Genomic DNA, 70,993 nt, shown 5'->3' on the forward strand with positions numbered 1-70,993 from the left:
GTGTTTTCTGTGGGACATTTCCATCATGTGATCAAATCGTTGCTGGTATTTTGCAAAGGGAAATAGCAGAACAACTCTGATATTCAGCTTTGGAAAGTGCCTCTGTAGCAGTTATTCACTAGGGATTTTGTAATGCACAATGTGTGCCATGTTAAAAGCGATGTCAAAATAGCTCTGAACTGTTACTGGCTGCTGTATAAATATTAAGCTTTGTTTTTCTGTTTTTTTAAAAAAAACAAACTCTTAACTCATTAAAAAGAACTCTCTGTGGAAGCTATTACCATCGCTCCAGTTAATAAACTAAACTAGTCTGTCGGCATTTTCACAGGATACCATGACTCTAGGGAGACAGAGAATTAAACATTGTTTCACTTCGTTTTCACATAGCAGAGAACAAATCAGCCAACACGTAGTTCCCTGAATAGTCCTCTGCCTTTTAAAAAGTTCGAAGATCTATTCTGTTCAATCTAGAGCTTCTCCACTGTGTATGTTTGTCAGTGTATATTTGATGAAGTTTTTTTCTTTTTAAAACTATCATAAAAAACTCCTCCAAAACCCTTAAATGAAAGAAACTGACCCATGAGCAAACTGTTACGGTGACCATGTGGCAGGAACAAAATCAATTTCAAATGGCACCCTAAACACAGACACAGTACTGCAGATCAGTGTATAATGTCCCCGCTCAGTTCCCAGACTTCCAAGACCCGGCTGTGAACCATTGATCCTTGAAATGTGTGACAAAGCTCGGATGCGATAGCCGGCAGATCAGAGAGCCTAGGATGAAGTGGGATCAAACATTTCATTAACACCGATCAGGTTTCCCATAGCCTCAGCTTCTGGATTCAGCATTTCTGATGTCAGTAATTTACAGTAATAAAGAACGAGAACACAGCAGGTCTATTTGGGACAGTGGAGGTAAGGCTGGGTCTAAGCTGCATGCCTGTACCTGGGGCTCGGGTACAAAGAAGAGGTAAGTGTCCACCTTCATTTTAACTTCACTGCGGTATTGCTGGTTTCCGGCTTCAATGCAGGGGATTCATACTGGCTGGTGTGTCTGTCCCCGCTGCTCTCTTCTGGATGGAATCAGCACCCATCATAGACCCTGTATTGCTAAGAGTTGATGAGGATTCTCCTTGAGCGCAGGCAGCAGTGGCCGGGAGCGACTACCGCCGGGCGTTCCCAAGCCTGCAGCATGGTGATAACAGCAGTGAAATCCAAGCCAGATTTCTGACAGTGTTATAACCACAAGCTGATGATGCAAAAACTGCGTCTGGTTCTGGTTGAAGTGCAGCTTCCCTCAGGTGCGATGAAAATCCCCACAGAGGTCTGAGCGAGGAACCCGGGGTGATGAGCACTGGATGCTGGCGCTGCCTGACAGCAGGGACACAGACCTAGTGTGCAGTCTCTCTAATTGCTGGCTCTGAGGTCTGTGTGTGGCTCTGCCAGCCCTGGGTCCAGCTATCCCTGGTGCTGAGAAGCAAGGAAAGGGGATTAATCTCCCGTCATGACCCTATACTGTGTGCACAACATCCCAGGAAAATAGACCAGCACCCTGGACCACATGAAGGCCCGTGGACAGCAGAAGGTGTTTTGAGCTGGAACCATTTATCTTTTCAAAGCCTCATGCTGCCCTCTCTTCATTCCCATGGAGACAGTTTGGGGGGAGGGGTCTCAGAGATCCATTGTTTCTGTTGGCAAAACCCTACCCCCAATCTCCCCACAGCAAATTTAAATAGAAACGTTTTTCCCCCACAGGGAGCCGGTGGAACTCACTGCCACAAGGGTCATAGAGGCCAGGAGCTTAGCAGTTTTTGCAAAAGGACTGGGCCTTTTTTCTGTGTAACAAGAAGATCCAGAGTTGGAAGAGTAAGGAGCTAAGAAAACAACCAAGAGCTTTGGAAGGAGCTATCCACCCATCTGCTTCAGGGCCAGTGGAGGTCAGGAGGAAACTTCCCCACGGACAGCTTATTCCATTGCTACAGAGTTTCAGCCTCTGAGGACGCTGGTGCTGGCCACTGTCGGAGACAGGCTCCTGGGCTAGATGGGTCCTTGCTTGGATCCAGTGTGGCCATTGCTATGTTCCTAGGTCCTGGGCAGGGGAGGGAGGTGCCAGCTTCTTTTGGGGCCACCTGGCACCGTCTCTGTCTTTTTCTGGCAGGTTAGCTGGGCATTAGGCTTGAGTCTGCGTGGCGAGGACGGGGTCAGTTCGAAGGCAGAGTTACCCCCCCACACCCTACAGAATCTGTGTTCTGTGGTGGGAGGATGCAGTCCTCCTGGCTGGTGACCAGCTGTCCCCTAGGAGGCCCTGGTGCTCCCAGTCATGTTGCCATCACCACGGTACTGAAAAGGAGGGATTGGAAAACGCTTTGGCACGGGGGAAGGAAGAGTTGCATCCCAGCTGCTCCCTTGGGCCCAGGGGCTCCCGGACCTAGTGAGGGCAGGAGTGGCACTTTTGGGGGAACTAAAGCTGCCATCCTCCGGTGCATTCGTAAAAAGAGTGGAGTACTGGAGTTGCCCCGTGAGACATGGAAGGAAAGGAAAGGGGGGGGGAATGAATGAAAGAAGGAAGGAGAGGCGAAGAAAGAAAGAAAGAAAGAGACCAGGGGAAACAACCAGCTAAAAAGAAAGGCTGAAGTGATTCTCCTTGGAGCTCAGTGTGGGGTAGGCAGGATCAGACGTTGCTGATGCGGATGCTCCGGGGGCTGCCCCCCCGCTCTGATTTCTCTCGCAAGGTCTCCTCCAGCTTCAGCTTCTCAGGGTCCCCGAACCGCACCGTCTCGTGGACACAGCACAGGGGCGACACCTTGACCACCTGGTCAAACAGGCTGAAGTCGGCCACGTACTTGCCGCTGGCCGAGAGGGAGATGACCGGGCTGAACTCATAGCCCCACAGGATCTCCTCAGGCAGGTACGAGGTGCGCACCTGGCAGGTGGCACTGGTCGACTCCACCGTGCCACTGAGGATCACCACCAGCTCGAAGTCTCCTTCGCCAGTGCGCAGGGCTGTGTCCCGCAAGGGACTGGAGTCGTCCACCACATGGTAGAAGGTGAGGGGTAGGATGAGGAAGGGGCTGTCGGAAGACGTGTCCACCTGGAAGTCCACATTGACCTGGTTGAGCCGGACGCAGTCCCCTTCCTTGGTGAGGTAGGTGTTGAGCAGCTTGCCGGTCACCTGGCAGCCAATCAGCAGGCTCTTGCGCATGTTGGCCACCCGGATCATCAGGCAGGTCTTGCCGTTGTGTTGGGCTACCACCGCGTTCTGGCTGAACTTGATGGTCTCCGCTCTCTTCTTGGGACGGGCGATCTTGGCCAGGAAAGTGCCGGTGATGAAGATCTCCATGATGGTGGTGAGAACCAGCTGGCTGATGAGCAGCACAATGGCCAAGGGGCATTCCTCGCTAATGTAGCGGAAGCCATAGCCAATGGTGGTCTGGGACTCCAGGGAGAAGAGGAACGCTCCAGTCAGCGTGTGTACCTGCATGACACACGGGGTGTGGTTGGCCGGGGGGTCGAACTCCAGTAGGTCCCCATGCAACAAGGCCACCAGGTACCAGATCACCCCGAAGATGAACCAGGTGCCGGCAAAGGTGGCGGAGAAGAGCAACAGCTTGTAGCGCCACTGCATGTCAATGAAGGTGGTCCACAGGTCCTTGAGATAGAGGAACCGCTTGTCAGCGATGTGTTCCATCCGCACGTTGCTCCGGCCGTCCTTGGTCATCACGCGCCGCTTGCGCAGGCCGGAGCCGATGAGGGGGCGGCTGTCGGTCTGGGTGGTCTGGCTGTAATACACCTTAGTGGCAGAAGTCATCTGGAAGAGAGGGCAAAAGGGATGGGACATGGTTAGGAGCCACCTCAGGGTGGGCTGAGATCAGACTCAAACGAGGGCCGTTGGGACTGAGCGTGGACAGCAGCTGGATGAGACAGACAGACAGACAGCCTGTATGCGGATTGCTGGGTTGGATAATGTGTGACTAAGTAATTTATTATTAAAGCTAATGAATGTTTGCCACTTTAGCCAACTGTACGGAAGGGAGACAAGGGGCGGTTTCTATTCGCTGTTACCTCTAGGAATGTTAAATGTTTCATTCAGTGATCACCGTGGGATCTTTGTGATTGAGATCCTGCCCTCTATCTCCACCAGGGGCACTGTAGTGTGTTTATGAGCCCTTCTGATTCCTGGGCTCACTATCAGTCTTTCTCCCCCGCACACTCCAAATACTGGAGAAGCCTGCAAGAGAAAATTGCAAATTAACCACAAGGGGGCAGGATTCTATTAGTTTTAATAATAAATTACTTAGTGATACATTCTCTTTTAGATTCTACACCGCTTCTGGGCAGGGACAGTCTGTACAGCTCCTAGTGCAACGAGAATCCAATCCTTCTTCTTTTTCTTCTTCTTCTTCAACAACCCTACCAGTTCTTCGTAGGTTTGCTAGAACTGAAGTGACTTACCCTGATAAACTCAACGCGCAGACCTCTTTCGTTCCCACTGTGTAGTGTCATGAAACCAAATGTGCCAACTTTTCAAATGGGGAATGACACAGGGATTAAATACCCAGGCACGGATGTGATCTCCTCAAATTCATTGTCAGCTGTTAAATGCTGTAATTGGAAGCAGATGGGCCATGACTGTAATTCTACAAGGCCGGTGGGCGAAACAGAAAGTCAGCGTCTCTTTCAGTAGTGTCGGATCTAATCTGCCGGTCAGACCGACAAACCGAACAATCCAGATACCTACCTGACAGAGAGAGGGAATCCTGCCCCATTGAAGTCAATGGTAAAACTCCTGCTGACTTCACTAGGGCCAGCATGTCACCCAAAGGGTCCGTCTACACTGCAAAGAAAAACCTGCCACAGAGTCTCAGAGCCTGGGTCAATTGACTCAGACTTGTCGGGCTAAAAACAGCAGCGCAGATGTTGGGGCTGGGGCTGGAGCCTGGGCTCTGAAACCTGGCTGGGGGCAGGGTCCCAGAACCAAGGCTCCAGCCCCGTCTACTTATAGCCCCTCAAACCCAAGTCATTTGACCCTGCTCCGAGACGTGATGCTGTGTGGCTTTTATTGCAGTGTAGACGAACCCGCAGACACTGTCTGTCTCTTACCATATGAATCTATCTAGCTATCGAACGATTGTCATTTATACCTCTCTCTTTTTCTCTCTCTTCATACACTCATCTCTTTCGATCTCTATCTATCCCCATACACCCCCTCTATCTATCTATCTATCATTGAAGCCTTCCCCTGTTTTGCCAACAGGACCCCCTCAAGGTGTGTGTGTTGAGGTTAAGGGTGTGGAGCTGCAAAGTATCCTCGGGTGGAATTAATTTTTCCACAGTCTGGTGCAGGAGGGGGCTGGGCATATGTGCAGTGGACTTTCCCCATCCTCCTCCCTCCCCCCACCCACCACACACAGCCTACTCCTGCCTGACACATGGCTTTCTGGTCCAGGAAAGGATGTAGGGGTTGCGGCTGGGGAGGGATGGAAGTGGCTGATCATCCCTTTCAAGATGGGAAGGAAGCCAGATATGAATCTCCTTCTCTACCAGTACCTGCCTGTGCAACCTGAGCTAATGGGCATCTCCATTAGCCATTAGCAGTAAAGGGCCTATGATGCACATCCAGGCAGTTCTGTACAGTACATGTGAATCCCTGAGAGCACTGGGCTGCAGGTGGAGATGACGACGGAAGAGGCAACACCAGAAGAGGGCACACGGGGTGGCAGAGCTAATCAGCAGGAGGCGCGGCTGTGGTGAGTGGACCCCATGACAGACCCCAGGACCAGCCTTCCTCTACCATTTAGTTCCTAGTCTTCCCCCCTACACGTTTTATTTGTCGCTCCTATCAGTTCTGCTCCAGTGTACTAGCAACAAGGGAGGCAGGAGGTCACCAGATGCTTTGATGGTGAGTTACCTTGGCCTCTTTCTGAGCAGGGGCTTAGAGTGCCACCTGTTTAGCTTGTCAAAAAGAAGACCGAAAGGTGACTTGATTACTGTGTATCTAGGGGAGGGGATAGCTCCGTGGTTTGAGCATTGGCCTTCTAAACCCAGGGCTGTGAGTTCAATCCTTGAGGGGGCTATTTAGGGAACTGGGGTAAAAATCTGTCTGGGAATTGGGCCTACCTTGACCTCCTAAGGTCCCTTCCAACCCTGATATTCTATGATTCACAGGGAGAAAAATCTCAGGTACTAAAAGGCTCTTTCATCTCGCAGAGCACGATACAAGCCAATAAGCTGACACCAGACAAATTCAAATTAGAAATAAGGTACATGGTTTTTAGCAGTGATGGGTAACGAAGCTCTGGAACAAGAGCAGTGATGGGTTCTCCATCTCTTGGTCTTCAGGTCAAGCCTGGCTGCCTTTCTGGAAGATGTGCCTGAGCCAAACACAAGTTCCTGGGCTTAGCTCAGGGGTAACAGGTGAAACGTAAGGACTGTGGGACATAGGCAATCACAGGGGACAATCTAATGGTACCTTAAACGCTGTGAATTCACAAAGGGCTAGGGAAAAAATCAGGTCATTCTTGTGTCCCGGTCCCTTCAATAATAATAATAGATACTCCAAACCTCCTTTCCCCATTTTCCCCAGAAAGTGTCACTCTAACCCCACCACTGCCCAGAGCCCAGGGGACATGATATTGTACATGGTATTGTTCTTATTGGTTAACTAGGCAGTGTAGAAAGATCAATAACCACCACGGATAAGTAGATTTTCGGCCTGATAGTGATTGACCCACACGTCAGTGGCCCAGCCGTAGCTGCGAAAGCTCTCACCGGACACGGATTTCCTACCCCACTATCAGCTGGGCACTTTAGCTGATATGTTGGCGTTGTTATTATTATAGCTGGAGCCCAGGGCTCTGTGGTGCTGGGTGTTGTACAGGCACAGAGAATGCCCCAAAGCATTTCAGACAAGGCGTGGGAGAGGAGGTGACTTGTCCTAGATCTCCTGATTCCCAGTCTAGCCCGCTATTCAGCAAATCTCACGAGTAGCTGCCCTAAGACTTTACCCTGAGCCCCCTTTAACTTAGACTGGCTTAAGGAAGGCTTTGCCCTGGTCCTGTATCTCAAGTCTCCACGAGGTTGTTCGCCAGCCGATGAGCTCTCCCTTTGCAGCGAATTCCCAGGGATAACATAGAGCAGTACCTGCAGTACACAGTGCTGAACAGGAGGGGGAGCTCAGGGAGTTAGGATGAGAAGGAGGGTGATGGTGCAGCTTTTACAGTAAGGGGAAGAGAAAAGGACCATGTGACCCTTCTGACCCCTGCTCACTTTACTCACAGCACAACACCTGTAGTGGGATAACGCTGGCTGCAGACCAGGCCAGCAGGGGAGAGTGACTCTGATCCTACCTCCGTCTAGTATGTAGCCGGCCCTCATTACCCAGCGTGGCAGTGCTGTGATCCCCATTGTCCCCAGAGCCTCCAGTGGGAGTTTAGCACCTAAATATCCTTGTGGGTCAAGCCCGGAGTGACTTGCCCCAGGTCATCCAGGAGTTCTGCGGCAGAGCAGGGAACTGAGCCCAGGCCACCAGCCAGCTCTCTAACCGCTGGCCCATCCTGCCTCTTAGGGTGGGGCTGTCCCACTTCTCAGCTGTCTCTCCCACCCTGGTTATGCAGCCCACACCGCACAGCCGTCAGCGGGGAACCGACGCAGTAGCACCCCCAGTGCGTTATGCAGTTAGACGAGCCCCTCCCAGCCAGCGGACACCTCTCAGGGTTTGAGTCCCACCAGGGCGACTAGTTTCTAACTCGTATATGTACACACCACAGTCAGCAGATGGACAGGAACCCCGACTCCTCGAGCTGCATAAGCACCGGCCCCGACCCTGATGGAGGAACCAGCTGTGGGTGGCTGCCTGTTAGAGGTGACCCCAGTCCAATTCCCAGGTTGTCAAACAAGGCCGTCTACCCTTAGGGAGGCCCCCTAACGGGTGATATGACTGAACACGCTACGGAGCTGCTCCTAAGCTCTTTGAAGTCAATTTGAGTCTTTCCACTGACTTCAGCATGCCGTGGATCGGGCCCTGAGCCAGAAGGACTTGCACGGCGATTAAACACCCCCCATGAGTATCAGGAGGGGGCATTTGGCAGCCGTTTCAGTTAGGCTTAGTGTGACCAGATAGCAAGTGTGCACCCAGAGTTACCTGGACTCACAGGGCCTCTTCGCCACTTACGCGCTAGCAGTTTAAGTGGTCACCAAGGTACGCTGTGAGCATTCTCAAGCAAAAGGCTGCAGCTTTATAACCATTCCCCCATACTGGTGAGTCCAGCGCAGCACCCAGGCCCTGCCTTTTTCCACGCTCAATTCGGCACGCTCTGAACTCCCCCCACCCCCGTGGAAGTTTGTCAGGGAGGTTTCTTTGCAGGAAAAGCAGCTGGTTGGCGGGGAAGAGCTGACAGATTCCCAGCCGGGGCTCGATGCCATTTTGCTGGCACGGAAATTTGCAGTGAAAAGAAAATGTTTTGCTTTTTTCTCTCGCCCCCCCACCCCCGCTAATCCACATCAATGTTCATTTCCTGCTGGTGGGGAGAGTTGCTTGGCAAAACTCTAACCCGCCTGTGTCCGGTTCCGTGGACTGGGCAGAGGTTCTGCCAGCCACGGAAATCCACGTGACCGCTTGTAATTGACATGATTGCTGTGAGCCATGTGAACAGCACGACCTGGGTGGTCAGTGGAAGCAACCCATAAAACAGGATGGATGTGATGTGATATAGAGGCAATTCCATCCCTATTATCAGTCCGTAGAACTCAGGGGGTTACACCAGGGCTTTAATTTGGCCCATTGAACCTTTCATCCCTAAACTGCCAGTTCAAACCCAAGTTTCTGGATCACGATAAGCCACTCAAACTGATTTAACAGCGTCCACACAAGGGGCTTAAACTAAATCAGCTTTGAAACTACAGCTTGGTTGGCAGAAGATTTTTTTCCCCTATGAAAATTCCAGGTTTTCATTGAAAAGCAAAAAAGAAACAAAACAAAACAAAACCACCCTGCAATTTTTTTCAGATTTCAGCCCTGGAAAACTGATTAAAAAAAAAAAATTCTATGAAAACTGGAATATTTTGGTACAAACACATAGTAACACTCCAAGACGTTTACAGTCTAAGACAAGGCAAAACAGGTGGGCACAACAAGGAAGTGGCTGGAGAGAGGTTGCAGGGGGCAGGGAGGAGAGTGGAGAACCAAAGATAAGGGAGGATGTACTAGCACACATTAGCTGCGTGCAGTTCTTAGCCAATCAGGGGCGGTGATCACAAAATTTCCCATTGGCTTTTCAGCCTGTGAACTACTTTGAACTATTCTGCGTTATGGCTCTTTAATTATTGTTCCAACCAATGTATCGGTACTGAAGATCCAGCAGCCTGCAGTTCCCAGAATCTCTCCTAGGGGCATCCTGAAAGATAGTGGGCCTTACTCTCCATCACTGTCATCATTTACATGAGTGCAGATCGCTGCCATTCTGATTTATCCTCACATTGCACTGGTGTAAACACCGCCCTGAGGTGCACAGGTGCCAGGTGATGGAGAATCAGGCTCCACTCCATGGCTCTGGTCTAGGGCCTGGTTTTACTGAGATTGCTGTTGTTTTGGCAGGGACCACCAGGTGGCGCTCTTGCACAGTCATAGGAGTGGCGTTAGTTGGGGGTGATGCTGAATTCTGGGGGAGCTGTTGCAAGCAGTAGGTCAGTTTGGTGGAATCTCTCTAACTACAGTCAGGCCTAGGGGCAGAGCTACACCCTGGGAACCGGGCGTGGGTGCCTGGGCTGAGACGCCTGAGAAGAGGGTTGCCTGCCTGCTATCTGGGACGCCGCTGTCCTAGGACCGGTGCATATCGTGTAAATAAATGAGTTACATTAAAAAGTCCTCAGTCTCTGTAGCCCTGATCAGGCCTCCTATGGGACACTGACTTGCCAGCAGAGGGGTGACAATATCTGCCCCAACAACAGCAGCCGCCACTCACCCACTCTCCACCAGTGAACCTTGACCATGTGCTGGAGAGACCAGCCCCAGGGTGAAGGGGGAGCTCAGTCCCTCTGACCTGGTCAGCTCTTGCTGTCCCTGCTGAGGGAGCAAACCTGGCTGCCGCTTGGGAAGATGATTTTTGTGGGGGAGACATTTGCCTGCTAGGAACCAGACTGAGACCCGACAAACTCGTTTCACCCCCGGGGACCACCCAACAGCTATAAAGGCCCCCCTGATCTTAAACCACCCCTGCCACGGAGTTGCTGGTGGCCCCCTGGACCTTATCTCTCTCCTGTTCTTCCTGGGTGCCCCAGCCTCCTCCCAGTGCTTCCCCACAGCCTCTCTGCTGGGGGCCACACACTTCTCCTCTGCAACTCCTGCCACCTGCAACCGGCCACAACAGCTTCCCTCTCCTTCACATGCCCACTGCCCAGGCCTGGTCATTCCTTTCCCCGCTGGGAGAAGGGCGTGGCTAGGATCTGCATGCAGCACGGTGCGAAATCCAGCCGTAGTAGCAGCCTGTAAAACCTATTGATCTATCCCCAGACACCGCCCCCATTTATCTACCTGTCCCTCTAACTATCCCCATACACACCTCTCTCTCCATGTCTCCTGTCATGTCTGAACCCCTTTCGGAAGGGGGGTGGGTGTGTCTGATGGGCCACATCAGTCACTTGCTAGTTACCCTCCTCCCCAGGGAGCCTTGGGTGCCGTTCTGTTTGCACATGCTCTGGGACCCTCCGATACCAGGATCCATAAAGCACCGGCCTGCGAGATTCCCTAACTAGGTCAGGCCTCCCCTCACCAGGGCGGGCAGCCGAGGCTCCTTCACCCCAAGAGCGCTCCTCTCCCTCCCTCTCCCTCTAGTCTTTCATTACCGTCACTTTTCCTCACTGCTCCAGAGGAGGAGCCGGGCCATGAGAGTGCGGGCGCACGAATCCCCCGCAGGTGCACAGGCCTGTCACCCAGAATGCCTCGCACACTAAAATCCTGTCTCACCGCCCGGCTGAGGAGTAACTGGGGAAGACAGCTTCAGTCACTGGAACGGAAGAGTACACCGGGCACAAAGGCATCTTCAGAATTTACTGGAGAGGAGTTCACAGCTGATCTTGCAGCTAAAGCACCGGCCCGGGAGGCAGGATGCTTGGGTGCTGTTCCTGGCTCTGCTACTGTAACCACTCTGCGCCTCGCTTTCCCCACTAGCACCATGGGAGACCAGTTTCCCAGGGCTGCTGTGCGGTGTCTATAAAGTGCTCTGGGATCCTCAGCTGAAAAGGGTTGGGGGTAGTGATTGAAGGCATAGGGCACACGTAATTAGAGAGAGGAAATATCTGGCTGTGAAATGCAAAACTACAGGCCCACGCCCCTCGCCTGGTGCCATCACCAGCTACTTACCAGGCTGCCGGACACATGTTCACATGTCTCAGCTATTGACCTCAAAGCACTTTGCCAAAAAGGGCAGCATCAGCACCCCAGTTTTACAGAAGGGGAAACTGAGGCACGGAGAAGCGATGTGACTCACTTAAGTCCACACAAAAAACCCATTCCTATCCCAGAGTAGAACAGAACCCAGGCCTCCTGGCTTCAACTCCCCTGCTTTAACCCAGGAGCTCTGCCCCCCTGTTGCCTCCTGTACCTCACAGCTAGTGTCTAGTGGTTAAAGTAGGGGGCTAGGAGTCAGGACTCCTGGGTTCTATTCCCTGCTTGGGGAGGGCAGTGGGGACTAATGGTTAAAGTGTCTGGGGGGGCTATGAGTCAGAACTCTAGGGGTCTTGTCCCAGGTTGGGGAGGGCAGTGGTTAAAGTAGGGGGCTATGAGCCAGGACTCCTGGGTTTTATTCCAACCCTGAGTTTTTCAAAGCTTGTGAGCCAGTTCCCCCTCCCCTCCAAAATCACGAGATTGGCTTAAAAATCATCATTTTTTTAAACTAATAAATGCTGAGCACTATCTATTTACCTTCTGGTTTCTGAGCCTCCCGTCACATTTTCAAGCTTTTGTTCACAGCCACGAGGGCTAGACACGTACGCTTCCTTTAGTGCAGACTGAGATTCTCCTGCACTTTCTTGGTTCTAGAATTTGGGGCTTCAAAACCCGCCACTATATATCATGAGACTCACCAAGGCCAGCTCCCCTCTAGTAGATACATCCCTAGAGCTGGGAACAGAACCCAGAAGGCCTGATTCCCAGCTCCGCCCCTCCTCACTCTATCTCTAGACAGAGGAACTCTGGGGCCAAACAACAGGGGGCTGGGGGTGCCCAGTGCCTTTCCTCCTCACCTCTGCTGTAGGGCTGGTTCCTGCCCCAGGGCTCCTGCCTGGTCTTGCCCCACTTCCAGCAGCCCGTGTCCCCTCTGCTCTGCCTGCAGGATGCCCTCAGTGCCAGCCTCAAGACCAGCTACGAGTCCAGGGAGCTGTGGTGATTGCCCACCTGGGGAACCAGCAGGGAGGAGGTGGTGGGAAGCCGTGGTGACAAGGTGGATACAAGGGAGGGTCAGTTGTGTGTCTCACATGACAAATTTCTGGGGACACCCCTGCTGCACAGACCTTGAGAGCGCTTCCCTCCAGAGATGCCAACCCCACAATCCCATGAGACCCCAGTGCCACTGGGCCTTTTACTGCCATCTACCTTGTGATGTCCTGTCCCTGTAAATGTTTGAATACTTCCCCCCACCCCAGTGAAAAGCCTCAGTTTCATGTTGGTTTTGGTTTTGCTGCCTGAACAATAAAGCTACCACCAGAGCAAACAGCGGGGTCTCTCTACCAGCTCCCCCTGGGTCTGTGTCTAAGCCCTTCTCGGCTGGGTCCAAATATAACATTTGGCGACTAAAGATTTCTAGCCCATGAGCGCCCAGTGCTGCCTCTGCCTGAACAAGAAGAGGAAAACGATTGCTAATAATACAATGAAAAGAGGGGGAAACTTCACCTAGAGGCACAAGGTGGCCAACTGCTGCTTTTGCTGCCGGGATAGTGAGAACCAGCCAGCTAGCGAGGGGGAACTGGCAATTAACAACAGAACAAGCTGCTACCTGGAGCTCCTGCAAACATAACAGTGAGGGGTAAGTAAGCAGCCCTACAGCTAGCGGAAGGAGCCCAAGCACAGCCGAAGGAAGAATTCTGCAGCCTGCTGTGATGGCACAGAGCCAGAAGAGGCAGGTCTAGGGCAGAATGTGCAGGGCCAAAAAAGACCGTTTCTCTGGAGCAAGGGATGTCCAGGAGCTGTGAAGTCCAACAGCAGAGGAGAGAAAATGGCAACTTTTCTGGAGAGGGTTGGTGAAGTTGACAATTGCAGCTCACGAGTAGCGTACCTTGAACGTTTTGAGTAATTTGTAACTTGCGACCCCATTCCAGACAGACGAGTCTCAACCTTGCCAACAGTGATGGGTCTGATGGCACATGGACTGCTGCATGACCTATTGTCTCCAGCTGTGCCCAGAACTGTCACATAGACTGCAATTACTGCAGCAATGCAGGAATATTTATCTCCTACCCTATCAATGATAGCAGAATGATATTGGTTCCATGAGTGACATCGGGGAAGTGGAGAGTCACTAGCACCGTTCGTTGAAGCTCTAGGGAAGTTGTCAGAGTATTGTCAGTTCAGACAACCATTAAGTGATGTCCTGCATGACCAATTTGTCTCTGGACTATGCAGTGACCAGACCCAGAAGAAGTTATTGACTGTATCAGCACTTACTTTCAAGAAGGCTGTTGAAGTAGCAGTTGCCCTGAAGATTGTAGAGAAGGGTTCTCTGGACTTTAGTGTGAACCAAGAAGTTCACTTCCTGCATTGGCGAGAAAGAGGCTCATGGCAATGTAAAGAATTTCTGTGTGGCCATTGTGCACAAACGATGCATGCTGAGAAGGATTGCTGGACATGCCAAATTATTTGCAGAAAGTGCCAGAAGAAAGGACACATTGCCGTGACCTGTCACACAGTTCGTGGACCAGCAACAGAGAGTAAGCGTCCAGTGAAGACGACACCTCTGAAGACTGAACCTAAGAAAGGAGGAAAGTCAGGACTTCATAATGTGGGAAAAGACAAGAGCTCTAGTGACATTGACCAAGTCTAGCACTACACATGTTATCGGAAGCTGGAGTCAGAGATGGCCTCTGGATCATGCCCTTGATTGAAGGAGTTCCTACAAGAATGGAGCTTGATACTGGAGCTGCTGTTTCACTAATTCTTGCATCTACCTATCACCAGACTTTGTCACAAGTTCCTCTGGAAGAAACCTCCAAAATTTTGAAGACTTAAATTGGAGAAAAGTTGTTCCCACAAGGAATACTCCAGGTGGAAGTTCAACTAGATGGACAACCAGTTGTTTTACCCTTGTATGTGATTGAAGGAAAGTATCCATTATTATTTGGCAGACCTTGGCTTGAGAAGCTCAAGATGGATTGGATGAAGATCAAGGCAATCATGAAAGCAGCTTGAAATCGTCAAGAAATACTGGACAGACACTCCACAATGTTTTTAAAAGAGCTTGGACAGATGAGAAACATGTTAAGTAAGACAACCAGCCAAAATATTGCAAGCCCAGAGTTGTGCCTTATGTTCTGAAGCCTCTGGTAGACGCTGATTTGGATTGTTTAGTGAACATTGGAGTCCTGTCACCAGTTTCACACAGTAAGTGGACTACACCCACCATACCAGTGATAAAGAATAGCTCAGTCCGAATTTGCAGAGATTCAAAGTGACACTGAATCCAGTTTTACATGCAACTATGTCCACAACCTCATATTGAAGATTTGTTTGCTACTATTAGTGGTGAACAGTGTTTCAGTAAATTGAATTTGCTCTGCGCATGCCAAAAATGGAGATTGAGCCAGCATCTTGCAAATATCTCACAATCAATGCACAAAAAGGTACATTTCATTACAACATGATGCCTTTTCGTATCACATCGGTACCTGCCCTATGCCATGGATGAGATTCTGAAGGGACTGAATAGAGTTCAGTGCTATTTGGATAACATCCTTGTTACAGGAAAGGAGTAAGAGGCTCATCTTTAAAATTTGTACGCTGTTTTGCAGTGTTTGGAAGTATGTGAAGACAAATATGAGTTTTTCAAACCTTCAGCTGAGTCCCTTGGACATGTAATTGATGCTACGGGCTTAAGGAAATTGCCGGAGAAAAAGAAGACAGTTTTTGAAGTGCCACCACCAGAGAACATGTCACAGTCACCTTCATTGCTTAACTAATACAATAAATTTCTGCTCAATCTGGTGACGGTATTGGCGCCTTTACATGAACTGTTACAAGCAAAGACAAAATAGAAATGGACTAAAGAATGTAAGTATGTCTTTAAGGAAGCAAAGAAACTGTTGACATCAGCCAAAATTCTTACGCACTCTCATGCTTTGCTACCATTGCAGCTGGATTGTGAACCTTCACCAAATGGAGTGGGTGCAGTTCTTTCCATGCACATTTTCCCTAATGACAATTGAATCGTGGTGGCATCTTATAGGGAAAGTGAGTGATCATTTCGAAATCACTTCAGTCTCAGATTATGGAAGTTCTTCACAAAGGTCATTTGGGCATTGTATGGAGGAAGGCAATAGCCTGGAGTTGTATCTGGTGACCAGTGAATGATGATGATGATATTGAGAGGAAGGTTTGTGTGCCAGCAAATTCAGCAGGATCCCGGCCTGGCTCAGATACACCCATGGTTGTGGCCTCAGGCTCCATGGACATATATTCCCGTGGACTTCGCTGGACCATTAGAAAGTTATATGTTCTTGGTTGTAGTCGATGCCCATTGGAAATGGCCAGAAGTTTTCAGAATGACTTCTACTACAGCGACCAAGACCACTGGGAATCTTCAAACCTATGTTTAGCCAATTTGGTTTATTGTTACAGTTGACAATGGACCTCAGTTCTGCTCTGAAGAATTTCAGAGGTACGCTCTGCTCCATCCATCCTGCTACAGTAGGACTAGTGGAACGCTTTGTACAGACACTCAAGCACGTCTTAAAGCTACCAAGTCCATTTTGCATCCTCAGCAGAAATTGGACAATTTCATGTTTGCTGCAGGAACACACTACATGCTACTACCCTGAAGTCACCTGCAACTCTTTTCTTGAAGCCATCTTTGCAGAGCTGTTGGGAATGGCTTCGTCCTGATGTTGCCTCTCATGCGTAGCCAAATCCCAAGCTCTGCAAATTGCTCGACGACATGAGCCACGTCATCATTCTTTTCAGGTAGGAGACTTAGTCTCAACTCGCATCTATGGCAGTGGAGTGAAATGGATACCCGGAGAACTTGTAAGATGCATGGATCCAGTTTTGTTTGTGGTGAAACTATCCAATAGTATTTAATGGAAATGACATAGGGACCAATTGCAGCCTCAGTAAATACCAGGGTCTGGGAATGTTCCAGCAGGACTTTCTGCTCCTCCAATCGAACCTCCTTCCATTACAACTCCTAATTTTGGTGACTTGTTGGGAGAAACTTTGGTACCAGATCCAGTTGATTCCATACCAGAGCCAGCTGATCGCTTACCACTGACTGTGCCTGTTGTTCAGGACACTGTCGGAGCACCATCACCATGTGGTCCCCAGACAGCGCGACAACCAGGGGTATGCCTGCACTTATACATTGTTTGTTTAATATATTGCTATTCCAGGGCAGAATAATCCCTCGGTCCACCCACAACTTTTTGTTAGTGTTTTACGATAGCCATGGAAAGCATAATAATGTATGTATACTTGGTAAGTTTTTAAAAGTAGGGTGGAGGAATGTGATGTTCTGTTCCTTTAAAAATCGGCGTATTCCCCCAACCCAGTGAAAAGCCCCATTTTCCTGTTGTTTTCAGTTTTGCTGCCTGAATAATACACCTACCACCAGAGCAGACAACTGAGTCTCTATCAGCTCCCTCTGGGTCTGGGTCTATCTCCTGTTCTACTCGGTCCAAATATAACAGACCTACCCCTGTTACTTGACTGGAAGCCACTCCCCCCCATTGTCCCCATAGAAAAGGGGGTGCTTGCTTGAGTGTGACTTCAACCTCATGCTCTGAGGAGGCTCCCATCTGTCCCCTGCTTGCCTTGGTGTGCCTGGAGGGCTTCACCGAAGGATCAAGTCTTTCCACTCCAGAGACTGGGGCAGGATGGGATGCAAATGTGTGAAGGGAGAGAGGGGGGATGGAAGGCGGTAATCCAGCGTGAGGAGGAGAGGGGGCCCTGCTATCTTACGTAAGGCCCCAAAAGCTGGGCTTTCTCTTCCTTCGCTAATCCCCATCCTGGGAGATAAATAGAACCAGACAGAGACAAAACCCGCTGGGGAAGAAAGCGATGTGTGTTTCTGACTGAGTCACGGCCAGGCTCCCCCCTCCCTTTGCTTCCCCCAGCCCCGATCTCCTTCCCTGCAAACAGAAAACAAGCCAGGAGGGAACAAGAAAGGCCCTTTTCATCTTTGCGTCAATGTTTGGAAACTTGTCCTAGAAGCGAAGAGCTCGGCTCATCCCCCATCCCACCCCCCGGAGTCACACGGCCCCTGCACCGCCCTTTCTTGTTTCATTGGCCTTTCCGGTGGCTGGGGGAAGGAGGGGGACAGCGCGGTGTTGGGGGGCAGAAGGGCCAGGAAGTGTCTTTCTGTGCATCCACCCCATTCGCCTGATCGTCCATCTCGCTCCAGACAGGCTTTGTCCTCCTGTCCATCTCTCCGGCTGCTGGAAAGAGGACAGAACGGTCCTTGCCCATAATATGCCTGCGGTTGGCACCGCCGGGCTCCTCTCCTCAGGCCTGGGCGGGAGGAGCAGTGCCAGGGGTGTCTCTGGTGTGAGGCTAAATCTCCCTTCATTATAATTCAGATGCGGTGTAGAGCTGAGATGGATCTGAGGGTGGGGGACACTAGGTAGCATTTTGGGTCCCTTTTGTCAGACTTGGCCCCCTCTTTGGCTGAGTCATCAAAATGGCTGTGCTTCCCCCTCGTTAAACTCTCCTCAAAGGACGGCGTCTCTTTCCTTTGAGGGTCCCCTCAAATTACCGATGCATGCGGCCATGCTCCGGGGAAGCCCTGTGTTAATATTCTGCTACCGGGCTGCAGTGCACAAGGCAGGGTTAGGCAGCATTCCCAGTCACCGGGGCCTTTCATCCTGCCTGACATCTCTCCCACCCCCTCACCAAGAAGAAGGATGCTGACAAGCAGACGGCCTTGATTTTTGGCCTTCCAAGTGGATCAGATTGTGCTCACAGTGACAGATTTTTTTTTTTTTTAAATCTTCCTTCCCAGGGCCTCCTCTCAAGCCCCCTCTTCCAGCGTCGCCAGCCGCTGTGGACTTATTGCGAGACCCGCAATATTTGCTGTTTTTCTTTCCAGCACCAGCTCCTGGAGCCAGGGGATTATGCGTCTCCAGGTTGAACAGAGAAGCTGGAAAATGTGAGCCCTGAAAATCCCACTATTATCACCCCCTGAATTTTAACACACCCTCAGAATTTCTGACGGGGCCTGCTCATGGTGTTTGAATGCTTGCTGAGGGCAGTACATGAGTTACAGTAGTTATGTGACCCCACAGTCATCTGTCCAGCACCTAACGACCTAGCAAAGGTGTGGCGCAGAGAAAAGAATCAACTTATTCAAAGTCACCCACAAAGGAAGGACTTCAACACAGGTCTCCTCCATTGCAGCCCCATGCCCCTAACCACTATACCATCCTTCCCCCACTACACCCAGCTCCCTGTGCTATGCTCTCACCCTCCCCTATGGCCCTGATTCTTAGGTCCAGCAAAGCTGTGCCCAGCACAGAGACCAGGGTTGCAGAGCAAGTTTAGAGTTTGTCCCCGGTTCCGCTGCAGCATGCGCTGCTCTAACCTCTACGGCTCCAAGGGCTCATTCCAGCAGCCGGACCAGCCAGAGAACCAGGAGCTCTAGCTGCATCCCCTTTCCTCTGGCCACATCCGCCTACTTAGGAGGTTGTGAGCTGCGGGACAGGGGGATCCAGAGAGGAATCAACACAAACACATCCGCTGCTGCACACACACCTCTGGGACACAGGGCTTGTTGTGGCTATTTGGGTAGGAGCCCCTTGTTAAAATAGTGGCAGCAAATTGTATGACAGGAGTGGCCCTGGGCTCCCCACCAGCTGGGCACTTTATACTATTGCCTAACATACCTGCTCCTGGGAAAGACCAGGACTGGATTAGCCGGGCGCTCCCCCACAGCCAGTGCTCCTGCCCCCATTCCCCACAGCGCCCCCTGCTGGGAGAGGCCAGGACTGGATTAGCCGGGCGCTCCCCCACAGCCAGCGCTCCTGCCCTGCTCCCCACAGCGCCCCCTGCTGGGAGAGGCCAGGACTGGATTAGCCGGGCGCTCCCCCACAGCCAGCGCTCCTGCCCTGCTCCCCACAGCGCCCCCTGCTGGGAGAGGCCAGGACTGGATTAGCCGGGCGCTCCCCCACAGCCAGCGCTCCTGCCCTGCTCCCCACAGCGCCCCCTGCTGGGAGAGGCCAGAACTGGATTAGCCGGGCGCTCCCCCACAGCCAGCGCTCCTGCCCCGCTCCCCACAGCGCCCCCTGCTGGGAGAGGCCAGGACTGGATTAGCCGGGCACTCCCCCACAGCCAGCGCTCCTGCCCTGCTCCCCACAGTGCCCCCTGCTGGGAGAGGCTGAGACTGGACTAGCCCAGAGCTCCCCCCACAGCCAGCGCTCCTGCCCCGCTCCCCACAGCGGCCCCTGCTGGGTCAGACCAGGACTGGAGTAGCCAGGAGCTCCCAACAGTAACTGCTCACCTAAAGCAGCATTACTCTGACCTTTGGAAGCTGGCCCCCACTTCAGGAAAATGAAACCAGCTGTTACCCCCTGTGCCCTGCCATGTGCTGTTAAAGGCCTATACATCTTAACGCATCCATCTTCAGTCCCTTGATAGGCTAGGCCTCTACATTTCCCCTCCCCTCCCTCTCAGCAAACACACAAAAGTCTCCCCTCTGGTTTCTCACAGGGTGTGCAGTGAAATAGATAACAATGGTGACATTTAAAGCACCCTCAAGGGCATCTGAGTCCGCCCCCAGGGAGATTCCTGGGGTAGCTCTCACCTTGGAGGGATTGTTTCAGGCTCTCTGCAAGCTCAGACAGGCGCCTGTGCGCCAGTTACACTCGGCTCCCATTTTCCAGGGGTCCTTCTTTACCACAGCAGTTAGACACTTGGCTTGTTCTTTCTTTAAATGAATGCGGAGACTTTGGAGAACAAGCTAGAGTCTTGTCTGAGCTGTCCTCCCCCTCCCCCCCCCCACACTTCAGGTAACACTTCATCCCCGCAGGTGCCCTTGGTTGGAGCTGGAAGGGCAGGAACTGGGCTCCCCTCCCCAGGGAGCAGCCCCACTCTGCCCACCATCATTCATCCAAAAGCATTGTGCAAAATCTGAGCTGACAATCTGCCTCCGCAGTGAATAGCCGGCAGATCTGGTTCCATGTAACCTCACTCCCGGGACCTTCTCCAAGCAACTTTCTGGAAGGGGCTTGGAACTTTTGGAGTCACAAAAGGTGAGTGTGCGCCCCGAGCAGTGGGGGCCCCTCTCCGATAGTTCTGGGGGCTGGGAGGGGCCAGGGAAGGGCCATGATGGCCTCCGAAGCATAGGGGAGAAAAAGACGGGGTTTGCAGAACTGAGGCTGGAAGCAGGATTGTAGAGACGCTCGCAAGGAAGAGTGCTGGAGCTTCGGGTTAGGGAGAGCTACAGGAGCTAGGTTCAATTCCCAACTCCAGCGTAGCTTCCCTTGGCAAGTCACTATGGGTGTGTTTCCACAGCAACTAGACACCTGCGGCTGGCCTGTGCCAGCCGACTCCCGCTCGTGGGGCTCGGGCTGCGGGGCTGTTTCATTGCTATATAGACTTCTGTCTCAGGCTGGACCCCAAGCTCTGGGATCTCGCAGGGCCCTAAAGCCCGGGCTCCAGCCTCAGCCTGGAAGTCTACACAGCAATGAAACAACCCGGTGAGCCCAAGTCAGCTGGCACGAGCCAGCTGTGGGTGTCTAGTTGCTGTGTAGACGGACCCTTGGTCCTTCTCTTGTCCCTTTAGATTATAAATGCTTTGAGTAGCAGTGCCGGGGCCTAGCACAAGGGGCCCCTGTGTGTGGTTCGAATACATGGAATAATAAAGGCCATAAAAGGGTGTGACGTGATCACAGGCTATAAGTACCTACGTGGGGAACAAATATTTAATAACGGGCTTTTCAGCCTAGCCAAGAAAGGTCCAACACGATCCGATGGCTGGCAGGTGAAGCGAGACACATTCAGACCGGAACTAAGGTGTACGTTTTTAACAGCGAGAGTAATTCACCATTGGAACAACCTGCTAAGGGGCTGTGGGGGAGTCTCCACCACTCACCATTTTAAAATCAAGACGGGATGTTTTTCTAAAAACTCTGCCCTAGGGAATTCATTTGGGCAAGTTCTCTGGGGTCTGCTCTACAGGAGTCAGACAGGTGATCACAATGGTCCCTTCTGGCCTTGGAATCTATGACCCCCTACCTGCAAAGCTTTTGTAACACCCTGACTGCCAAAAACAGCAGGCCCGTAAGCACCCTGACCTCCTTTGTTCAGTTTCTCTTTCCCAAGCACTGATTTGGTGTAGCAGTGTGGAAAATGTCAACATTCGAAGGGTTAAATCACACACACACACACACACACACACACACACACACACACCCTCCCTCTCTAGTGGCACTGAGCCACACACACCCCTGTGATGGCATTCAGCATGCTTGCCTGCAGTTTAACATCCCAGTGCTCCTGGCACTATCTTAATGGTCTATTGTTCCACTAAATCTAGGAGAATAAAACCCTAAAGAGATAAAAGCTAATGGGAGGGTGCAGGCCTGGGGGATTTCTTTGATTGTTAGTGAGCTGCACACAGAGCTGCCTCTTAAACACATGCTCATGAAGAACATTTTTATGTATTACTGTCTAGATGGCATTTGACTTCAGTTATTTTTGCTACTAGGAAGGTGTTTGATTGGGGGGCGGGGTTGTGAGGAAAGGGGAACAGAGGAATTAGACGGTTTTGAGGGGAAATTATTAAAGAGATTGATCTTATGACAAAATACCGGCTTCCTCGCCGTCTCCTGACCTGCTTACTTAATGATCCAGGGAAGGATCTGCATTGTAAACAGAACAACACATTAATTTCTTGTTTTTTATTGTTAGCAGCTAGACCCTGGGTTGGAAAAATGTGATGCTCCTATGGAACTGGGGCATAATAAAATAGGGACAGCCTTTGTAATGGAAAAGCTTTCACCCCAAGTACGGGCACAAGAGAAGCTCTAAAGAGACGATAGGTATTTAGAAATTTGGTCACCCTGCCGAGCATTGTCAGAGGAGAAGGGCTCCCCAGCCAGCAAACCAGAATCTAGCCAGGGTTCTTTGAATATTAACTTGATCCTGAATAAGTAACATAGGGTGTAGGATGTTCATGTTTTATTGTAACTTTGGCTTAATAAAAAGTGTCACAAAACCCTAACAAAAAAACAGGTTCATGGAAATGAGAGCTGGAAAAAGGCCTGGTAGAGTCCAGCTAGACTCCCAGCCCTCCTCCCCAGCCCCATACCCCCATGGGCAGGGCAGGATCATTCCTTAAGGCCTTGTCTACACACACAAGTTGTACTGATTTAACTGTGCTGGTCTAGATAAAGCAGATCAACGTTCCTAAGGGCTGGTTGATGCCATAAAATTAGACGGACCCAGCTATGTCACTCGGAAGTGTGAAAAAAACCACATCCCTGAGCAATATAGCTAAGCCAACCTAAGTCTCCGGCATAGACAGCGCTAGATCGCTGGAAGAATTCTTCCATTGATCTAGTCACCGCCTCTCAGGGGGGTGGTAACACCCAGGGGAGAACCCCTCTGGTCGGCATAGGTCATGTCTACATTGTAGTGCTGTGGTGTTTTAAAGTGCAGACACAGCGTAAGAGGGGTACTGTCATATCAGTAGAAAGGTGCTTATCCTGCTATAGCGACTTCAGTGTGAAAAGGAATAAACTATACTGGTACAAGGTACCTTTAAGTACCAATATAACACACTGGTATGTACCAGTATAACATACTCTCCAGTATAACACACCAGTGTGTACCAGGATAACGCACTAAGGGGTGAACGGGTATAATTGTAGAGTTAAAAAATAACCCTGCGTAGTGATTCTGGGGCAAAAAGTCTGTGCGTAGAGCACGTACCCAGGTGCAGTTTTAAATGTCTCAAGCCAGGGTGCTCCCAGCCCCCTTCCCTCTGGAGATGACTGTCCGCCAGCCTAGCCTTTGGAAGTAGAGGACCCCTGGCACCCAGGTCAAGTCCCTGCTCTACCGCCGCTTCCTTGCATAACCTGGGCAAGTCACTTAGGTCATGTCTACACTGCAAAATTGGTTTGAGCATTGGCCTGCTAAACCCAGGGTTGTGAGTTCAATCCTTGAGGGGGCCACCTAGGCATCTGGGGCAAAAATTGGTCTGGGGATTGGTCCTGCTTTGAGCAGGGGGTTGGACTAGATGACCTCCTGAGGTCCCTTCCAGCCCTGATATTCTAAGTTGACCTAACTTAATTGGGAATTGCCACACAATTCCAGCACTTTGCTCCTTGTGTCAGCAGTGGGCGTCCTCACCAGGAGCGCTTGTATCAATTGTACTGCCAGTGTGGGGCATTGTGGGATAGCTTCTGGAAGCCAGTAACAGTCGATGTAGGCAATGCAGTGTCTGCACTGACCTAACTACATCAACCAGGACTCTACGCTGCTCGGGGCGGTGGAGTTATTAAGTCGGCGTAGGCTGGGGCAGGAGCGAAACTGTAGCGTGGACACTTCCATAGTAAGTTGCCTTGTGTTAACCGAACTCCGTAGTGCAGACCGGGCCTGAGTGTAGACAAGCCCTGAGATGTTAACAGGAGTCAGATAAGGGCATGTCTACACTTCAAACACTACATCGGCGCAGCCGCACTGCCACGGTAGTTCTGTAAGCTGACGAACGAGAGCTCTCCGTTGTCATTTTTAGCAGGTGGAGGGGTGGGCTGGTGGTGTAACCCCCAGGCTAGGGCCTCGAGTGCCATCGCCCTGCCCCTCATGCAATCACCCCTGCAAAGGGAATTTAAATGATCCTCATCCAGAGCCAGCCCTTAGAGCGCTGATCCTAGCGCTGCCACCACCTCCCTTGCTGCTTTGCGGCACTCAGTCCGTGCCTCAGTTTCTTCTGCTTTTGAACGGAGTTAATGAGACTTGATTATAGCTGAGTGAATAATGGATTTTTTAGTTCCGGGGCCAAAGCAAAAGATCTGGGGGGGAAAAAAATCCAATTCAATTTGAAGCCAAACCAATTTTTTCAAAAATTTCCATCAAATCGAAAAAACATTTGGAATCGAGCAAAACATTTTGGGTTGACTCGAAACAAAACTTTTGTTGAGTTTTTTCTTGTTTCTGATTCAGCTGTTTTGGGGTGTGTGTATTTAAATAGCCAGATCTGAAAGCAAAACACCATTTCAAAATGAAAAATCAAGATGGGACATGACTTTTTTGAAAATGTTTTTTTTTTTAGCCCACCCCACCCGCCCGTCCTGCCGTGGCTACACGTCTGTTCTTAGTGTACCAGCTTGCCCGGAGCTAGTGCAGGGATGCCCCCCTCGCTGGAAATTACGCCACCAGCGCAGATGGACTCTGTCAGATGAAGATAATAGCACCGCCCTCTATCATGGGGGCGAGAGGCAGGACTGAAGATTGTGAGGCACTCAGAGGTTATGCTTGGGGCTGCGTAAGACCCATAGACAGATCTGGGTCCCCTCCCCTCTGCTGCCACTGGGGCAATGGGGCAGCGGACAGTGGGTCAGTGTCTATGCTGGAGGCTGTGACGGGAAGGTGAGCTTTGGAGCAGCCAGCCAGAGATTGGCACGCAGGGCTGCTATTGAAATACACTGTTGCTATGCTGGGAATTCTACCTGGAGCTGCTCCCGGTGAAAACAGCCCTGACTGCAGCTTCGGGAGCCAGGCCCGCAGCCCGCCTAACAAGGTGCTAATTGCTGCTGACCGCCTTCGAGATGCACCAAGCGTGGGCAGTGGACAACACCAGGCCCCCGGAAATGCCTGGAAATAAGCCAAGCAGCAAGTCTGTGTCTTCCGCTCCGGGAGCTCTGGGTGACTGTAGGTTGGACGCTTGGGGCCTACAGGTGCTGGCGGAGTTTGTAAAAGGGCTGGCACCATGCCCAGTTCGTGTCATGGTTGACCTGTGTACCGGTACCTGTCTGAAAGCAGAACTTGAAATACCGTTGCTAGGGTTATGACTTGCTGCTAGGGGCAGGGTTTAATCTGGGACCTTCAGCGGTAAACACAGAGCTAAAGGGGCGACCTCCTTAACTGGCAGCTGCAACGTCATTGATGTTTATTATTTGCATGATCGTAGGACCAAAGCGCCTCCATTATGGCTCAGGACCCTGTTATGTTGGGTGCTGTACGAACATGGAAAAAGACAGTCCCTGCCCAAAGAGGATGCTGGATGCTGAAGTAGTAGGTTGTTATCCTCTGTGTGGGCAAGCCACCAGATGGGGGTGTGACACACACATTTTACATGCATGTACAATCGGTAGAAAGGCCTCCCTTCTTTCGTCCTCATGTTTCATTTGATGATACTCTCCTCCAACCTCATGACACTGTTGTGTTGGCTGCACAGGGCAAGTTCTGGCATGACACAACTCAGTCTCGCCTGTCTTTGCGCGCCCACACTGATCACGCTGCGTGAGCGGTGCATCATGGGAAAATTCCACACCGCTCTCCCATAGTGCCTCGGGGATGGAGCACCCAGGGACACGTGCCCAGAGCGGCACCAGCAGGACGGAGGGCCGTGAGTTCTGGGGTGCCCTGCTGCACACCAAGCTAGGAAGAAGGAGGGGAAGTCAGTCCTCCAATCTCCCAGTTCTCTTTGCAGGAGGATATCCCAGAATGCATTGCGCCACATGGAAAGCATCCACAATCCTCTGCAGAGTGGGATAGTCACGCGGATTATCATGGAATCATGCGGCCTAGTGGGCCGGACTGGACAGCATGATGGGAATGCTTGTACCAAGGAAAAAGGGCCAAACTGTATGAGATTGTAGATGAGACCAAAGGTTATTTTCCCTTTTCCCAGAGTCCTAAAGGGGGAGAGTTGGGCGGGGAGAGGGGAAATGGGCTTGGGGAAGGGACTTGGAAAGCTGCTAGACTGGTGGATGGGGGACATGAAGGGACCAAAGGTAGCCCTGTTCCTGAATGCCTAAGGGGCTGAGCAATGGAGAGCTTCATGGGCAGAGGACTGTTGGTGGAAAGGGATGGACAGTTAGGGTGGCCACCTTTCTAATTGCTGGTAACCAGACCCCCAGAGCCCCGCCCCCGCCCCACCTCTTTCCCCCAAGGCCCCACCTTGCTCCGCCTCTTCCCCCAAGGCCCCACCCCTGTTGCTTTCTCCTCTCCTCCCCACCCCCTATCACTCACTAGGTGATCTCAAGGAGCCTGCCTGCAGGTAGAAGGCAGCCTCGGCTGAGCAGGGGCTGGCATGGGTTAATGACCCCGCCTCGCAGTAACCGGACTTTTGGTTTGGGTGCCATTTAGGGTTGCCAGGTCCTCTTTTTGACTGGACTTTCTGGTTGAAAACCGGGCACCTGGCAACCCTAAATGGCACCTGGACACAGAAGCCAAAACCCAGACTATCTGGGTAATACCCAGATGGGTGGCAACCCTCTGGCCAGTAGAGCCTCAAGGCAAGGATGGCCATTGGGCATGGGGGCGCGAGGCGTAGATAAAGACTCTGCTGCCAACTGACGTTTAATGCACCTCACTGAACCTAGTGTCTGAGCCACAGCCCCCTCCAGCCTTGCAAGGGGAAGGCCTCAGTCCCACAGCCAGCCCAGTCACTGGTAGCGAGAGCTCCCCTTTTCTCGTGCGCTCCCCGCCGCCAATGGGCAGGGGGTGAGAAGGGAGTTGGGTCAGTCCTCTGCCTCCCAGCTCAGGCTGCCAAGCCAGGTCAGTGAGGGTGATGGCAGCACACACACATTCCCAAAGCTTCTAGCACTCCCAGATGCTCGACAAGGTGTGAGACAAGCATCTGCCCTTGGGGTGCCCAGTGGGGAGGGCTCTAGAGAGCACCGGGTTCTGTGCCTGGAGCTGCCAGCTCCAGGGATCATTTTATTTCTTAAATCCCCAGCTCCCAGAGTCATGGGAAGGTCTGAGAGTCTCAGCTTCCATTTAAAAACAGAAGGCTGGTTCTAGCTATCTGCTTGCAGGGAAAAGCTTGAGAATGGGACCCAGGTGCCCCCTGAGGGGTCAGAAACCAGGAGGCAAAGAAACAGCATTTATAATTTTAAAAAATCTCATGATTTTTTGGGCACGGATCATGATTTGCAAGGGCTCAGGGCTGGCCATACTGTATTCCCCACTCTGCCACTGACACCGGGGTGACCTTGGGCAAATCACTTTGCTTCCCTATGCCCATTTCCCCTCCTGCCTTTTGTCTGGTTAGCTTGTGAGCTCGTTGGGCAGGGACTGTCTGTGTCTGTGCAGCGCCCAGTACAACAGGGGCCAGATGTGAGCTGGGGCAGAGACTGTCTCTCACTTTGTGTCTGAGCAGTGGCCAGCCTTGATCTCCACTAGAACCTCTACATGCTACTATAATAATAGGGGGGTGATGGAGCTGGACCGAGACCCACTGAGTCATTTCCCATAGGTCATGGAGACCCTTAGGGGTAGCCCCAGTACTATTTAGTCCCCAGACAGACTACAGGGGATCCAGCACACAACAGCTATGCTTGGAATATTTGCTCTACCCTCACTCCCAGCAATTTGCATTAGTGGTGTCAATAATTTACAGAGAGGGACAAGCAGGGAGAGAAGCAGGCTGGTGTGGGGCAGAGAGAAATTGGTGTCTGAAATGAGATCACCGGGGCCTTGTTAGAAGGGAGCTGTCTCTATGCCTAGCTTGGAAAGGATCAGGCAGGGGAGTGGGGTAGAACAGTGGGCTGGGAATCAGGACTCCGGGTTCTATTCCTGGTTCTGGGAAGGGTTTGCTGTAGTGCGTAGAGTAGTCTGGCCTGTAGTCAGGGGCAGAAGAGGGGGAGTGGGCAAAGAGCCAGCTGGTGTCGGAGGGTGGTGCCCCCTGTGCCCTGCTAAGGAGTGGCACAGCGGCTGCACTGCCCCCTCCCAGCAGGGGTCACAAGGGGTGGCACAGTCCAGATGTAAAGCCAGCCCAGTAAACTGGTTCATTAGCAGTGGCATGGAGGCCTCTGAAGTGACTGAGCTCGGTCAGTCTCCCGCAGTTTGGCTCAGGGCCACCAAAATGTTTGTAACTGGGGTGAAGTGGGAGGGGGCGAGGCCCCTGTGAAGGTGATATCCTGGGACTCCACATTTCTCTCAACCCTCCTGGGACGGGATCATGCGCCGGTGTCGGTTCCTCTCCAGTAAAACATCATCACTGTGTAGGTATAATGGTCAGGGACGGGGCTGAGCAGGAAGGCAGGTTATTGTCTGCATGAGCGAATGAAGCTAATCAAATTTGCAGAGGACACCAAGCTGGGTGGGGTTGCTACGCGTTTGGAGGCCAGGACTAGGATTCAAAATGACCGAGGCAAATTAAAGAATTGCTCTGAAATCAACCAGGTGAAATTCAACAAAGACAAGTGCAAAGTACTGCATTTAGGAAAGAAAAAAACCCAGCGCACACCTGCGAAATTGGGGAATCACTGGCGAGGTGGCAGGACTGCTGAAAAACATCCGGGGGCTGGAGTGGATCACAAACTGAATATGAGTCAACAACAGGATGCAGCCGCGAACAAGGCTAACATCACCCTGGGGTGTAATAACAGGACCGTCGTAGGTAAGACACGGGAGGTAACTGTCCTGCTCTACTCAGCCCTGGTGAGATCTCAGCTGGACACTGGGTCCTGTTCTTGGCACCGCACTTTAGGAAAGAGCGGGACAAATTGGAGAGAATCCAGAGGAGAGCAGCAAAGATGATAAAAGGTTTAGAAAACCTGACCTATCAGGAAAGGATAAAAAAGCTTGGGTATGTTTAGTCTGGAGAGAAGACGACTGAGCGGGGACCTGAGAACAGTCTTCACATAGACTGGCCCTGTCGGCGTAGACATCCTGCCAAATACTAGTGACAGCAAAGAGAGGACCGTGGCTTTGGTAGTGTTTTTACACCCACTGTACCCGACTGTAACTTGACAACAGAGATTTGGGACATGCAAGACTCACGCTGGTGGCATAGCGAGCGCCTATGTGAAGGCGCAGGGCTGCCAGACGGCCTGGAGAAAGAAATTGATATCGGCCTTACTGCCCACACTGGAGAATGCCTTCCCCATATGGGACTGTGCCTCTTACCGAACCCTTACAGGGGTGGCACGGAAAATGTAACCCCTCGGCTCGCTGGTGTGACGGACAATCCCCCCCTTTCTCCCAAAGATGCTGGGTGAGGTTCGTTCCAGACCCCCGTTCTGAACGGACCTGAATGGAGTGATCCAGGCATGGGCGGTGGGTACCATAGGCTGGGGGAATCTGTGCCTCCTCAAACAGCCATGCATGGTCCCTCCCCGCATGCTCTATCACCAGCCCCCTGCTCCTGCTTCCCGCTCTGCATGCGGCTCCAGTCCCCAAGTGCTGGCCATGGCTGGGGCTCGGGCCGTGCCACCCGCCCTCCTGGTGCACAGGGCTGGGGGGGCTGCGGCCACCCACCATCCGCCCTCCTGGAGCTCCGGGGCTGGGGAGGCTAGCTTGGGGTAGGGGCCAGTGGCTGCAGTGAGAGGGGGCTCTGGCGGGGGCCACAGAAGGGGCAGGGCCTTGGGCAGATGGGGCGGGACTGGGGGCTAGCCTCCCCCAGCCGGTGGTTCACCTACCGCCCACGGATTCAGGCTAGGGGAAGCTGCATGTCACTCGCTAGCAGCCATCCTGCTGCCTGAGTGCTGGAAATGAAGGTGCCTCGGATCTTGGTGGAATTGGAATTGCACACAATACACAATAGACAGCAGGTTTAAAAGATACAGAAGGAAGTATTTCTTCACACACTGCACAGGCAGCCTGGGGAGCTTGTTGCCAGGGGAGGCTGTGAAAGCTAAAACTGTAACTGGGGTCAAAAAGGAATTAGCCAAGTTCCTGGAGGAGAGGCCCATCAATGGCTATGAGCCAAGATGGTCATGGAAGCAACCCATGCTCTGGGTGTCCCTAAACCTCTGACTGTCAGAAGCTGGGACTGGACGACAGGGGATGGATCATTTGATAATTGACCTGATCTGTTTATTCCCTCTGAAGCTGCTGGCACCAGCCGCTATGAAAGGACAGGATACTGGGCTAGCTGACCCACTATGGCCATTCTAATGTTCTTACGTGGGCAGGGACGCCCCAGAGACCCGGGCAGCAGGTGCCGTGACACCCCTACAAATCGAGAGGGACTGCTCTGAAGAACAGCTGCTCCAGGTATAACCGGGATCAGGATCTGTCCCCTTTTAATTTCCTTAGCAGGGGTCTTCAAAGTGCTCTGGAGGGTGCCTCTGCCTTGTTTTTGCTGGCTGGTGTGACAGCACTCGGTGTATTATGGATTTGGAGGAAGCAGCTGGAAGAGTTAAACCCAGCAGATCACCAGGCCTACCGTGGCATTATAGTGCCAGGCAGTATTACTAGATTAAGAGGCACTGTACTGAGTCAACGGACAACCTGCTGGCCTGGTGGTCAGGACACATGGGATCTGTTCTCAACTCTGCTGTATCACCTTGGGCAAGTTGGTGCGCCTACCTGTGCCTCAATTTACCCTTCCACCTGTTGTCTTGTCTATTCAGTTTATGATCTCTTCAAGACATGGCCTGTCTCTCTATATGCCTGGGAAATGCAGCTGGTAGGTGCTGCTGTAAGACAAATAATAACTAGCTAGTTTTAAAGATGGGGAAACCGAGGCACAGAGCGTGGAAGTGACTTGCCCAAAGTCCACCTAGCAGGTTGATGGCAGAACCAGGAAAAGAACCCAGATGTTTTGATGTCCTGTCCCCTGTTCACTAGACCACAGTTCTATGCTGATTTCAAGGTGACCTGCTCTGGGCAGAGCTAATGGGCGCATGCCCTTTCTAATAAGGGAAGAACTAGGAGGTTGTGACAGAATGTAACCTTATTTTCACCACTTTTACAAGACTATGATAAATCTTGTACAAAGTATGCCTTATGAGGTATCCTTTGAAAACCCATAATTTGCTGAGCATTATTGTCCTTGTGACATATGTGTGGCAACATTGTATGTACAGTTATAAAATTCAACTGTATAAGACATGTCTGGAGAAACAGCTTCAAACCAGTTCCCCAGAGACAAAAGGCTAGCTAGCATCTCAGCCAGGTGTCAATATAATCAAATGGACTATCACCTGGTTAAGTGGCCAGTCTTTGGCAGGAAGAAGGTTATGGGTGAGAAATTTATATCTTGGCAGATAGACTTCACTGTCCCCTGAACCCCAGCTGGAGATGATTCTCAAAGAAGAGAAATGTTATAAGAAGGGAGAACAGAGGACACAAATCACCTCTCTCCCCTCATCTCTACTCACACCATCAACAACCTTTGAAAGACAAAAGGAGCATCATTGAACTGGGGGAGGGCTCCTGGCTGAAATATCCAGCCAGACTGCTGTGAGCATATGGTGATAGAAATCCTGTTGCTTTAAGTTCACTTAGCTGGTTAAGTTAGGTATTAGTTTGTCTTTTACTTTTTATTTCTTTTTAACCAATTCTGACTTTTACGCCTCATTACTTATAATCACTTAAAATCCATCTTTCTGTAGTTAATAAACTTGTTTTATTGTTTGATCTAAGCCAGGGTGTTTGGATGGAAGTGTTTGGGAACCTTCATTTGAGATAACAGGGTTTGTGCATATCATTTTCTATTAATGAAATGACGGACTTTCCATGAGTTTGTGCTGGGCAGTGCAAGATGCACGTTTCTGGGGACAAGTCTGGACTGCGAATTTGCTGGTGTCACCCTGCAATAGAACTCAGGAGTGACTGACTAGAGCACTCATATCTTTCAGGTGGGAGTGATTTTGCATGTGTGTGACCAGGTGAACAGTGGTTGTTCTCACAGCAAAGCAGTGTAAAAGGCCCAGGTTGGAGGGTTGAGAGGACCCAGCTATTCAACTGTCCAGATTGTACCCTGGCGAATGTCACAGAGAGATTTTTTTCCTACGTTTTTTTCGCATTAGAAATCCAATCTTTGTACATACTCCGGCCCAATAGGTGACTAAAGACCCAGTGAAACTATGACCTAACTCACCCTCCTGACCAGACCAGAGGGGAAGCAATTTTCCATTGGCGTTTTAAAATCCTTTGTTTTTGTTAGCAACTATTTAACTCCAATGCCGAGTAAACACATGGGAGAGCAGATGACTCTGTTAAAGATTCAACCCCTTCACTTAAAGGTGGGAGGAAGCTCACAAGCCATATCTCTGAGACCGCCAACAAGTTTCGCAGTGGAGATAAGCCTGGATATTGCAGCTATTTATAATGTAAAAACAAGGAGGAAAAAACGCTGTCCCAACCTCTTCTCATCCTCATTAGTCATCACAGAGAAGCAAATAAAGGCACAAACCTCCAACTTTTTTTTTCTCCTTTGCCGATCAGCTGTAAGAACCGATCTCTGGCATCCCTGTAACTCCTTGAACATGGTCAGCATTGGACCGGCTACATCATAGTCCCAGTACACTGCCTTGTACAGCTTTGCAAGCAGCTCTCCAAGCATAGGAGGTGATTTGTATTAAGGAACAGCGGCCCGCTATGGGTGTGTCTACACCACATTGTAAATCCAGTGGGAGCCGAGCTTATGGACACGCATTTTCTAAGACCACCCTTGTGCATCCACATTGCATTGTAAACCTGGGCCTGCAATTGATGTACCTGCATCTGACCACTGTCCTAATGCATCCATACGGCACTTCATAGGCCTTCTGACTCAGGTCTGTGGCTTGAGCTGCGTCCACACTGCAAAATGACCTGAGTCACAGCTGGACTTGGACTCTGACCCACCTGCCTAGTAGGGCCTGGGTCCTGAGTGCCTGTTGACCCAAGTCACTGATTTGGGTGTGAAGGGTCCCCCCACACCTGACTCAGAGCTTGGACTTAGTGTGCAGTGTATCCATATCTTACAAGGCTTCTCTCTCACGTGTGGGGGTGGGGGTGCTTTCCAGCACCTTGTGGTTTTAGTGGACTGGGATGAGACTCAGGACTCCTGGGTTCTATTCCCAGCTCTGCTACAAATCTGCTGTGTGACCTTGAGCAAAAACACTTTTCCTCTCTGCTCCTCCTCCCAGCCTTGGTTTAGATCACGAGCAGTTTTGGGCCTGGGACTGTCTTGCGGGCCAGGGCTTAAATTCAAGCAGATTTTCACCCCCCCCTGGAGATTTCACAGTGCGTTGGGAGGCGGGGGCCTCTGGGAAATACTCTATGAGAATTTAAGTCCTGGTCTGTGAAGCACCTGCACCCTGATCCTACTGAGTCCCGGTGGAGAGGTACCGGCTGGGTGAGTGCTTCTCTGCTGTGTAAGCAGGGAGCTCTGGCTCCATGTTTGTACAGGGACACACAGTCTCCCTAGCCTGTGGGGCGCATGGTTAAACTGTAACCCGAGTGATGATTAAAACGACCAGGTCGAAAACATGTTTCTGCCTTGAGGGCAACATTCTGGTATCGGCAACAAGAGCCAGCTTGTTAAAACCTGTGTTCGGCCGTCAGGGACGGAGTCAGGGCACGAAGGGCACAGCGGATGCCCACGGAGAGGAGTCAAGACATACTGTACCCGAGAGCCAGCCAGCCAGGCTGCAGCAGGGGAGCAGATAGTGGAGCATCCAAAGGGAGCGAGGCAGCCTCTGGGGGATGGGCCTGGGGCGTATGGCAGTAGAGCCCTTGGCACTGGGCCTTTGGGGTTCCGGAGAGCTAGGTGTGGGGTGAGGTGGAGAGGGGTGACGGGCCAGCTTTGTGTGATGGATGAGGGATGAATGTGGTATACAGGGGAGAGGCGTGTAGTTCATGGAGCTGTTAGGTGTATATATGAGGATTGTGTAAAGGTCATGGGGCGTGCGGGGCATGTGGTGTCAGGGTTTTGTATGTGTGTAGAATGCTGGGTGTGAGGATTTTGTGCGTGGGGAGTGACTGCTCCCACCACGCACACAAAATCCTCACACCCAGCATTGTGTGCAAGGCGTGAACAGCTTGGTGTGTGCGGAGCATGAGCAGTGTGGGGTGTGTAGCCACTGGGGTGTGTGTGGTCTGAGTAGGGGTGTGTGTGGTGAGAGCAGCGTGTGGTGTGTGTAGCTACTGGGGTGCATGTAGTGATTTGTGTGGTGGGAGCTGGATGGTGTGTGTGATGGAAGCTCTGTTGTGTGGTAGGAGTTGTGTGTGTGTGGTGGAGCTCTGTATGTGGTGGGAGCTGTGTGGTGTCTATGGTGGGACCTCGGTGTGTGTGTGTTGTTGCCTGACCTTTAGCATATATACTAATTATATCCATTACTTAAGCATTCCCAGTTATTACTTTGAGGATTGGCAGGTTCTTGTTCCAAGATCAGGCCCAGTATTATTTACATTATTATAGAGTTGGGAACCCCAATGTGCACATTGGCCACACTCACACTAGGGGAACTCTTTTATATTTACAAATATCGTTTATTAGTACGTTTAGCACAGTCACAAACACCCCAGCTCAGTAAGGTAGATAGAGAGACGACAGAATGTACAACTGCATGTCCATCTACTCACCCCATCCCTTGTAGGACAACCTGAAATGTTAGCCATCATCTTCCTCCTCACCATCATTACCAATGGGCATCATTTTGGCTCCTCCCAAGGACCCCGTTTCCTTTTCCTCCTGCCCCAGGCTGGTATGCAACGTTTATAATATGTTACGCTGACGTTACCGTGTTTGATGCATATTTAGTAGGGGATTTCCCCCCTTTTCCTTATTTGTATATTCTGACCTTACTAATTTTGGGGTGTCTTTCTTTTCTAGGTTAGTATAGCAATGATTTTAACGTATAGACCTTAATTTGTTACCATGGCCCTTTTGTGGTTAGGTATCTCGGGAGGTATCTCATGTACTTGTGATGTACGTCAGTTTCTTGCCATAACACTTTTGTGGTTGAATAATATACCTGTGGTTAAAACTTCCCCTTAAACACTTCAGTTTCAGCTTCCCAATACTTGGGGTTTTCCGTTGGGCCATTTACCTGTGCAAAGTTGATAAACCTCAAGCCTTATGCGAACTTGCTAAAGCTAATGTTTTACAGGATACAGGCCTGTAGGTTCCTTGCATTACTGCTGAATATAATGCAAAGCTGAATATAAGAAACCCACCATGTGTGTGTGTGTGTGTGTGTGTGTGTGTGGTGGGAGCCATAGAGGGGAAGCTGCGGGGGTGGGGAGGCAGGTGAGTGATGCATGTTTTAAGCACTCCTGATGCGTTGTGCTCCCAATCCTGGCCCCAGCGCGGCTGGGCTTCTATGTGGCTAGGCCGGGAGTGGCAGCTCAGCGGGCAGCAGGGCCTTGTCCGGGCAGCGACTCCCGCTGAGGTGACAGAATGTGACATGCACGGACTCCGCAAGCACACAAGGCCCTGGCGGGAAGCGGGAGGGCAGCAGAGTGTGGGGCAGGGGGCAGGAGTCTGCCAGCTGGCAAGGCCAGACTGCCCATCCCCAGCACCTCCACCAGCACTCGCTTCCGCCACTGCTACCCCGGGTCCTTCCCAGCACCTCCCCGCCCAGGGACCTGCTTCTAGTGCCTAGCTTGGAACTGAGTCCCTGCTGCTGATTTCCATCTCCTGGCGTGCCAGCCCCAGCAGGGAGAGCCCTTTGCCAGCTTGGCGCTGTGACTCCTAACTCCACGCCAGCTTCCCCGCAGCTCTGGCTCCAAGGCCCCTCACAGCACCATGCTGGGCCCCCAAACCTGCCCCCCAGCTCTCCCACAATCTGTCCGGTGGGGCAAGGACAATCAGACCCCCAAATCAGACCTCTGTGGGCTTTGGAGATCTCAGGGCTAATCAATCAGGAAGCTGCGGGCAGGGACTGGTCCGGGCTCCGGGGAGGGAGGTGGAGGGAGGTTGTGAAAGCATCTGACTGTTTGTGGTGGGAACAGGCCAGACAGTGGCTCCATTGTGTGCCCTGTAGGAGAGGGGCTGAATGAGCTTCCAGCCACACAAAGGAGCTTTGACAATGGGGACTTCATTAGTATGCACAGGGACAAGTTAGCTGCCTCCTCTCGCATCACTCTGTCTCCCCCTCCATTGCTCTCTGCCGCCCTGTGTCATGCAGAGGTGAGCGAGGGAAGGAATCGGGGAGAACGAACGAGGGGAAATGGATGACAGCAGGCGAGTCCAGGCTACTGTTCAGCTTCTCTTTCGGTCGCCAGCTCCACGGAGCACAAAGCTGTCAGAAAGCAAACGCGCTTTCTTTGCGAAAGGAGGAAGATGGCAGAGCCCCCCTGCCTGGCCTGGCCTGGCCCACAGCAAACTGGGCTGAGTTTTGCACTGGGATTTTAAACGGCCACTTGTGTTTTCAAGGAAGCAGAAAAATCCCCTTCTTCTCCTGTGTTGCAGCTAATATTTTCTCCTCAGGGTGTGCATGGGCTGATGACATGAGCACTGGTGAATGGGGAAAGGACGCCTGGTTCTTTGCCTGTCTCTGCCACTGACTTGCTTCATGACCCTGAGCTGAGCCCTTCCATGCCACATGTGTGGTGCTTCCCTGGGAAGACCAGAGGAACCATGAGACAAATTGTACCTACCACGGGCCATTGACTTCCTCACCAGCCTCTGCCCACTTGACCTGTCTCTGCCTGGGCTACCTCAAACCAACTCAACACCCAGAGTAGCTTCAAACAACCAACACTCAAACTGCCGCCAAGTGTTTCCTTATTCCCTCCTGATGTGGAATTTTCTCCTGAGTGACACTGCCTTCAGGGTGTACAGAAGGTAGATCGTCCCAGACCAGCCTGATCTCTCTCTTTGAGAAGAGAACTGTTTTTTTTTTTTAAACAAAGGAAATGCAGTAGATCTGATCTCCCTGGATTTCAGTAAGGCATTGGATATAGTTCCACAGGGAAATTATTAGTTGGGAAGATGGGGATTAATATGAGAACTGAAAGGTGAATAAGGAACTGGCCAAAAAGGAGATTATAATGTGTCATATTGAAAGGTGAACTGTCGGGCTGGAGGGAGGTTACTAGTGGACTTCCTCAGGGATCGGTCTTGGGATCAATCCTATTTAACTTTTGTATTAATGGCGTAGGCACAAAAAGTGGGAGTGTGCTAATAAAAGTTGTGGATGACACACAAAGTTGGGAGGCATTGCCAATATGGAGGAGGACCGGAATATCGTACAAGAAGATCTGAATGACTTTGAAAACTGGAGTAATAGAAATGGGATGAAATTTAATAGTACCAAGTGCGAGGTCATGCACATAGGGACTAACAACAAGAATTTTTGCTATAAGCTGGGACTTATCAGTTGGAAGTAGGGTGACCAGATGTCCTAATTTTATAGGGACAGTCCTGATTTTTGGGTCTTTTTCTTATATAGGTTCCTATTATCCCCCCACCCCTGTCCCAATTTTTCACATTTGCTGTCTGGTCACCCTAGTTGGAAGTGACAGAGGAGGAGAAAGACCTGGGTGTGTTGGTTGATCACAGGATGACTATGAGCTGCTAATGTGATGCAGCTGTGAAAAAAGGCTAATGCAGACCTAGGATGCATCAGGTGAGGTATTTCCAGTAGAGACAGGGAAGTGTTAGTACTGTACCATTATACAAGGCGCTGGTGAGACCTCATCTGGAATACTGTGTGCAATTCTCCTCTCCCATGTTTAAGAAAGATTAATTCAAACTGGAACAGGGGCAGAGAAGGGCTAGTAAGATGATCTGAGGAATGGAAAACCTACCTTATGAGAGGAGACTCAAAGAGCTTGGCTTGTTTAGCCTAACCAAACAAAGGCCGAGAGGAGATATGATTGCTCTCTATAAATATATCAGAGGGATAAATACCTGGGAGGAAGAGGAGTTATTTAGGTTAAGCGTCAGTCAGGGCCGCACATGCCGCCCCTCTCCCTTGGCTGCCCCAAGCTTGTTAAGCTGGTGCCTGGAGCCGGCCCTGGCGCCAGTGTGGACACAAGAACAAATGGATATAAACTGGCCACCATCATGTTTTGACTTGAAATTAGGCGAAGGTTTCTAACCATCAGAGGAGTGAGGTTCTGGAACAGCCTCCCAAGAGGAGCAGTGGGGACAAAAAACCTAACTGGCTTCAAGGCTGAGCATGATATGTTTATGGAGGGGATGGTGTGATGACGCTGCCTACAGTGACATGTAGCCGATCTGCGACTGCCTGCAGCAAATATCTCCAATGGCCGGTAAAGGGACACTAGATGGGGAAGGCTCTGAGTTACTACAGAGAATTCTTTCCCAGGTGTCTTTGTGGTGAATCTTGCCCACATGCTCAGGGTCTAACTGATTGCCATATTTGGGGTCAGGAAGGAATTTTCCCCCTGCTCAGATTGGCAGAGACCCTGGGTTGTTGTTTTTTTTGCCTTCCTCGGCATGGGGCATGGGTTATTTGGTGGTTTAAACTAGAGCAAATGGATTCTCTGTAACTTGGAGTCTTTCAATCATGTTTTGAGGACTTCAGTCACTCAGCCAGAGGTTAGGGGTCTATTTCAGGAGTGGGTGAGGTTCTACCGCCTCAGATGTGCGGGGGATCAGACTAGATGATCAATATGCTTTCTTCAGGCCATAAAGTCTGAGTCTATGAGGTACAAGATTGGCAAGATTGAGGCTGGAGCAGGGTTTATAGATTCATGGCTTCTAAGGCTAGAAGGAGATCACCTAGTCTGACTTCCTGCATATCACAGGCCATAGGATGTCCCTGAATTAATTCCTGGTTGAACTGGAGAAGATCTTTTAGAAAAACATCCCATATTGACTGAAAAATTGCCAGGGATGGAGAATCCCCCACAGCCCTTGGTACATTGTTCTAATGGTGAATGACTCTCACTGCTAAAATCTCACACTTTATTTTCACCCTGAATTTGCCTGTCTTCATCTTCCAGCCATTGGATCTTGTTCCCCTTTGTCTGCTGGACTGAAGAGCCCATTATCAAATTTCTGCCCCAAGCTACGTACAGACAGTGATCAATTCCCCCCTTAACCTTCTCTTTGATGAACTAAATAGATTGAGCTCCTGGAGCCTCTATTATGAGCCAGGTTTTCCAACCTTGGTATAATTCCTGTGGGTCTTCTCTTAACCCGCTCCCATTTCATAGAATCATAGAATCATAGAATATCAGGGTTGGAAGGGACCTCAGGAGGTCATCTAGTCCAACCCCCTGCTCAAAGCAGGACCAATCCCCAACTAAATCTTCCCAGCCAGGGCTTTGTCAAGCCTGACCTTGTGTCTGACCGTCTGTGGCAGCCAGCGCAGACCTCAATGCTGCTTCAGAGTGGGCTCCATCAGCTCCTCACCACACTGCTTAGAAGCATTAAAATCAGGACTAGACCATTGTGTGTGGTCCCCCCCTGCTGTGTGCCGAACCCCCAGAGACCAGAAAGCGGAGCACCAATGACCACAAACAGTCCTCACACGCTCCCCAGGAGGTTCAACACCCTGTGCTTTACTTACAGTGTCTTATACAGGTTTGTGTCCCCCCAGAAGGCTTTCCCCAAGCTTCTACCTACGCACTAGGTGCAGGGCAAGAGGTGGGGGAGAGATCTCACTGCTTTGAGATCCTGGGTGTCTTTGCCCTTCCTGAGCTTCCCCCAGCTGATGATCTGAATCCCTTTGTTAACTGGTGAATCACCCTGTCCTTAATCAGTATCTCCCCTGTCAGGCCCCTGCAGGGAAGTTTAGGGAGTGCCAGCCATAGGCTACTCCCACCCTGTCACAGAGCTCAGCTGGGGAGAATGGAGATTGGGTGAAACTCGTTTGTGCAACACAAAAGCCCTGCCCCCCAGCCCAGCAGAGCGAAAGGCCCTGGACGAGGAGTCACCGAGGCCTGAAATGCCCTATGGCAGAGTGGGGATAATCAAGGAATTGAAACCCCTCTTTCAAGACGCCCATAGACGCGTGGCGTCTCCAATAACCCCCGGGGAGGAAGCCTGGGACTGGAACATCCTTTCTGAGTCCTGAGGGACCCCCACACACAAACTAAGCAGAATACACTTCTTCTGGGGGGGAAACCCACTGCCAGGCAGCACTGTTCAACATAAAGAAGCAAAACAGGACAGCAATGCCATTTCCTCCCCACCCCTTGCTGGTTTAAAACAAACAAAAGGAAGTATTTCTTAACACAACGCTCAGTCAACCTGTGGAACTCCTTGCCAGAGGATGTTGTGAAGGCCAAGATTATAACAGGGTTCAAAAAAGAACTAGATAACTTCCTGGAGGATAGGTCCATCAATGGCTATTAGCCAAGATGGGCAGGGATGGTGTCCCTCGCCTTTGTTTGCCAGAAGCTGGGAATGGGCGACAGGGGATGGATCACTTGATGATTACCTGTTCTGTTCGTTCCCTCTGGGGCACCTGGCATTGGTCATTGTCGGAAGACAGGATACTGGGCTAGATGGACCTTTGGTCTGACTCAGTATGGCCATTCTTCTTATGTCCTTTTTCATTACATTTTCTCCTGCATAAGCTCCCCAGGCAACTTTCAATGATTCATCACTTTGTTTATTTCCAGCGAATGTTTTCCACACTTGGTCATGTAGTGGATTTGAGAGTCAGGATTATTTACATCTCAAATGTTTTGTTCTCCATGGCTGTCCACCTTTAGCAGACATCTACCTCAGTGCAAAGCGGGTATAAAATGCCAGGATCAAAAATCAGGAGTCAGGTCCCCAAAATCATGAGATTGGCTTCAAATTCGTGAGATTTTCAAAAAATAATAGACTATGGAGTTTTTTAAATGAAAACTGAGATTGTCACCTAATCACATGACTCCAGGAGCTGTGGTATTTCTTGCTTTGAGCTCCAGAGATTCCCAGTTCAATCCCTGGTATGTCAGCCAGAATGGCAGCCATTCATCCCAATTGCTCTTTGTATATGGAAAAACCCCATAACGACTAGCATGCTCATTGATATAATAGGCTAAAATATATTTACGTAAATCGGTATTTTAGCTTCCTGCTCTTTGCTTATTGATCTGTTTGCTTGGAGATGGTGTAGTTTGGCCACGAATCGCCAATCAGTTTTCTGACGCAACTCCATTTACGTGACAGAATCAGCTAACCTAATTCCAGTCCTTTGTTTGGATTGTTTTCAGGATTGTTTTCAGGAGTTGCCGGCGCACCAGACGCTGTTGTGTGAGACGGTAAGAGGCACTGATTTATAGCACAATACGGGCGCCTAATCAATCACAGTAATACTTTACTCTCTTCTACATCACCACCTGCGGATGTCAAACCACAGACACTTGTTTATTACGATTCACAGCTGCATCCTCCCACGACCCAGGTAATTCTTATTTTACAAAGAGGAAAACTAAGGCACAGAGAGGGGAAGTAACTTGTCCAAGGACACACCCTGAGAGACCCAGGGACAGACCTCAAGAGCCCGGGCTTCTGGCTGTGCACTAACAAACTGGACACCCAAGGCGTTGAAAAGCAAGGAATGGGGGCGAATGTTCGTGCCACATCCCCCCACGCAGCCGGCGTTCAGTTCATTTTATGGCCTCAGCCTCACAGTGGGAGTTGGTGGGGATCAGGCACTTTTAAAACTCTGACTCTTAAACAGGAGCTGAGCCCTTGAAAATGCAGCCTAAATGCATGTGACAGCTGCCAACTCGGTTGGCCCCCCCGGGACTGAAGTGGGGTTCCACACGACTAAAAGCAGGAGCTGCTATAACTTGAACTAAAGATCCAAGCTGCCGTAGCTTGTGGCTGTAACAATTCATATGCTCTGTGGATCGGCCCGGAGGGGAACCTGGCTGTCACTCACTGGGTTACACAGGCGTCCGCTTCCCCTGGCGGGTTTATTTTCAGAGGCTGTCACGCTCCATCGCTGGAAGCAGGGGCTGCTGATTTATGCTCTTGGTTTGGTTTCCACTCCTCTCAAACCAGAGAACATGATCTGACCCTAATCCACTCCTAATCCTTGGGCAGGTGAGCTGCGTATTAGAGACAGCGCTGTTGCAAACCCCCTGTCCTAACACACACACTGCTGCCCTGACAGTGCAAAGAGGGCGCCCCGCTGGAGGTGAACTTACACCGCACTGGGGATCTGTTTGGGGAGTAAAGCGGGGCCTCAAGGGGGAAACACCAAGGAGGGGAGGAAGTGGTAGGTGTGGTCCCAGCAGTTACAGCCAGAAGCATTGGGAGGAAAGTCAGCAAAGGGAAATTTAGGCTGAACTGTCATGGAAATCTTCTGAAGAGTGGGATCTACCTGTCTATCACCATACAACCCTATCTATCTATCTATCTATCTATCTATCTATCTATCTATCTATCTATCTATCTATCCCTATACACACCCATCTGTCTCTCTAGCTATCCATCCCCATCTATCTATCTATACAGCCCCATCCACCCCTCTCTCTTTCTCTCTCTCTCCGTGTACACGCCCACCTCTAATTCTCACTGGCCATAGAACCTCACCCAGCAATTTCTGCATCACGTGTTAGCGCCGGGCTGTAGGAATCCCTGGGGGAGGTTCTTTGGCCTGTACTCTGCAGGAGGTTGGACGAGATGACCAGAATGGACCTTATCAGCTGGGACTGGCCCCTGTTGCCAATGCTGTGGGAGCCTTTGGAAACATTCATGTACGGGTGCTGTCCAGAGAGGTAGGGAAGAGTCACTGTCCCCCATTCACTCTCTGTTGCCCTGCAGCTGACGTCCCCATCTACACCCACATGCAGGGGGTGTGAAACGCGACTAGGACTCGTTCCACACTGTGACGTGGGAGCCCTGGAGGCAATCCCAGAAAGAGCCGACCTCAAAAAAAAAAAAAAAAAAAAAAAAGGGATTTTTTCCCAGATAAACCCATGAAAGTTCAACTCTTTCTCAAACGCTTGGCTTTGGGACATCGGCAGAACTCAACTCTGCCCCCCTGGAGCTAACAGTCCTGCTCCGATTTGAACCCATGCAAAGGGATGGGAAATGCTAAGAGCCACTCTGAGTTCATGATTGAAATAGACAAGCCAGGAAGGGGTATTACACCCACTTCACAGAAGAGAAACTGAGGCACAGGGTGACCATGTGACTTAGCTCAGGCGGGGGCTGAGAATTAAACATAGATTCTCTGAGTCCCAGACTAGTGCCTTAACTACAATGGCAGCTTTCCTTTCTGCTGAAGGTCTTCCTTGAGTTCATATACTTTAAAAATGTAGCGCCGAGATCCTGAGCAAATACGAAAAGTCCGACTGAACAGACGCTTTTCTAAATCACGCGCTTCCCTCCAGGAACAGTCCTAGGGAAGGTCACTGTAATTTCTGCAGAATTCTCAAACGGACTTGAGAAATTCTAGAGCAGAGAGAGAAAATGCCCTGTTCGGTGCTGTTTTAGACACGTCTGCCTTGAAATCTCCAGGGCCGGGTTCTCCATCACCCTGCCCTGTGGACAACCTTTCACAACCCTGCAGAGATGGGCTCAGACACTCTCAGACATCCACTTTATAGTGGTGTGAGTGTGATTTGGAGAGTAATTTCTATCGAGCGCTGAAGAAGAGCTCTGGGTAGCTCGTCTCTCTCACCAACAGAAGCTGGTCCAATAAAAGACATTTCCTCTCCCACCTGGTGTCTCTAAAATCCCGGAACCGACACGGCTACAACACTGCATACACCAAGCCCTGTGTAATTTCTGTAGAGTCCTGTAGGTTTCATCACTAGGAGAGTCTACAGGTTTCAAGGACTGTCCTTTGACCTAGGTACAGGTCTCTGGTAGGTGGGTTGCATTCTGCTTTGTTCTGGTGGGACGACTGTCAGATACACCCCCTGTGGATCGCCAGGGGAACTGCTGGTGCTGATTGGGTCTGGCCTTTTAAAAAATTGCAGTGGTGCGTCCTGCAGTCAAGGCCGGCTCTGGCTTTTTTGCTGTCCCAGGCAAAAAAGCCTCCCGCTTCCTCCCCGCCCCCTTACGGGGAGCGCGGCAGGGGAGGGTGCCGAGCCCGGCCACGGGCCCGCTCTCCCCGACCAGCCAGAGCGCCGGGGGGAGGGCGGCGAGCCTGCCGCGGCTCCGCTCTCCGCGGCGGCCAGAGTGCCGGGAGGAAGGCGGAGAGCCCGGCCGGGGCTCCGCTCATCCCAGCGGCCAGAGCACCGCGGGGAGGGCGGCGAGCCCAGTCGCGGCCCCGCTCTCGGGCTGGAGCGCCGCGCCGCCCCCCTCCAGGTGTGGCCCCAAGCACATGCTTGGTGGGCTGGTGCCTGGAGCCGGCCCTGCCTGCAGTCCCGTGTTTGCTGCTGCCCTGGGAGAGGATGCCAGCTCTCGTGCTGAGGGGCAGGGCAAGGGAGGGTCGGGCCCGAGGCCCCTCAAGCTGGGCTTCCCAGTCAGGGCCACCCAAACCCCTTGGCTTCCTTGGCAATCATGATCTGCAGTTGGTTCACCAGAGAGACGTGCCAAAGAGGGCCCTGCAGGTGGGGGGCTGTGCCACACGTGGTGGGGAGGGAGGCGCAAACAGATGAGGCCTTTACTGAGTTACCTGACCTCCTAATCCCTCAGCCTGCCCGTTCATCCTGTAGCCCACACCTTGCAGAGTCATCTGGCTTCTTTCTCAATAGAGTGGCCCTTTGCTCCCCATCCCGGCTGGCGGCTGCTGAAGGCTCTGCCTGCCCCTTGGTCACTGACCGCTCCTTGCTGGTGTCTCTGCCCCATTCCCACCCCACTCTGGCCTTCCTTCACCCCCCAGCTTGGCTGTTTGCCTTAGATCCCTGCTGGCTCAGGCACCTCATCCTCACCCTGTGTGATTCTTGTGTGAATGTTAGCAAGGCCCACCCCGCTTTGGGCCTCAGTTTCCCCATGTGTATCAGGAAGCACTCTGAGGGCTAGGGATTCCAAGGGCCAAATCTAATGACCATAATAACCACTTCTTCCCCGTCCATAACCCCACGTCCTTCCCACATGCCTGTCCTGCCCGGTCTACACTGTAAACTCTTCAAGGCAGGGGATGTGTTTGCCTCTGCCATATATGCAGCTATGCAAGTAATTTGTCTGTCTGGCTATGATACTTATCTGGCCTGCATCACCCTAGTGTCTGGGCACCTCAGAATCTTTCCTGTATTCCCCCTCACAGCCCCCCTGGGAGTCAACACAGGGCCATTATCCCCGCTGTACAGATGGGCAAACTGAGGCACAGGGAGATGAAGTGAGCTCCTTTCTGTCTGTTCGGAGCCAGCTCACACTCATAAGAGCTGCCCTGCACTCCCCGTCAGTTCTCCGTGTGCTGCTTCCACCTGCATCCTTGCTGCCCCCTTGTTGGGGATGGTTTCGCAGACAAAGGGCTGCATGGGCTAAGGGGATGCTGCCCTTTCTTGGTGCTGGGGATGGGGGTTCTGTCAAACACGGGAAACAAGAAAAGCTCAGCCCAGTGGCATGAGGAAGGCAGTGAAAACTCAAAGGACACAGAGACACAGGATGCCCAGAGCAACGATCCGCTCGGAGCCAGCACAGAGCCGGGCCTCCAGCTATTAGGGGTGGCAAGGAGGCCACATGCCCTGATACAGCACCTCTACTCAGCAACATGTCCTGCCAGGTCTGCCCTCTCTGCCCCGGCTCCCAGGGTCCAGCCGAATCTGTCCTGCTCTTCAGAGCCCTTTGTGGGACCAGCGAGAACATGACAGCTATGGTACAACGGAGTCAGGAAGCAATGGGGGGCGGGGAGGGGAAGGGGAGGAGAGGGCTCATAAGCGCAGGAAGCAGAATGGTCATAGGGGCTAGAGCGAGACTGTGGAACTCATGGCCACTGGAAAGAAGAGGCCACAGGCCTTACTCTGCTCAGAACTATAGGCAAACTGGTTTCTTCAACTGCACTTTCCCTTTATATGTTTTACACACACTCAAACAACAAACCTCTCCACCACAAAACACCCACCCACTCACACAACACCCAATATAACACAAGATTTTCTACAGCCTTGGAAAAAAAGAAGATTTTTTAAGTATCCGTGAGGTGCTCAAGTGCAGTAGATAGGTAGATAGATAGATAGATAGATAGATAGGGGGGTGTATGGGGATAGATAGATAGATAGATAGATAGATAGATAGGGGGGTGTATGGGGATAGATAGATAGATAGATAGATAGATAGATAGATAGATAGCTGCTCCTGTATGGTTATGGGGTATGAACTGTGTCGGGGCAAGAGCCCTCTCTTCTGCATTCTCTCTCAGTCGGAGCAGGCTCCGACGCTCCCTCCCATCACACACCTGTATCACAAACGCCCTTTCTCTCTTGTCTTTGCATCTCCCCCCGCACCACCACATCCTGCCCCTTTTTTATTTAACTCTGTGCTGACCTCCTTCTTGCCTTCTCCCCACTAACAATCTCCACCACTGCAGGACTTCTCAAGCGGGTGTCACAGCCCGGGGTGGGGGGGGGGGGAAGCAGGTGTCAAAGGTCATGACCAGCCTCCCCATCACAAATTGCTAAATGGGAGGGGTGTCCCTGCTAGATCCCAGCTGGGTGCAGCAGGGGGGAATACTGGAGGAGTCCTGCCATGGAAAAGTCTGCAAGCCAGTGGACTAATGCCATGCTCTGTGTTTCTCTTTCTTGTCTACTTGACACCCTGTTATTTCTGGTCCTGAGTGTGACTCGTTACTCCAGTGTGTAAGACTTCATGGGATCAGCCCCTGAGATTTTCAGCTCTTTGGGACAGGGGGCAGCCTGGGCAGAGCTGGGTGAATGCCCAGCGCTTTGTTAATGCTGCATACGACAGGAATTACACCGCTAATAAGGCCTCTCCCAGCAAGTTTGGCTATGTGTCGTCAATCGTTTACCCCAGAGTTTCCCTCTTTTTTTTTTTCTGCCTGCAAATGAATCCCAAACAGATGCAGATTTTTTTATGCTTTGATTCACAAGTGCTCCATGCCCGGCTTATGCAAAGAAAGGTCAGTCTATGGGCATATGGGGGTAAATTTCCCTCCAGTAATTGACTAGGTGTGCATTGAGTCACATGATGTTGCTTGTGCTACTTGATTGGATGTGGCTAGGCGTCTATAGCCTCCATTCCCTCACTTTCTCTACCCATTTGTTGTCTCTTATCTTATAGTTAGGTTGGGAGCTCCTTGGGGCAGGGACTGTCTTTTTGTTCTGGGTTTGTACAGCGCCTAGTGCCATGGAGTCCAAGGCCATGATGAGGGCTTCACCAGATAACTTCATCCGGGCTTGGCATCTGGCAAGTGTTTAAGGATTTTTCCTCACAAGCTGCCCATGAGGTAGGGGAAGGGTTATTAATGACTAATTATTAGTAAATAGTTATTGTTATTCCCCTTTTACACAGGGATGGAGGAGCAGATTCTCAAGAGCTCAGCAGCACCCCCCAGCTACAATCTTGTCAACACTAAGCCTTTAAAAATCATGAGCCGCCCCCCGCCCCAATCACTAGATAGGCTTAAAAATTATGAGAATAAAAAATAATAATAATACATTGGGGGTTCTGTTTCTTTGCCTTCTGGGTTGTAAGCCTTTCGGGGCTGCAATGTTCAGCTTTTCTCCCCAACCGTGAGAGCTAGAGACTTTAACACCGAATGACAGCTGAGAGGCTCGTGTCATCACCTGACTCCAGGAGCTGGGGCTTGAAGAAAAGCAGCGAGTAAACGTGAGACTTGGGATAAAATCGCCAGAGTCAGGGCCTGTGCCCTAGGCGAAACTTCCACCTTGTGCCCCCCCCTTCCCCCTCTCCCGACAACCTCCGAAAACTAGTAAACTTAGCATTATAAACAGCCTGTCAGAATGCGTAAGGGCTTTGTAATGTTTCTTTTTTACCTTTAAGGCGTTTCAGTTGTTTGCCATTGCCTCTGATAGCGTCCAATTCAAAGCCAAACAATTGAGCCTTGCATTGCATCACCAGCCAGGTTAGGCAGGGTGACAAATCTCCTTTGCCCCTAAAGGGACATTTTCCCCCGGTGACTAATTTCTACTCCAAGTCTATAAATCAGACTTTTAAGGTAAATACATTATTCCTTCAATATTACCCAGGCACACATCTCACAAAGATTCTCACTCTTGACAAGTTACCAGCCTTGTGTAGATCCCTTCCACGTTCTTCTTTGTGGGGAAGTGCCCTGTAAGACATGTGTGGGGTGCAGTGAGTTTGTCAGGCCTGTGGTGACAGCTGTTTGTGAAGATTGGGGGCCCTTTGCCAAGGGGTGCTGGTGTCACAGTGAGCTTGGGGTAGCTGACAGTATGGGGCAGTACTGAGGTTGGTGGGGGAGGTAACACTCACTGGCCTGGTTGGCAGGTGGTGCCGGGATGGGCAGGGGCAGGGGCAGGTACCTGTCAGTCTCCAGCCCTCGGGCTGCTCCAGCAGCCTCTTCCCCTTGGAGTCTCCTCCGCTTGCCCGGGGGCCACTCCTCTGCATCCTCTCCTGTCCCATGGCAGGCTATGCTCCCCGCCTGCCCCTGCTGCGGCGGAGGCTGCCGCCGCCCTGGACTCGGGCCGCCCAGCTCCCCCCTGAGCGGTGCCCGGTTCCTGCTGCTTTCGGCCGGCAGGTGCGGGGCCCCAGCCAAGCCTGGACCCTTGCGTCTCCTCTGCGGCGGCGCCACCTGTCTGCATGCTCTCGGGCAGCCGAGGCCGGGGAACCTGAGAGAAGTGGCCCCTGGGCAAGCAGGGGAGACTCCAAGGTGAAGAGGCTGCTGGCGCGGCCCGAGCGCTGGAGACTGACAGGTACCTGCCTCTAAACAATAGTGTGAAAAACAATTTTGGGCACCGCTTTTTGGCGCCCCCAAATCTTGGTGCCCTAGTTCGCCTAGTGGTTACACCGGCCCTGGCCAGAGTCAGCAACAGCTCCTTGTATGTGCTTAGCACCCACCATGCTGCATCTAAAAATCTGGCCACAGTTGTTGAGAATTAACTGGCCCAGGCTCACACAGGGAGCCAGAGGAAACCTAGTGCCTGAACCACTGACCATCCTTCCTCCTTCTGGGACTGAAGACTCCTGGCGGAATAATGAGCAGGGGAGTCTCTGATTTGCTCACATCTACCCCTGTTTCACAGGGAATACAGGCATCTGGGACTAGGGTACCCAGTCCCCAGCCCTGGGTTCAAACAACATCCCATTGGCATGAATGACTAGCGCATTGGGACCAGAGGAAGCAAAGAGCAGCTAGGACCCAGATCTGGCGCTGTACTTCTCACCCAGTGCTAATAAAACAATCAAGGCGCTGGAACTGCCTCACCTCATTCAGGGCTCTGGAGACAGGAAGCAGACCCTGCAGGGGAGCCGCTGTCCACAATAAAGTCCCAATGTGGGTTTATAAACCACCTTTCACCTGGGCGGTTATCTCAAGAGAAACCATTCGCGCTGCAGCCCGGCCCTTTTAGAAATGAGCACGGTGGGGCTGGTATGTCTGTATAATGCCTCCCAGCATGATGGGGTCATAGATATGTAGAATTTAAAGCTGGAAGGGACCATTAGATCATCTAGTCTGGCCCCCTGCATATCACAGGCCAGGAACTTTCAACCAGTTCCCCCTGCATTTTGCCCAGTACCTTGTGTCTGGCTAAAGTATCTCCTCCAGAAAGGCAGCCAGGCTTGGTTTGAAGATATCAAGAGACACAGCATCCCCATTTCCCTTGGAGTTCGTCCCAAGGCAGAACCACCCTCCCGGCTAGAAATTTGGGCCTAATTTCTAACTGGTATTTATCTGGCTTCAGCTGCCAACCACTGGCTCTGATTCGGCCTTTCTCTCCTTGATCAAAGATCCCATTAGCACCCATTATTCTCTCCACGGGAACGCAGTCCAACCGTGTAATCAAGTCACCTCTCCACCTTCTCTTTGATCAGCTAAACAACCGAAGCGCTGTACGGCTCTCATGAGAAGGCATTTTCAAATGGTTTGCCTGGCCATTTTCTGCCCCCTCTCCATCTTTTCAGCCCAGGCAGGATGGGCAATCGGCAGCTGTGCACCTGTTTCTGAGCAATTCGGATCTCCTGGCACATAACAGAGTATCTGACTCCCCCAAGCATCATGCCTTGGGGAGGTAGAGCAGGTGGGGCTTCTACCTGAACACGGAGAGGGTGGATGCTTTTGTAGCATAAGTGCCGAGCAGGGAGTCTAGAGAGCTGGGTTCAGTTCCTGGCTTTGCCACAGGTTCCCCGGACAGCCCTTTCCTTAATCTCTCCCAATCAACTGTCAAGTGGGGAAATAATCTCTCCTCTGCCAGTGGGTTGTGGGCGTTTTGGGGTCCCTCTCTCATGAGGTGACTGTGCAGCGCCTGAGGGAGCCCCTGCTCTTGGCTGGGGTCCCCTAATAATTGTGCCGTTACCAGCTGGATCGAGCCAGTTGTTGGGAGCCTGGAGGAAATTTAACGGCATCATTAACGAACCATGGGCCCAACCCTGTGCTTGTCACTCCATCACCCTGAGGGACAAGGGCAGGCACTTGGCCCTGTAGCCATCGCGACACAGGCAGGGCTGGGTAATGAGGGCAGCGGTTTTCTAGCTGCCCGTCTCCAGCTGCTGGGCCCGCGTCAGATGCAAAGAGAGGGGAAGGGGCTGTGAGTGAAGGTGGTGATAGGGGGAGCCCAGGGGCTTTGGGCTCCAGTGTGGGCAGAAACAGAGCAGGCTCCAGGTGGTGGGTCCTGCGAATTCCGAGCTGCAGGACCCGATCTCCCCCCCCCCTTCCCCGGCTGTGGTAGCACCTACTCATCAATCAGCGCCCGCTCCCTGCTGCGAAAGGAATCCCAGCTCGACAAGGAGGCCGCGCTGGGGTCGGCCATACGGGCAGGGGACGGATCCCATTCCAGCGGTGCGGAATGCCAGGCTGGCAGAGGGCAGTAAGGGAGGGCTGTCTGGTGGGATCCCAAAGAGATATTGATTTACAGGAGATTTTTGTCGTGAATATGAGACTTTCCACTCTGCCTGCACGTCCAAGAAAAGTTTGATTCTCTCTACAGGTTTTGCTCTATTCTCTCTTATATCCCTCTACCCCTCCTTCTCTCTCTGGCCCTGATCCTGCTCTCATTTACCCCGGTATAAAGCCGGATAGAACCCAGGGAAATGCACCTCAGTGTAAAACCAGCATAAGCACAATCAGAATCAGCCCGTCTCTTTCTCTCTCTCTGCCCACCATCACCTTGGCATCTGATTGGCATCCAAGTCAGTTTAAGAGATTTCTGTGCAGGGTTAGGGCGAGAGGCAGGGTAACACCAGCTGAGTAAAAGTACCCAGGACATCAAATCAGAGCGCAACGCAGAACCATCCCCTGCTCCGCCTTCACCCCAGTTAGGAATGGATCCTACCCTTACCTTGAGCCCCGAGGAAGAGGGACAGTTCGCAGGCTGGGTCCACGTTGGCTGGACTGGTGGTGGAACCTGAGATGAAAACGACCCGATCCCCCTTCGCCTGGTCGGAGCAGTGGTGTGCAAAACTTTCTCACGCTGCGAGCCGAGCCGGGTAAAGTTGGTGCCCTAAAGTGCCAAGGTTCAGCTGCAGTGGTGCAGGGGCAAGGGCTCTTAAGCGCTGTTTCCACAATCAGATAAGAGACTCTGAAAAGCCCTGGTCTCCCATCTATTTCACGCCTCCTTTTTTTTTTTCTTCCCCTCTTACAAAACTTTGTCCAAGTTCAATTGAATGAAAGGATTATTTTTTAAAAGGAGGGGGCGGCAAAGGGAGTTGATTGACAGCCCCGAGGGCCCTATCACAGAAGGATGGGGCTGGCACGGATTGGAGGGGCCAAGGGGGGTGGGAGGAGCTGGGGAGCGTGAAAGAAAAAGGGAAGGAAAGAAAGAAAGAAAGAAAAAGAACTGGCAGCGAAAGGTGGGAGGCAAGGGGCAGGAGAGGGAGGATGGAGAGTGAAAGTTTGAGAGGAAAGTTAATGAGGTGGAAATCAATCCCTCACTCAGATAGGGTCACATTACCACTCCCAGGGAGAGGGGGGGATGGAGAACAGCGCAGGATTTCACCAGTCCCCAGTCCCCGGAGAGCTTTGTGGATTTAAAGGGCGCAGGAAGCCAGGCTTAGCAGGTCCCAGTGCTAGGCCCTGTCTGTTCGCACCGGTGTCAGTTAACACAGTACCAAGGCCCTGCAGCACCGGCGTAATGTGGGGCATCACCTTGGGGCTTAGCACCAGGTCAGTTACACCCAGGCAGCCACCTGGGTGAGCATCCCCAGACTGGTGGCAGGTTCCGGATGGTGGGCATGGAGGGAAGGCGGGCAGGACAGGCTGGGAATCATTCACAGGGCCTGGCTCTCACCTGCCCTGGCACCTTGCACAGCTGTTTATACCAGGGCGCAGTGATCCAAAACGCCACCTGCCTGCGTCTTATGTACACCTTGGCATCGCTCTGGAAGCACAAAGGGGCCTTAACGTGGGTATGATCCGCCGTGACAGCCCCAAACACGCCAAAATCACGAGATTGGCTTGAGATTTGTATTTATTCCTTTTTTTTAAAGAATACATGTTGGGTTCGATCCATTGGGTCTCTGGTTTCTGAGCCTCTAGGGTCACGTTCTCCGGCTCTTTTCTGCAGCCAGCAGGGCTAGAGACTTACTTTGAAAAGAAAAAAAAAAAAAAAGAGACAGCTAGATTCTCCCATCATGCCTTGACTCCAGGAGCTGGGGCTTTACGTACAACATCCAGTATTGCAAGACGTGTGATAAAGTCGTGGAATCTGGCAACATCGTGGGATGGCCACGGACGCCCCCTTTACGCTGCCAGAGCGGCGTTAGTGGAACTAAGGATCAGGCCCTGCTGTTCTGACCTGGTACCATCTCGCACTCACATGGCACTGGGGTAAATGACGGCCCCCGGGGAGGGGAACGAGGTCCGTGGGGGTTTAAGGTCAGAAGGGCCCATTCTGCATAGGCGCTGAGTTTTATTTTTCCCTGGGGTGCTTCACCCCTGCTCCGCCCTGAGGTCCCGCCCCTGCCCCGCCTCCTCTCCTGAGGCCCCGCCCTCCCTCTGCCTCTTCCCGCCCTGCTCCAACCCCTTCCCCAAGGCCCCCTGCCTACTCTCCGCCCTCCCCCAAGCACCTCCCCCAGCCACCAAATAGCTGATCGGGGGCCTCGCAGGACAGCTGTGGCTGGTGCGTGCTGAGCACCAACTCTTTTTTTCCATGGGTACTTGAGCCCTGGAGCACCCACGGAGTTGGCGCCTAAGCCATTTGGACCCTCTAGTCTGACCCCCTGTATTACCTAGGCCAAAGAATCTCACTCCGAATCAGTCAAAGGGCTGGGAGTTCTGATCAGCACTTGGATAGCCAGGGGGCCCTGCTCTGAATTTGTGCTTGGGGCGGGGGTGGGGGTGGGAGGAACTTGGTTAAAGATTCCTTGGTTAAATCAAGTCCTCTCTTTCCTGGGCTGCCCTCCCCCCTTCCCCCCATGGGCAGGGAGCCCCACTCTCGCTCAGGGAAAACCTCCAAACCAGTCATACGCCCCATCCTGTTCTTAAAGAGACAGTTCCCATTAACCAGCATACAGAGATTAGAAGGGCCATTCCCACAATGACTCCAGGGATCTTACACCAACAGTTAAACATACAAGCACCTTTTCTTGCCATCACCCGATCTGAACCCAGAACCACCCAATTCACAGCACAGCGCTCATCCCCGGTGGGAGTAATCAGCACTAGGGGAAGCGTGCGGTTAGTGTGAATGTGGACCAGCCCAGACAGGGAGGCAAAGCTCTCACTCTGCCAGCTCGTTACACAAGCATTTGTTGAGCAGCAAGTGTTGAGATTCTTGGTTTTGCTTCCTGGCTCCGGTGCAAATTACGGGCCAGACAGCGCCACCGTCCAATGGCCCCCTGAACTACTGCTACTGGATGCAAAGTACCAAATCTCTTAGTGTAGAAGCCGAAGTAGAGTCACAAACGTCTAGATGCTGCTAGGGAGTGAGCCGCAGAAGCACCCAGTTTAAGAACATAAGAACGGCCATACTGGGTTGGACCAAAGGTCCATCTAGCCCAGTGTCCTGTCTCCCGACAATGGCCAATGCCAGGTGCTTCAGAGAGAATGAACAGAACAGGGAATCATCCAGTGATCCATCTCCCGTCACCCATTCCCAGCTTCTGCCAAACAGTTTGGCGCGTTTCTACCAAAAGGCAGCGAATAAGAGCCACTGCTCTGTCTGAGACGTGGGGAGTTATCCCCAAGACAGGAACTTGGGCCCAGGAATGGCCCAGGGTGTGGATTAGACCGCAGGGGGCTGGGCTTACAGCTGAGTGCCTCTTTCCCCAGGCAAAGTGCAATACATAGGAGGCTCTGCCTCTGGCTGGAGCTTTTGGCCACATCAGGAGACGGTGTTGGCCTGCCGCAGAGGGTAGCACTGTAAAGGCAAAGCTTGGGGGAAAGGTGAGTTTGGCCCATAACCTGATGGGTTGTGTGAGCATGTCCAATACCACACAGAGAAGGTGGTGTGAATGGTACCTATTTATGGGGGCAGTAGAACTGCTTTGCCCCCAGCGGCCTCTTTTTCGCTTTCTACCTCCCAAGGTCTGCTAGCCCTTCTCAGACGATTGAATAACAGGCCAGAGCTGGGGCTTAAAACCCAGCTGGGATTCCCAGCCAGCCGTGGGAAGCAGGTGTTACGTTTCACAGCATACCTTGCAGGAAGTTGGCAACGTAACACAACTTGATTGCTTAGAATTCAGAACGGTCACAAACAGGCTGCTCCCCATGGGCGGCGGGTGAAGCCCCCTTTGGCCCCACCCCTTCACCTGAGGGCCCCTTCACCACCAGAGCCCTGGCCTGCCGGTGGCTGGAAGACCCTCGAGCCGCCAGCCGGCCCAACCCCCAGAGCACTGGGCCGCTGGCCGGCCCCAGCGCCAGTCAGATCCCCAGGCTGGCCTGAGCAGTCCTGGCCATTGGCTGGAGCTGAGTCCCCACTGGCTTCAGTGAAGAGGGGGAGTGAGGGCCGGGTCTCCCAGCAGAATATGGGCGGGGCCACGGCCTGGGTTAGGGGAGGCTTGGCCTCCCCTGGACTATGGTACCCACCACCCATGCTGTTCCCTATAACAGAGAGGAACAAGTCCCCACACCTTCCTCTATGCTGTCTGGATGCTGACCCACTCCAATCACATGCTTGCTTCCCTACGAAGCCGCCCCCCACTCAGGATTTAAAGTGACCGATCATAATTTTAACACAGTTTTCAATACACCACAACAGTAGCCAGAAAAGCCCATGCTCTTTTATACATGCACTGACTTAGCCCCTTACATCTGAGGATCTCAACGCACATTACAAGCACTCACTCATTAACCCCTGCAAGCCCTCCTGTGAGGCAGGTATTATTACTTTCATTGTACAGATGGGGAAACTGAGGCACAGAGCGGGCAGTGACTTGCCTAAGGTCACTTGACGAGTCAGTGGCAGAGCCAGGAAAAGAACCCAGGAGTCCTGACTCTCAGGTCTGGTCTACACTTAACATTTGGACTGACCTAGCTACATCGCTCAGGGATGGGAAAAATTCCCACCCCTGAGTGCCATAGTTAAACCCACATAGACCCACCTAGGTCAGTGGAAGAATCAGGGAGGTGGATTATCTACATCAACGGGAAAACCCCTTTAGTCACCGTAGTAAGTTTCTATGCTACGACTCTGTTCAGCCGCAGTGCCGTAGCCGTGTGCTGCAATGGCTGTAGTGTAGACACGCTGTAGTCACACCACTCTCTTGGGCTAGCCCAGTCAATTCCAAAGGTAATTGTTAATGAATTGGAAGCCTGTGAACAAATTAATCTTTGCTGAATGGGTTTGCGGGTGACAGTGATCTTTCGGAAAGATCCCATTGTGGGCTAATTAAATGACGATTAATTGGAAATAATGATTCAGAAAATTTCTCTGGCGTTTCTCTTGGCTGTCTGCTGTGGGGAGTCCAGGTGACCTGTTGCAAAACACTGGAGCGGGGAGGGGAAGAGCTACAAGAGGCCAACTCGGGTCACAGTAGCTGAGCGCATCCTCTCGCTCTGGCTTCCGAGCAGTTAGATAAAGGCTGGGCTGTAGCCGCAGCGTGTTTCCTTGTAGAAAGAAAGATGCAAAGGCCCAGACCCAGGATTGCTGTTATTTCTAGTACATTGGATCCTACAATCGAGGGCCTGTCGCGCTGTGCAAACATCCCTGCCCCAAAGAGCTTACAGTCTAAATAAACCGGACACCCAGCGGGTGGGAAGGGAATGTATCTAGCTGAAGGTCGGACAGAAGCTCTGGGAATAGAAGACAGGTATCTGGAGCACCAGCCTAATGCTTACCCACCAGGCCACGTTGCCTCCTTATTGGGCACCGTATTCCTGGTCAGCTTTACTGACAATGAGCATGCCCTTGTAGAGGGACGTTACATGGCCAAATGAGAATCGCAGAACATTGGGGGATTGTGGGAGTTTCCCGCGCGGGTTCATGGGAGTTTGACCTCTTCCTCCACAAGCTGGGCTCCTAAAGGCCATTTGGAACCTCCCGGAATCTTCCTGCAGGTATTATGGGATAAGTACCCAGAATGCTGTGCCATATCCTGCCGGCCTTCTACCTTGACCACTGCTCCACATGAGACTCCTTGAGCAGTGGTTATGGGAGGATTAGTTCGCTTGGAACCTCTCCGTTGGGTTCAAATGTAACGAATATATTTGACATAGCATGTAAGTTGATCAGAACCTCACATAGCACGCTAATACATGGATGATAAAATGACCTCATTGGCTACAATGCATCACTACTGAAACCTTTTAGCATGAGTGCATGGCAAACCTCAGGACACAGATCTGCCTGGGCAGGGCGGTGAGCGGAGTTATTTGTGCTTAAATCAGGTCTAGCTGACTGGTCCAATGAGATGTGGTTCCATTCCCTAGTACAGACAAGGCCTGGGTGTCACTCTCATCCCCTTAATTATTATTAATTATTATAGAGTTATTATGGTAATGCCCAGGAGCTCCAGTTATGGACCAGGACCTCATGGTGCTAGGTGCTGTACATTATTTATTAGGTGTATTATGGTAACACCTAGGAGCCCTCTTTTTAGACTGGGACCCCAGTGTGCTAGGTGCTGTATAAACACAGAACAGAGAGACAGTCCCTGCCCCAAGAAATGACGATCTCAAACATTAAAGCCTTTGGTTCGAGGCATCTGCTTGGACTGCCACTCAAAGCCACTACTCCCATACATCAGCCGCTAGAGTGACCAGACATCCCGTTTTTAAAGGGACAGTCCCGTATTTAAGCCCTCCTGCGGGTGTCCCAACTTTTTCTTTAAAATGGGTAAATTGTCCCATATTTTCTGTCCCCCTGCATCTGCTGGTTGGATCCCTGCTTGCCAGCTGCTTGTCCACCAGCGGTGAGTGTTGGGGGGAGTCCAGTGGCTGACGATGGGGGTGGGTGTGCAAGGCTGGTGTGGGGAGAAAGCTGCAGAGCGTGGGGCTGGCCGCTCCCCGTGCTGGTCCATCAGCACAGCCCCGCTGCGTGCCGGCTCTCGGCAGCAGGGCCCTGCCCCGCGTCCCGTTTCTGGCCAGTGCTGGCTGCGCGCTGTGAGCTGCGGTGGCTGGTGTGTGCGGGCAGGTGCCAGACGGTGGCTGGTTACGTGTCGCCTCTGCTGCCCACCCATCAGCCCTTTACATGCTCCTCCTCTCCCTGTCCTCTCCCTGCTTAGCCCCTTCACCCCCTCCCCCCAGCCCTGCTGCTCCTCCATATCCCCCCGGCGGGGTACGTCCCGCTTCCAGCGCTGTGCGGAGAACCAGCCCCTTGTCGGAGCGCTCAGCTCACCGGCAGCCTGGCCGGCAGCTCCTTCCTTCCCCCACTGCCTCTGACTGGGCCGGCACCCCGGGAAAGCCCAAGACCCTCCAGCCCGGGGCACTGGCCAGAAGAAGCCAAGCCCTGCGTGCGCCAAAGCCTCGCACAGCGCTGGCACGGGGAAGCCTCTCTGCCCCTCAGCTCAGCTCTGGAGAGGCGGGGGGTGTGTGTGTGAGCGATTTCCAGCTTGTTCATGCCCTGATCCTGCAGGCTTCAAAGCAGCCCTCCAGGCAGGGGCATAACACCCTCTTCCCCCCGCCCCATCCCCGGGTCCTGCCCCCAGGGAACACGGGGCTGCTCCATCCCCAACCCTCTCCCCCCCCCCCCAAAAAAAAAGCAGCTGGGTTTTGTCAGTTGTCAGCAGCAACCTAGAGGCGTTAGCTGCCTTTTGACACTGTGCGGGCAGGAAGGGAAAAGCTGTTTCCAGCCACAGGGGAGGGGAGGGTTGGGGGGTGGGGGAGAGATAAGCTCTGCAAAGACATGGGCCAGGTCATCCCACCCCCCATGGCTGGAAGCAGCTCCCATCCCGTCCCTCCCACACAGGGCCGAAAGGCTGCTGCTGGCCACATTCTGGTGTGAATCCTTGCAGAAACCGGGGGTGGGAGTGTGTGTCTGTGGGGGGGGATGTGATCCTGCGTGCTCCCCAGCGTGTTGCCTCGGAAAGACACTGAAGCAGGTACAAGGAGAGGTGAGTTCGTTCCAGGGGCCCAGCCAGGCAAGGAGAGCGTAAAGCAGGCAGGGAGGGTTGGGTCAAGTCGGTCACCCCCCACCCCCTGTGTGAGAGAGATGTATGGGAGTGTGTGTGTGTGTGTGTAAACTCCCCCATGGGAGGGGGGATGGGGTGTGCGTGTCACCTCTCCCTGTGTGAACCCTAAAGCCTTAAAGATAAGAAGGTAAATAGAAAGAATCCAGTTACGCAGTATTTCTTTTTAACAGTCAATTTGATGTTAATTGGAACGTTTGTCCTGCCTAGTTCTGATTGAGGGCATTGAACTCGCTTGAATACGAGTAATTTTACCAGGTGTCCTGTATTCAGCATAGGGAAATATGGTCACCCTATCAGCTGCCAGCCAATCAAAATCACCCCCCTCCACTCCGGAGCCTGTAACCCTCCAGGGCAGGCTGCCCAGTTTAAGGGGCAAGTGTCATTTTTAAGCCAGTAGATGAGAAACAAATTCCTGCCTTTGACATAATGGGGCCAGAATTGCCTCAACTCCCCACTTTGGTGCCTAAGCTCAGGGCGCCTCAGTCCAGCTCCCTGAGGTTTCACCTCTGCTTTCCGAGGGCGCAGTATTGTGGGCCCTGAGTCGTCACCCCAAATCTGCCAGGACAGCAGGCACAGCTCTTGCAACGGCCATAGGATGTAATTCCCCCTCGACCCCGCGCAGAAGGTCAGCACAAGGGCTTAAGAGGGATTTAAATGTTGTGTAGGCTTCATGCCGGCCCCTCTGCTCTGGAGTGGGGCTGTCCTCACTGTGTGACCTTGGATATGCCACTGCCCCTCTCCGTGCCTCAGTTTCCCCATCTGTAAAAGGAGAGCAATAATATTGCCCTCCCCCGGCAGGGGGGATTCACCCTAGGAGCTTAACTCTTCTGCAGGGACACTCGCCTCAGACGTTTCGTTCAATGATGTTAGCGGGCGCTTACCCTGATCACATCCGTGTCTCTGGTTCAGAGAGGGAGGCAGGGTGTCTGGCTGTAGCACATGGGCTGGCAGTCAGGGGAGAGCTGGACTTGACTCCCTCCTTTGCTACCAGCTCCCTATGTGACCTGAGGCAAACCTGTCGGTTTAGCAACCGGTGTAGTTAGATCCCCACCATCCTATGTGGACGTAGTTAGACTGGTGTAAAGGCACCTGGATCGTTTTAGTGTGTATGGCTGGAGACAAAATTAAATTGGCACAAATAAACTGTGTATATATACAGCTGGAATCTCTTTGGGCCTCCGCTGTTGTGCTGGGATAAAACACCTTCCTTCAACATCTTGTTTATTTAGCTCAGACCAGGCCAGGGACATCTACATCTACTGTGGGCCCGCACAGCACTGCCCAGCTCCTACATAGCACTTTGTATCCAGAGAGCTCCAAGCAAGTAGCATATGCTGCCCCCATTTTACAGATGGGAAGACTGAGGCACATGAGAACACACAGCAGAGCAGATCAGAACCCAGTTTTTTGAGTCCCAGCACCATTCCTTAGGCACAGGATAAGCCTGGCTCGGAAGAGGATTTTGTACCTCTACTACTTCAGGTCTGATGGCTGACTGCCCTCTCGCTCAGTGAAAGCCGGCACTGAAGGTGTAAATGGTGCTCAAGGCCATGGGGGCGAGGCAGCCTGCAAACCCATGGGAATCCCAGGAGCCAAGGGGTGAGGCGAGGTGGAATTGAGAAAGACGCTCAGGATGGGCTGTGAGGACAAAGGGAGGATAGAAAAGAGCTGGAGAAAGAGGAATGAAACCCAGAGAAGGAAGGAGAAGAGAGCGGGCAGCCAAGGGGCCCGTTCCTGTTTCAAGGGTAATTAAGTACTTAGGTTCCTGGTACAGTGACAGTTAAGGAAAACAGAGAGCTACAGCTGCAGGAATGAGGAAAACCGCAATTCATGCAGCTCCGCTCTGCTGAGGGACTGGCACCCCTCGTAGGGATAGATCCTTTAATAGCAGGATTCTCCCGCCGCTCACATTCAGTGGGGGTAATGCACTCCCCTACGGGCCCGAATTGCTATTGCCCTGCACCTTCTGTCCCCACCACAGCTGGGCAAACAGTAACTTCACCACAACACCCATTTGCCGAATAGTTTCAGCCAGAAAAAGTTTTTGTTTTTTTTTAAAGGACTGAAGCACCATTCACCGAACGGCTGGAGGATGACAAGATGCCTCTGCCTGGATAAGCCACGTGCCCAGCTGCTAGCACTCATTTGGGCTGGGGAAGACTGGCCTGGAATGGCCTCGCGCGAGCTGGCGTGGAGACGGTATCTGAGCTCCACTCTCCTGCAATACAGCTGAGGGCTCTGACCTAGGGGATCTCTCTCGAGCTCTCCTGGTGAAGCTATTCCACTGCCTGTAATCATTAAACAGTCATTTGTCCAGCAAGCGACCGAGAGAACAATTTTGCAGCCTAGTGGTTACAGTGCTCGGGTAGGATACTTACGTCCCAGCTCCACTGACTAAATATTTATACTGCTACCTCTTTTTGCCCTGAGTGGCTAGTCAAGGTTTGGGGGGCAGTCCAGCTGGGAGCAGAAATTGGGGGCAGTCAGGTATGTTTCTGGCCTGGTCTACACCCCCCTGAGTGACACAGTTAAACTGACCTACCCCCGGTGCAGACAGCACTAAGTCAACTGGAGAATTCTCCCATCCACCTAGCTACGGCCTCTCGGGGAGGCGAATTCCTATGGCGACAGGAGAAACCCTCCCGTCAACGTCGTAGACAGTGTCGTCATTGACAGCAGTGCTGCTGCTGCGTTTTAAGGGTAGGGTTATCAGATAGCAACCGTGAAAAAAACGGGACAGAGGGTGGGAAGTAATAGGCGCCTATGTAAGAAAAAGTCTGCAAAAATGGGACTGTCCCTTTAAAAACGGGACATCTGGTCACCTATTTAAGGGTAGACAAGCCCCCTGATGCCATTTTGTGTCTTTGCAAAGAATGTAGCCAGCCCCGTGCCTCTGAACACAGAGGCAGGAACCAGCATCGTTTGCTCCCAGCACCAAGAGCACCCTTATCAGCCTGCACCCCGCCCGAAAAACCTTTCTTCCAGGGCCAGCCCCACACTTGCAGCTGCTCCTTCCTTCAGTCTGTTCTCAGTTTCTGTGTGGTCTCTTCCTCTATCACTGCCCCCCACCCCCCGGCCACAATAACTAACCGAATCCCCCTCCACCCCCCCCAGGGCTAGTTTCTGAGCAGACTCTATTAGCCTTAGTTTGAGGGGTGGGCCCTTAACTCGCTCTTACAACTGGCTGGAATGGGGGACTAGTTCACACATCAGTTTAAAGAGGTTTTAACTCAACCCAGAACAAGTTTTCACCCAGCTCATAACACCCTGGGGCAGATTCGGCCAGAAAGACTGAAAGAGCGCTCCCTCTTCCCCATAGCTGGCTGGCTGGGGCCCCTTTGTATAATGTATGAGACCCAAGTTCCAATCCATTCTCCACATTGGGCAGACGGGGGGAATGAAGCTGGGTCTCCCCCAGGCCAGCTGAGGCCCCTAAGGGAGGCTGGGTCCTTCTCCCCTTTCTGTGAATCTAACCTCTAAGAAATGCCCCCAAACTAAATGTTTCAGGCCGGACAAAACATTTTCTTCCCCCTTAAATGGACTGTCACAATTCACCGAAATGTTTCTGAATTTTCAAATTCGGTTTGACCCAACTGATGTATTATTTATGTTTGAACTCCCAGTGAACCAAAACATCAATTATTCTCCCAGCTCCGATTGCCACCCGTGCAAAGTTGGTTGGGACAGTCCGGCTGGGGTTAAGTGGCTAGAGCGCTCTGGGGTTCGGCCAAGGGGCAACATCCCCTTGTTTTGTCTGGGCCATTTATCGACCCTCTCCGGCGACAGGACTGCGCCTCGGTCAGGATCCAAGTTCCCTTCCTTGCCCCAAGATTCCCCTTCCCCCACATACGGTCTCACTGTTCTAGGCCACTTCCCACATGAGTTCTGCCTTCTTGTGCGGCTGCCATCTGAGTGCTGGTGCCTGCACTGAGAACACCTGCCAAAGGAAAACACTCGATTGCTCACTGCCCTGTGTCTTGGGCGGATATTTAATGTTATTTTACACGGTGAGCCAGATCCCCCGGTGGAGTATTTCAGCCTAAATTCACGGAGATCACTGGGTCTGATTGTCATTCACACTAAGGCCCCTCGATCCTGCCAGACGGGTGTAACGAAGGAGGTCTTGGGGGTCAGGCCCGATGGGCCTATGCTGATTTACACCAGGGGAGGAGCTGGCCCATTTCAGACTAGTGCTTATGTCAACTAAGCGCACAGAAGGGGGAAGGATTCTGTTCTCACTCCACTCCCATTGATGCAGGGGGTGATGAAACACAGGTTAAAGGCACCTGGAGGAGAGCTGAGTGAATAATGGATTTTCTTGGTTTAGGGCCCAAACCAAAAAATAATAATAAGAAAAAAAAAAACTTGGTTCAGGTCAGGTTTTCTCACCAAAAGGAGAAATGCCCCAGAAATTCATTCAGGAAATGCCATGTGATGTTGCCAGGGTTAAATCTGCTCCCCGGGACAGGCAGCTGCTGAGTGAAGTGGAGGATCTTGGAACAGCAGCCATGAAACTGACAAGAAAGTCAGTTCCACTCAGCAACTGCAGGGGCTAACAGGGTCTGCAGCACTGAAACAGCCCAGCCCCAGGGTCATGAACAGCAGGGTTTTGACTCCTGGGGCAGCCTGGAAGCCCTGGTGTCCCCCACAGAGCTGCCCCAGCACCGCAGACCAGAGAGCTCCGGTCAGGATTCTTCTTGGTGCTTTCAGGGTCCCTGCTGCAGAATCAGGAGCCAAGCCCATTACAGTTGGGGCTCCCAGCCAGGAGCCTGAAAGCCCAGCATGGCAGGGTTGCCCCAGAACCCTGGATCCTGGAAGCACTGGGGTGCCTGGCTCTGGGGCAGTCTGCCTGGCACGTCTGCCCCAGCCTAGCAGCCCCAAGGGACCCAGCTGGAGCCAGGACTCCAGGGACTGGCAGGCTCCCTGCTGTGGTGCTGCAGACCCTGGAACACATGGGAGACCTGCCTGTGGCTCTGTGAAAGTTTTGTTGAGTCTGCAATAGAATCAGTTCAGTGAATGGGCATTTTCTGGCGAAACTTAGTTTTGTTATCACCTGATTTCTAGCCCCGCCTCCAGGGGCCAGCCATCCCTTGCTGAGGAAAAGAACTTAGCATGGTTACAGCCAGGCAGCAATAACGATCGTTATTGCCCCTTTCATCCGGATTGATACCAACGTACCTTTCTGGATTGTCCGCTCTATCTCAAGGGATGACTTCACCCACCGCTGAAATGCAGCCACCTCTGAGGCGAAAAGCAGCAGCTGTTTAATCGTGTGCAGCAACACCCTGAGCCACCACCATTCTGCCAGGGTGGGTTTTATACGCCCTTGCACTGGTGTCGATGACTGTACGAGGGGACGGAGAGCAGGTCTGGGCACTTGCTGCTGTGCACCCAGGGCCGGCTCCAGGTTTTCTGCTGCCCCAAGCGAAAAAAAAAAAAAAAAAAAGCCGTGGCAGCGCGATCGTGCCGCTCCACTCTTCGGCGGCAATTCGGCGGCAGGTTCTTCACTCCGAGAGGGACTGAGGGACTCGCCGCCGAATTGCCGCCAAAAACGTGGACATGCCACCCCAATAGCGGCTGGATTGCCGCCCCTTGGTATTGGCCGCCCCAAGCACCTGCTTTTTTAGCTGGTGCCCGGAGCCGGCCCTGTGTGCACCGTACCAGCGTAAGCCTTGCTTTTCATTGGTGCTTTTCACTGTGTTAGGAGTCATGAGAGTTTGGTGCCCAGCTCCAGCCAATGCTTTGAAAATCCCAGTGCAGATCTTTGCGCCAGTGCAATGCAGTTTCCCAGATAAAGGCAGGTCCCTACAGTGCCAATTGTCCCCAGGTATTGCTGGTAGAAGCCAGTGGAGCAGGCCCTGCGTTTGAATCTTTTGCTGTATTAATTAACCCTGCGAGGCCCCTGGAGCTGCAGCTGGGATGCCAGCCCCTCCGGCAGAGCTGAGCTGTGTGGTTTGTGGTTTTCCTCATTCTTGAACTGTGGGTGCTGCCCCGGCCCCTCTGGACGGGAACCGAAGAACACAATAGGCCTTGAAACAGGAACAGGGCCCTTGGCTCCCTCCACCTGCTGTTTGTGTCTCCTTCCTCCTCGGGGTTTCATGGCTCTTTCTCCTTCCCTTCTCTAACCTCCCTTTGTCTCCAGCCCCGTGGGCGGGGCGCAGGGTACGGTGTGACTCCATGGGAGTGAGAGCGCTCAGATAACTCAGGCGAGCGGAGGAAAAACTGAGGAGCCAGATTGCAATAAGGGGCTATCTTCCTGGCCCCTAGCCCGGCCCTACAGACACTGTTTGCCCTGGGATAGATAGGATGTGTGTGACTTTTTACCAAGATAGTTATGCCAGTACAGCCCCTAGCATGGCTGTCGTTCTACTGGTATAAAGGTGTGTCTTTTACTGCGATAGCTTATTCTCCTTCGAGCTCAGGAATAGCCAGGCCAGCATGAACACATTTGCACTGCACCCACACCCGGGGGTCGTGCCACTTTAACAGCATTTGGCCACATGATAGTAAAGATGCAGGCAGCCACCAGAGTCTTGTCTACACTAGGGCTTCCACCATTCCTGCCTTAGTGGGAGCTGCAGTGGTGGTAGCAATGGCAGGGAAGTTTAGGGCCAAATCCCGTGGTAAGAGGAGGCTGGTTCTGAGGCTCTCACCCCCAGCTGGGATGCGGGAGATCAGCTTTCCCTTCCTGGCTTTGCCTGAGCGACCTTAGACCAGTCACTTCCAGCCGGACCACTGGGTTTCACTTGACCCTGAAAGGAGCAAAATGGGTTCATGAAATAGAAGTTCAAGGCACCTGTTACTACCTGGTTTCTAGCCCTGTCCCCAGTGGCCAGTCATCTCTTGCTCAGGAAAGGAGGTTGCAGCCAGGCCGCGATAACGATCGTCTTTGTGTCTTTCATTTGGATGATACAAATGTTTCGCTCTCAGTTGTTCACTATATCTCAAGGGATCACTTCACCCACCACTGAAATGCTGCCACCTCTGAGGTGACAGGCAGCAGCTGTTTAAAAGTGTGCAGCACCACCACACAGCAGTTCAGGACAGGGGGTGAAGAATTCTGTGTCCTCTTGTGCCGGTCAGGGTCTGCTACAGTTTGTTACAGGGTAACAAACTGGCTCTTTGGAGGAAAATACATTGGGATCTTCAGAGACCAAAAACGCCCGAGACCTCGATTTATAACTCAGCTGAAAAGTATCCCCCACAGCGCCCCCTAGCAGCATGCTGGGGCATTGATTCAGTGCTGTGTCAGCTCCATGCTAGGACGACGCCCAAGCCCTGTTGGTGGAGAATCATTTGACCCTGGGTGTGAGGAACAAGTGCCAGCTCCCAGACAGGGTCGCAGGGGTGAGAGTGAGCGTGGCCGCAAAGGGCTGGAAAGAGAAGCGAAGCCATTTTCCAAACCAGTTTCGTTTTCAGCCACAGGAGTGAGGGCTCCGCTGGGGGTCAGGGACCCGGCGTCGGACGCAGAAGAGAAGGGAAATCTCGTCGCTACGCGAGCTCTGCACAGAGAGCAGAGCACCGTGGCAAGGCAGGAGCTGAGGGCTCATATCCCAGGCCAGGTAGCACATGGTTCATGTCACCCCTGCTTGTTGCACAGGCCCCACACTTGCCAGTGCAGGGATCTGAAAGGAGTCATCCTGGGAGCCTATCCCTGTGCCTTTGATCACCCCACATCCCGGCTCCTTAAAAGGGAGGGTTCCAAGCTTACACACTGCAGAAACCAGCATCCCCGGGAGGCATCCACCTCACCTGTTTTTATTACAGTAGCTCCTAGCTGCCTCAGCTGAGATTGGGGCCACAGGGAGAGGCAGTGCCAGCCTCCCAGAGCTACCCATCAACCTGGACGAGACGGACAAAGCAGGAGGGATAGACAGGGCGTGTTAAACGGCGACCTGGGTGCAGTGGGACTAGGTGACTTACCAAGGTCATGCGGGGCAGGGAGGCTGTGGTGAGCTGGGAACTGAGCCCACCTCTGCCGAGTTGCGGGCCACACGCCCAGCCTTCCTGCTAAAGGGAGGTTCCCACGCCCGCCTACCACCCGCGGCTCCCCTGTGCCATTTGTAACGGGGGTGGGGTGAGGTACAGATGCATTCGCCTTTAGGCAACAGCTGCCCTGCCCAACGTGCTAGATAAGGGCTTCTTTGTGCCCAGGAACTGGTTTCCACAGGATTCCAGTGACATGAGAATTTATTGTCTGCACAGAAGAGACGGACACGGTGCTTTTAACTGGCTGGAGTCGCTAGGACAGAAATGGAAAGGGCTTAGGGATCAGGGCTAGCCTCCCCCACAGGTCAGCGCTGGGGCAAGGCAGCCAGACCGACAGGGTCAAACCTGGATGCCTACAGGTAGACATGTAAAAGTGACCACACGTCTGGCAGGTGGTGGCCTCATGGTTAAGGGCTCGACTGGCGATCTAGAGCTCTGGCTTCCACGTCTAGCTCTCCTTAGGCAAGTCATTTCACCCCGCAGCTTCCCCCTTTGTACAAAGGGCCTAGTAACCCTTCAGCTGTCATTTCCGTGTCGACTGCGACTGTTTCTCTCTGGGTGGCTGTGCAACACCCAGCAGAACAGGGTTTCAACTGGGGTGCTGCCCTACCGCCTGTAATAATGATCCTTTTCAAAGGTGTCGAGCTCCTGCAGCTCGGTCCATGGGACCTGCAGATGCTGACAATCAGGGTGTCTAAGCATGGCGGGAGGAGCTTCACCTGCCCTAATCGTCTATGAGACTTGCAACGTTTCTAAGATTCCTGGGATTGCCTTAGTCCTGGGGGCAACAACCATCGCTCAGCTACTGAGGAAGGGCAAAGCACTTGCCCACAGTCACACCGTGTAGCAGGTCAGTGGTGGATGTGAGAACAGAACCGAGCCGCTACAAGCTCCGGCACAAGCAGCCGGCTGTTCTAACCACTAGACCACACTACCGCAGCTGCCAACCACGCTGGCTTTAAACAACTCCGAGTGCAGATAAGAGCGAGACGACCAGGCGTATCGAGTGACTTTGGGCTGGACGCAGCTTCTCTGTCCATTTGCCCGTGGGCCCAGTGGGATTACAGGAGGTGCTTTCAGAGACGCATCCGTCTGGGACCCTTCAGATGATCCAACCCTGAAACCCGAGTCCGTTTCAGTGAAAGAGATGGGAGGAGATGGCCTAAAAAGCAGGAGTCCCTGTCAGAAAAGCGATAGTACAACAGAAAGAAGGGGCCATTTTTCACTGAAAGAAAAGAGGACAAATGTATCACACCTGAGCTTTGTCTGCTCGGATGGCACCCTTTCCTGGGAGTCCTTCATGCCTGTTCACTTGGATACAGGATCCTTTCTTTCCCCCAACTATTGTGCAATGTTGCTGTGTAGCTTTTAAGCAGCTGTCCTGTTCCACCCCAGAGGCAGCTGCATTTCCTTGCTGGCTGAGTGATCCTAGTGCAGCTGTCAAGAAGTTATATGAAAGATGCTCATTCGTACTATGTCAGGTTGCTGCTCTACTTCCATCCCATTAAGTGCTTAAGGGAGTTTGCATTTACCCCTAATTTTTCAGTGCGTAGCGGCAGGCGTAGCCTGGGGCTGGCTCAAGAGGGATGGAACCATACAAATCTCCAATGCAGGGTACAGTGCACGCCCTGCCCCACGCCCATGGTCCTGGGAGTCCTCTCACCGAGGCAGAAGCATGAGCTAAGTCCTGACCGCCTGCAGGACTGAGGTCAAAGAGGTTGTGCTGAGAAGAGCAGAATCTGAGCTGTGAAATCTACACGTGGTGGTCGAGGCTGTAGCCATGGCTCCTAGAGATGTAGGTTCAATTCCCTCCTCTCCTGCAAGCTCTCTGTGTGACCTTGGCCAGTCACTTTGCCCCTGTGTTCCATGGGGGGATTGCTCTGCCCCACAGCGGGGCGGTCAAGAGACACATTGAAGATGGTGAGGTGCTTGGGTACCCCAGGGAGGGGGCCAGGTAAGTAGTTAGATCGAAACCCACCTGTTGTCTCCACTAGGCACAAATCCCAACAGCCTCTCAGCATTGATGCACCAGGACGGCTGTGTCGGCCAAGGGGGGGAGGAGTGCCATGCGCTGAGACGGAGACGAACGGCACAAATGAGGTTTGTTCCTGGAATGGAGTCCGTGTTTGCTAATGGGCTGCTTGGGGAAATCTGGGCAAAGAGGCCAAGGCCTGACTGAACCCCCATGTCACCCCACAGGGACCATCTGGTCTAGTGGGGGGGGTGCTGGCTCCGGTGCTGCTGGAGCTGTACCCACCCCTGATGTAAACAGCGAGCACCTGCCAATCGCCACAGCTGTCAGGCAGGTGCCTCCCCTATCCCCCAGAGAAATAACAAACCCACAACGGTTTGTGCCTCTTCCTCTGTGGCTGCATCTCTCTGGCCAGGCCCGTGGGACACAAAGCACAGCTGGGTATCGCCGCCACACACATGGATCTGCCGCCGATTTGTCCCTACCTCCCCGTGCCTCAGTGTGCTCATCATTACAAACACCGGTGCTGCTGCCAACTCCCCAGTGGAGCTGCGAAGGTTAACTCAGTGACGTCGGCGAGGCACTTTGAGCAGAAGGTGGTAGATCCTTATTGTCGTCACTGTTCAGTTCTGGGCCCCATTGTGCAAAGACATAGTGCGTGTCAGGGAGCCCACAGGCTGAACAAAGGCGGGGGACAGGGAAGTAACTCTCCCTGTGATGGGAATAGACCCCAGTCCAGTGCCCCAATCATTGGGCCTCATGGCCCCAGAGAGATGAGCAGTGTTATTATTCCAGCTGATGGACGGACAGCCACGTGGGAGAAAATATTCCTTGTTTCCAGCACCGGAAGGGATCAATGGGATCATCTCATCTGATCTAGAGCAGAGCCCTGCAACCCAGCCCGAACCTGACGGGACCCGACAACAAATGCCGACTCCGGGTCAGCCGGATCTTCTCAGGCTCGGGTTGGCTCCTGCCAGCTGCCCCCCGGCTGCGCTGGGCGTGCTGAGAGTCTCTGAGCCTCCCCTGCTGCAGCACATAACGCAGCCAGGGGGCGGTGGGAGTCAGGAGCGGGGCACGCAGCCACCAGTGCATGCAGCTTCTGCCGTGCCACGGGCGGGAGGAGAAGAGATGACGCCATTGGCAGGAGGCACCGTTTGACTTCTCTATTTGTGTGTGTGCAAGGGGCTTAATACCATTAATAACAGGGATAGGTCTAACTGACCTGGACGCACGGAGCGCCTGATGTCACCATGTTAAAACGCATATTGTTTGCTTGAGCCCAGTTTACCAAGCCAGCCAGATGGCTCTGTGTCCATAAGCTCGCCCCTTCACATAAAAGGTCATTCATAAAAATGTTCAATAGCGTGGGGCCAAGAACTGATCCTTGCGGGACCCCGCTGGAAACACACCTGCTCCATGATGAATCTGCGTTTACAGTTACATTTTGAGACCTAGCCGCCAACCAGCTTTTAACCCACTGAACGTGGGCCATGTTCATCTGATACCGTTCTGGGTTTTTCATGAAAACGCCATGCGGTACCGACTCGAAGTGCCTATGGGCAGGAGAGCCAGAGCACAGCCGGACAAGCAGCTCTCAGTAGTTTAGCAGGGTGGACACAACACCACTGTTGTTCCCAATGCTTGGATTGATCCCAGGGCCTGAGCGTTTGAGAAAGGGCCTCGGCCGGACCTTGCTGCTGTTTGTCCTGCTCAGGAGGGTATCACCCGAGGCGGCTTTGAGTTTGATCCGGAGGGTTGAAAAGGAGGAAATCGCCCTCCCGCTGCAGCATGTGAAGCCAGAAACATAAACAGTCTTTCTGTGTGCCGAGCTGGCCGGGGCCCATGCCTGGCGGGAGGCTGTCAGCCCCAGTCATCTCGTTGGCTCCCTTTGGAGCTGGCCAGAAAAGCCATCCCTTTCCCTCCCTCCCCCAGCCCCGTCACCCCCCTGCCCGGCCCCTGGGGACCAAGGGCCGATTCTGCTCTCTCCTCTCAAGGCTCCGCACTTGGATCTCTGCGGATCAAACCCTACAGCCCTCAGGGGAAGGATTCCCCAGCTGGCACTTGCCCCCGGGCCAGGATCGGGCATGGGGCTGGCGCTGCCCAGGGGCTCACTGGGGAGTGATTCATGGGTGCGGCTGCACTGGGATGAGGGCATTAAATGGAGACGGGAATGCTGTAGGGGCACGAGGCTCCAGATTGGCGATCCCCCCGAACCTCCTCCAAGAGCTGCACCATCTCCATGGCAATCCCAGGTGGGGCCTCTCCCCCGCAGCCTCCTCCAGGGGCTGCCCAGCTCCCAAGGGGTCAGATGCTCAGCGAGTTTCCAGCTCTCATGGCTGCGGAGGAAAGCCCCCAAACAGGGCCCAGGGGTAACAGCAGCAGCAACACTGCCTGAGCCCATGACTCCGGGAGGGGGGAGCTGCCCTGAGTGTAACCGATGCTGCGACGCTGCCTGAGTCTGCAGAGAGCC

The 70,993-nt window shown here is 52.5% G+C and overlaps 1 protein-coding gene across 1 annotated transcript; it reads right to left on the reverse strand.

Annotated features, from left to right (window-relative positions):
* Positions 1–347: 347 nt before the first annotated feature.
* On the reverse strand, positions 348–51,528 carry KCNJ10 (potassium inwardly rectifying channel subfamily J member 10). The gene is made up of 2 exons (XM_054011268.1): positions 51,332–51,528; positions 348–3,808 (listed from the first exon to the last, which is right to left on the reverse strand). The coding sequence occupies exon 2, from the start codon at positions 3,806–3,808 to the stop codon at positions 2,672–2,674; it is 1,137 nt and encodes a 378-aa protein (XP_053867243.1). The 5' UTR covers positions 51,332–51,528; the 3' UTR covers positions 348–2,671.
* Between the last annotated feature and the right edge of the window lie 19,465 nt (positions 51,529–70,993).

Source organism: Malaclemys terrapin, chromosome 21 (assembly GCF_027887155.1).
Source record: "Malaclemys terrapin pileata isolate rMalTer1 chromosome 21, rMalTer1.hap1, whole genome shotgun sequence".
Lineage (NCBI taxonomy): Eukaryota > Metazoa > Chordata > Testudines > Emydidae > Malaclemys > Malaclemys terrapin.

Bases quoted from the DNA above. Each gene is read 5' to 3' on its own strand.
- KCNJ10 (XM_054011268.1), bottom strand. From the start codon at position 3,808: ATGACTTCTGCCACTAAGGTGTATTACAGCCAGACCACCCAGACCGAC.